The sequence below is a fragment of the Salvia hispanica genome, chromosome 3 (assembly GCF_023119035.1).
Source record: "Salvia hispanica cultivar TCC Black 2014 chromosome 3, UniMelb_Shisp_WGS_1.0, whole genome shotgun sequence".
NCBI classification, from domain to species: domain Eukaryota; kingdom Viridiplantae; phylum Streptophyta; class Magnoliopsida; order Lamiales; family Lamiaceae; genus Salvia; species Salvia hispanica.
In genome coordinates this window covers 53,685,299-53,754,289 of record NC_062967.1, presented here as the reverse complement: position 1 = coordinate 53,754,289, position 68,991 = coordinate 53,685,299, and the positions used below count along the sequence as shown (strand labels likewise).

The 68,991-nt window shown below is 35.6% G+C and overlaps 2 protein-coding genes across 2 annotated transcripts; one reads left to right on the top strand and one right to left on the bottom strand.

Moving 5' to 3' along the window:
• Window positions 1-39,109: 39,109 nt before the first annotated feature.
• Window positions 39,110-60,900, top strand: LOC125213152 (transcription-associated protein 1-like). Its single transcript, XM_048113529.1, has 35 exons — window positions 39,110-39,451; window positions 39,549-40,318; window positions 40,582-40,707; window positions 40,786-40,871; window positions 41,704-41,812; window positions 42,012-42,107; window positions 42,230-42,292; window positions 42,377-42,436; window positions 42,997-43,065; window positions 43,884-43,965; window positions 44,070-44,122; window positions 44,203-44,301; window positions 44,376-45,608; window positions 45,973-46,968; window positions 47,040-47,375; window positions 48,317-48,575; window positions 48,686-48,908; window positions 48,991-49,375; window positions 49,911-50,060; window positions 50,163-50,384; window positions 51,414-51,635; window positions 52,064-52,717; window positions 53,432-53,692; window positions 53,783-54,130; window positions 54,312-54,724; window positions 54,802-55,231; window positions 55,586-56,884; window positions 57,074-57,334; window positions 57,414-57,704; window positions 57,791-58,243; window positions 58,462-58,893; window positions 59,123-59,401; window positions 59,646-60,197; window positions 60,280-60,486; window positions 60,583-60,900. Exons 1-35 carry the CDS (start codon window positions 39,394-39,396, stop codon window positions 60,700-60,702), a joined length of 11,697 nt encoding a protein of 3,898 aa, XP_047969486.1. The 5' UTR covers window positions 39,110-39,393; the 3' UTR covers window positions 60,703-60,900.
• Window positions 60,901-63,581: 2,681 nt separating this feature from the next.
• Window positions 63,582-65,095, bottom strand: LOC125211697. Its single transcript, XM_048111601.1, has 3 exons — window positions 64,927-65,095; window positions 64,416-64,846; window positions 63,582-64,234 (listed from the first exon to the last, which is right to left on the bottom strand). The coding sequence occupies exons 1-3, from the start codon at window positions 64,982-64,984 to the stop codon at window positions 63,752-63,754; spliced, it is 972 nt and encodes a 323-aa protein (XP_047967558.1). The 5' UTR covers window positions 64,985-65,095; the 3' UTR covers window positions 63,582-63,751.
• Window positions 65,096-68,991: the final 3,896 nt, after the last annotated feature.

Sequence of the window (68,991 nt, the reverse complement as noted above, 5' to 3'; positions counted from 1 at the left end):
CATTGCTATGAGTGCAATCGGAATGAGGGGATTTTATAACTATTTGAAATTAAATGATTTATTTTTGATATGTAATTTAATTTGTGAAATTGAATAATTTGAAATTATAAGTCAATACAAAATTTAAGCATTTTCATGTTACCAAATACTGGCTTTGAAATTGAAGTCTCCAATTTCATATTCTTAATCGAGGTAGTATAAACAAAGACTAACTAAAATTTGTTATATTGTCACTGTTTGATTACGTCGGGGTGAACAGGCTTTGCAACTTCATTCTTCATCAATGTGCCCTGCTTTTTCAGGTTAAATGATCTCTTGTGTATGTGAATCGAAGCTAATTATGATTATGTGAAGCTAATTTAGTTATTTATAGACTTTGCTATTTTCGAATGACGAGTAACTTAAAGTTAATAAAAAGTTAAAAGAAGGCAATTTTATCTTAAATTTTGAAAAGAAAAACTTAAAATAATTTTTCATCTTAGTTTAGAGAATTCGCATATGCATTTTTTTGTTAGAGACCATATATGTGAAACCTTCAAAGTTTGAGGACTTTTTATGTACCTTAATAACTTTCAGATAATCAGATATATAATGGGATTGGATTAATATCATCATTTTTTATAGTACAAGCTATTAGTAAAATTATTTGGAATAATATTTTACTCAACTAGTCTGTAATATTATACTAACAACCTTGTTTCCAATTTGTTTAAACTTGCGAGACTCTATGGGGTTTATTGGAATATATGACTTGGTAATATATTAGTTTTATAATAATTTAAGAGTAATAACCATTAGGAGAATAAATTATTTTAATGTATAGTCCATTTATTTAAAATACTAAAGATGCATGAAATGACATATTTATTGGTCATTGTCCAAATAAAAAAACATATGAAATAGGACGGGGAAGAAAGTAATTTTTATTGTCACATACAGTTTGATTTAGGAACCAAGGCTACCAAGAAATCAAGATGAATTCAACACAAATTCGATAATCAAATAAAACAAGAAGCTAACGATTATTAAATTTAACACAAATTAGACAATCACAAAAAGCTAACCGATTCTGAATAATCATCAATTTACATATGTTTGTGTAAGAGAATGTAAAATTAAAACCCAAGAAAAAAAAAGAAGAAAACTACACAACTTTAACCATGAAACGACTCCTCTAATTACATGACCGGCAGTGGAAAGGCGGCAGAGTGGCGGGTCTCGTCATCATCAGCGGTGGTGGTGGACTTTTTGATGAACTGTATGCAGTCGGCGATGGCTTCGCTGTGGTGGTGATCGTTGGAGTAATAGTAATGATCAGACGACGGCGGCTCTGGCGATGATCGGTTCTTGGCGAGGGCGGAAATCATGATGAGGCGGAAGACGGCCTCCCGGAGGCGGTCGAGCAGAGACATGGGGGACTTCTTGGCGGCGGAGGGGCGGAGGCGGGGTCGGCAGAATGGGTTATTCTTGATCATGGTACTTTGGTTTGTATTTGTGTGTGAAGTTGTGTGTGTTGTGAAGGAGAATCTATCAAGCACATGCATGGTAATTAATAATGATTAATGGCTTCTTTTATAATTCTTTGGTACTATAGAAATATGTCATTTGGAATTGACACGGACTTTAATATATAACTGGTAAAAGAGTAGGTGAAATTGTATGGTGTATAATGTGACCAATAAATTAAAAGGTAAAAGACGAGAAAAAAGTTGTTATAAAAGAATATGAATTATTTCTATGGAAAAAATTATATAACATTTTTCTATGGGATGAAGATATTATTATTTTTATTATTTAATAAGAGTATACAACATACATTGACATTTATCAATAACACGGCTCATAAATATTGGTAGATAAAGCATTCATTTACTATAAATTACAATTCTTATAATTTCTCAATGTCAAGGTGGCCAACGACTTCTTACCGTGTATTGTTTTAGCAAATCGTGCTATCTTTAATTTTGCGTAATTTTATAAATCGCATAAATTGTGATATTTAATAATTACACTCATAACTAAAATTTTATTCATGATATTTTGTATCAATATTTGAATTTCTTATTACAGAACAGAAAATGGCCTTATTGTAGATTAAAGGAGTGACGTAAAACGATTATCTAAAGTGATTACGAATAATTAACATTATATGTCACATTGATTGATTCTGTGAGGCTGTAAATAATCGTTAGAGAAATTATGATCAAAATTAAAAAGTAGTGTTCTTCTATATACCCCAGGACAATGACGTGCCAGAAATTTTGGCTTAAAATGCTGGAATAATTCATCTATGTTTAATTAATTAACGCAACAATTTTGAGGGGCCCCTACTAATAAAATCTTTTAAAGTCCAATCAATAATGGTGTTACAGTTAGGCGGTTTAATATTCTAGTCCTTGTCCTAATTACTAATTGAACAGTCTACAATAGCATAATACACAACTAGTTTTAATTTTATTTTTATGTTAAATAAATTTTTATGTACTTTTAATTTTAATTTTATGCTGATGCTTAGATGCTTATAAGACTAATAATAATATGGCTCTTGTGCGGTGTAGGAGGCTTATAAGTCAAACTAAATTTACAAATCATGGGATAGGGATAGGGTGCACATGTAGACATGTGCTCACTTTTTTTTATAATTTATTTGTGCTAATTAATCTACACACTTTTAATATGACTTCACCACGACCGACTTACCGACCATGCACATTAATAAACTAAACCAATCGTCGCTTGTCACGAACAACATTCTATTCAATGTCTCTACTAAATCTTTATTAGTAATGTTGCAAAATGTAGTTTTTTATTCCTAAACATATGAAAATTTGATAATTTTGGTTCTCCGTCAATATTTTTGTTAAAAACTAACGAGTAACAGATTTAATCATGATTTTGATTAAATTAAACTTTTAATTCTGATTTTTTACTTTTTAATTAATTTCCTAATTATTTTAATAAATATTTATTTGAAATCAAAAATAAATAATATTTCTGATTCCGGAAGCGGCGCAGCAAGTGGAGCGTGAGAGGCGGAGGCGAGAAATGGGCAATTGACAATGCGGTGGGGGAGGGATTGATTGGGATTGAAGTCATAGCTTTATTTCAGCTCCTACGACAGAAAGAGCAGTTGTGTTTTAATTGGGGGTGTGAGAAATTCTGTGATGAGTTTGTTTGGGCTAAAAAAGGAGAGTGGAAGAGCTCGACGGTCTTCTCGGCATCGGAAAGAGCTTCGATGAATTGGTGGAGGGAAGCGTAGGCGGCGGAACGGTTGGAGTAGAGGACGTGGTTGGAGGTAGGGGTGGGAAAATATACCGACATACCGAAATACCGGACTTACCATATCGAAAAAATATCGAAAATACCGATTTTTCGGTATACCGTAGTTTTCGGTACGGTATCATACCGTACCGAAAACTTACGGTACGGTAACGGTATCAAATATCCCATACCGCGGTATATCGTGGTATACCGAATCTTCAGTATATATGTTATATGTATAAACTTCAAATATTTAAAATACATAATCTAATTAAATACTATATAAAAGACCCCAAACATTACTTTTAGGGCTAATCCCTCCGCCCCCACATCTCACGCAGATTCATTTGCACATATTGCCATTATTTTACTTTAGTTTCATTTGGCACATATTTGAACAGTAACCTAATCCGTGTCTCATTTTATATTTAATATTAATATCAATAGTTAGGTTATGGTGGTTTCATCGAGTTTAAGTTTAATTGTTATTTTAAATATTTTGGGTATAGGTTTGGTTGTTTTATTTTTGGATTTGAATTGTTTAAGTTTTATTGTTTTGGATTTTTTTCAAATAGTTGAACACTTGGAAATGTTATTTTAAATGTTTTGGATATAAAATTATAATAGTAGATTTTTTTATAACATGTATAATTATATTACAGTATACCGTAAAAGTATTGTATATCGTAATACGGTACGGTATACCGCATTAATGGTATGATAACGGTATTGAAATTATCATATCGAATTTTCGGTATACCGAAGTCCGGTATACCAAAAATACGGTAAGGTATCGGTTAGAATTTTGTCATACCGCTACTTTCGGTACGGTATGCGGTATGACACTCTCTGTACGGTATACCGTACCGATCCACCCCTAGTTGGAGAGGGAGAGGTTGCCGTCGGAGAAGGCGGCGTTGCTTTGGCTTCATCGGCAATATAATTTAGATGATTTTAAATAAATATTTATTAAAATAATTAGGGAATTAATTAGGGAGTAAAAAGTCAGAATTAAAAATTTAATTTGGTCAAAATTGGGATTAAATCCGTTAATCATTAGTTTTTAATGAAAATGTTGACGGATGACCAAAATGATCAAATTTCTATATAGTATATTAAGGACAAAAAATCCAAAAGATAATGTTAAGGACCAAAAACATAAAATAGTCATATGTTGACCAATTTTAGCTTTTACTCGATATATTATTATGTAAAAGAGATTGAACTAATATACATTTGTTGGCTAGACTATGGTATAAAAGACGGTTGTTGTTTCTGCAGCTGCATCATGCTATACGTTCGTAATCTCATTAATTAAATGTCATGATTTTTCATAAAGAAATACTTGTCACGAAACAAAATTATACAACAGCAATAACGTGTAGTGATTATTATTGCGTGTATTTTGTAAGCAAATGATTAATTAAAATATTTGCAATTGCAACACACATGGTATTCTAGCTAATTATCATCGTATTGTGTACAAGTATATATATATACATATATGTACCACTTGTACAATTCATTGGCATAGAGTTGCTAAAAGAGGCTTTGTTAAAAAAAACTTAATCTAGCCACTAATCTATCTATCTATAGTTCTATACTAATATAAATAGGGAATTTTAAGACTATTTATAAAAAGTTACTAGTAACATTATTTTCGAGAAAAGTATGATTATTAGTCAAAAATTAAAAGATAAAATTTATTAAACATCACCATTATTTTTCTTTTTTTTTTTTTTTTTGAGGAACAACGGTGGATTGATTAAAAGTATTCTATAATACAATCCGAAATAAAAGACCAAAACATAAAAGGAGGATACATAAAAGAGTTACGAGCTAGAATATGTGTGAACATATTGTTTAAACCACGGGCGGATCTATTAAGGAGTAAGTGGGTACGAGTGTACCCCCAAAATTTTCTTATAATAATTTATTGAAGTACTGCACATTACTTATATTATAATTGGTCCAGTGGTTGGATCCTTCTATTGTAGGCCAGGAAACGTGGGTTCGATTCCGTTCTACCACGATTTTGCATGCACCCATTTTATCCACACGCTCTTTTATAGATCTCTTAGGATTTGTTTTTATTTTGTATTTCTATTCTTTGTACATTTTCTTTTCACTCATTTGTAGCATTATTTTTACCCACTTTTATAGATCTATTTTAACTTTGTTTTTATTTTTATTTTTATTTTTACTCTTAGTTACATTTGTTTCACGTAGCTCTATCATGGCTTTGTGTCCTTAAATTTGTGTCTTTTCTTGATATAGATTTCAAATCATAGTATATAAATATATAACAAATATTTTTAATATAAATATGATAAATAAATTCTATAAAAAATGTTAGGATGCATGTCTTTTTTGTTTTTTATACAAGTAATTGAAATTTTTTCTCGAATAAATTAAAAGATGACTTTTAATAAAAATAACATATTCTTTAAAAAGTAAAATCATTTTTCAATAATCATTTTTTATGCTATACGATAAAGTTTTTTAAGCAAAAATTGAAAACAAAGATTTTATTTTAAGAACGGCATAAAGAGAAGAGAATCGGTCACTCGGATTTTGAAGTTATGTATTGTTGTTACACTTTATCGTACCCCCAAATCAAAAATCCTGAATCCGTCACTGGTTTGAACGACGAACCCAAGCAACTACCACATCAGGTCTCTGTAGTAGTAATTGTTCATGAGTGATTTCTTTTCTTCATTTTTTTTTGACAAAATATTATCCTTTGCTTTAGCTCTTTATTTCTCCCTCACTTAATTATAGCATTTGGTAATCCTTTTATAAAAAATTTAGTTAAAAAAAATAATTATAATAAATATTTATTATTTATACTTTAAAGGTATATTTTATCATTTTATTGGTATGGGGAGTGATCAATTGTTAACTCATCATTTAATTGCTAACTACAACTAATTTAAGGCCACATGATTTTAAAAAACGTGTGGTCTACAATTTGCCACGTGTAATTTACGTTTTTATTAATTAAATCGAAAAAAATTAAAAAAACGCCAAATTAGGGTTTTGGATGAAAATGTCAATATAGTGTTTCGAAAATATCAACACAATGCTTTGAGAATGTCAACACAAATTTAGGATTGACATTGTATATGCTTTATGTTGACATATTATCTTAGCTGTATTGACATTAGCTTAGCTGTATTGACATTAGCCTGTCTACGAAAAATACGAAAATTCTAGATTTTTTTTTTCAAATTTTGACGTTGGCACATATGCATGTAGTATATCGTTGGAATCCTTATAAAATTATCTTTAATTTGATATATGTTATATGAATTTAAAGTTTAGGGATTTCTTTTAAAAGTTAGTTATAACTAACTTGACATTAATACTTCTATTGATTTTTATTGGAATTAATCCTATAGCCTTATTGGCGTTTTTTGTTGATCATATTGACATTTTGTAGTTAATGATCTAGACCTTTAATTTGAATATCTAATGGCTATTATTGAGTTATAGTTAGCAATTAAACATTGAGTTAGCAATATAGTGCCCCTTATTGGTATTTTATAAATCAAATTTATTGTGGTATACTTAAGCTCATGTTATGCACATCATATTATAATCATTTTTGTACACTGGATTATTACTCATATTTTTAACGGTATTGCTGATATTTTTTTGATTTTATATACAACTATTGTTGTCTATAAAATATTTTCTGAATTTTATTCCATCCGTCCTAAAAAGTAGGACTAGTTTTATCATTTTGAGTCGGTCCCCCAAAATTTAAAAAAGTTTAAATATAAAAAGTTTTCAATAAATAATAATCATTCACATTATTTATAATATGGACCCCACAATCAACTAGGACTAGTTTTACCATTTTGAGTCGGTCCCCCAAAATTTAAAAAAGTCTAAATAGAGAAAGTTTTCAACAAATAATAATGATACACATTATTTATAATGTGGACCCCACAATCCACTACATTTCTCTATCTATCTCTTATTTTACCTATTTCACATTAAAACTCGTCTTATTTAAAAAGTTGCCAATGTTTTAAGGATGAAGAGAGTATAATATACTTATTGCGATGAAATTTACTGATTATTTTTTTTTTTCATGTACGATGAGCTTAAATTAGAGGTGTCAAATGGGCCAGGTCGGCCCAACCCAGCCCAGGCCCATGTTGGTGGCAGTCCGGGCTGGGCCTGGGTTTTGGTTTACATAATGGGCCCAGCCCGAGCCCGAGCCCGGGCCCAGTTGGTATTTGGGCTGGTTCTGAGCTTGGCCAAGTTCAAAAAATTTATTGTGCTAATTAACCATTAATTAACCTATATTGGAATTGTATAGTACTCCATAAATGATGTTTAAAGATATATTCCCACAATAAGATTTTGTAGACATCAAGTTTTATATTGGAATATGGATTAATTGATATGAGGTTGTGATTAAATTGCTAACTTTCTTAAGTTGCTAGTCTGCTAACTTATCAACGCAATGTATTAAAAATATCAATACGGTGACATTAAAATGTCAACACATGATTTTGTTGAACTTCAATATAATGTGTTGATATTTTAATGTCATTGTGTTGACATTTTTAACACACTGTATTGATGAGTTAGCATAGCTAGCATCTTAAATAGTTAGCAATATAATACACCCCGATTGATATGTGTTATAGTTATAGATTACACACGCATATGCTATATAATACCACAAAATTAGGAATTATAGATACTTATGGAACTATTTTTAATTGAGATAAATCAGATATACGTATAATAATGCAAATCAAATGTAATAATGGAAATCAAATCTTATAAGTTTTGATTTAGGTTGAGTAAATAAATTAATTGATTATTTTTGCATATAATATCATTAATAAAATTTATAATTATTTAAAAAAAATACAAATATAAAATAATCATGCATCTAATAATATATTAATAAAATGGATATATGTGTAAATAATATTCAATCTTCATAGTCAAAATATATATATATAGAGAGTAAAGGTCCTTTTTGGTCCTTAACATATGACGATTTTTTGATTTTGGTCCATAACATTATCTTTTGAATTATTTGGTCCTTAACAAATAAAAATCGATCACATTTGGTCCGAAATGGACGGAAATGGTTAAATCTAACGGTCAACGAATATTACTTGAATTTTGACCGGATTAATATTCAATTAATTGTTTTTTTTTTATTTTTACAAATCAATTAATATTCAGCTATAGCGAGGAGAGCGGTCAATCACGACGCCGATTTCAGGTTTCTGCACGATTGCATCGGATCGGTTGAGATTGGACATGGAGATGTTGAAATTGGGGAAATTGAACCGAATTAGCCTCGCCGTTTGACAGAATCACACTGCTGTGTGAGACCATAGCGAAGAAGGTGTTTCCGGTGGCGGAGTTTCCGGAGTATGAAAGCGTGGAGGAGACGTATTGTGCGTATAGAGTGAGGGATCGGCTGATGAAGGAAGTGCTTGTGCCGCTAGGGATTTTGATGACAATGTTTCAGGGAGTATGTATGGGACTCCGATGAAGGTATCGGTGGCGCTAGGGATTTTGGTGTCGGAATAGAGCGAGGAGCCATGGAAAGCTCATCAATTTCAGCGAAAATCCACAGCTTCAAAAATTGGAAGGGGAGAGTTTGAAATCGAAAATTGTGTTTGTTAAAAGTATGGAATGGGGATATAACACTGATTTCCAGAAGGTGTTTGATGTGATACTTGAAGTGTTGGTGAAAGGGAAGATGAAGGCGGAGGAGATGATAAAGAGGTTGTTTGTGTTCAGTGATATGGAATTCGATGAGGCGTCGGCGAATCCATGGGAGACGGATTATGAGGCGATAGTGAGGAAGTATAAAGAGAAGGGATATGGAGAATGTGTGCCGGAGATTGTGTTTTGGAATCTCAGGGATTCGAGGGCGTGGTGCCGGCGAACCAGAAAGGGGTGGCGCATTGCCGTAGTTGATTGAATATTAAAAAAAAAACAATTATTGAATATTAATCCAGTTAAAATTCAATTAATATTAGTTGACCGTTAGATTTAACCATTTCCGTCCAATTCGGACCAAATGTGACTGATTTTTATTTGTTAAGGACCAAATAATTCAAAACATAATGTTATGGACCAAAAATAAAAAAATCGACATATGTTAAGGACAAAAAAGGACATTTACTCTGTATAGAAAAATGATATGTTGAGGGACTAAACGAGAGACTGTGAGCGCCTCTTGTATTTTCTCCCTCTCCTCAATTTCTCGCTCTTCGTTTTTCTTTGCTACAACTATCTCAACTATGGTCTCCCTCTTATCTCCACTTTTTTCTCTATGTTATGAAATTCTATCGCCTCAACGATGTGCTACAATACTACCAAATTCTTAATTTTTTTTCATAATCCAGTTAGGCGAAAAAGGGTGAAACTAGTTTTCGTTCAGCAATTCTTCTTTCAATTTGAGATCTCTCAATTACCTTAGTCATTCTTTAATTGAGAATTTCATTTTTATTTATATTTGTATATATCGCCCCCATTATCCTCGAGCAATGGAATACAACTTCTTTTAAGAAGCTTCTATGAGAATTCTCCATGTATAACTCGTAATTTCTACCCAAATACTCCAAAAACTTCTCCCCAAACTTCATCCATGCGGATTTTATCACTTTCACATCAAATTGTCTTGATTGATTTCAAGTGTTGGCAGCGGCTCAAATAAAATTGAAATCTCCATACGCCAAAAATAACAGAAAAACGGGCTGTCGATTAAACCTTATGAAACAAAAAAAAAAAAGTGAATGCTTGGCACATAAGTTTTTAACTACAGTAATATCAATGGCAGTAGGCTAGGGTGAAATAGGAAATTTGTTGTGGTTTACATCTTTGACAATTGCAATTTTAAGAATTCTGAAAATTAAGGAGAAGTAAGAGAGTATGAGAAATTGATGTAGATTTTACATCTAGGTGCAATTTTGAGATTTCTGGAACATTAGGAGAAGAAAGATATCAAATGCTGATGTGTTGTGTAATTTCAAGCCTGAGAAAAAAAATAATGAAGAGGAACTGCTGGTAAGCAGGAAATCCAAGATGAGTTTAGATGTGCCGTGAAATTGTTGCAGCGAAAAAAAACAGCCTCCAACAAATGAAACGCAGGTATGTTTTTTTCATTCTTTTTATTTCCTTTTCCTTTCTTAACATATTCATTCCTTTTTTTGCTTTTCTAAAATTGCTATTCCACAAAATCAGGCCACTATCTGCACTACCTAAAAAATATGAACCGATCGAATTAGTTTCAGAAAAACCCTACCAACAATCTATATAATTTCACGTTCCACACACCAATTTTCGAGAGAGTTGATCGAGAGAGAGAGCAGGAGAGGAGCGGAGCTGATTCTCGGCAGCAGAACTCTAAACGGGTTGACGGCATGGAGAGAGAGGTTGTGAACTGAATTTGCTTGTTGTATGTGCGCAGAAGTTTGTTGAGGATGAGGGACTTACCGACGGCGAAGCTGGAGCAGGTGGTGGATTGACGCAGCGGCTACTGCTGTGCTAGGCGACGAGGCTGGACAGAGTGACGATTTCTGGAGATAACGGCGTGAAACTGTGACAGCGACGACGCTGCTTTCTGGCCGACGGAGGAGCTGCGAACTAAAGGAAGAGAGGCAGCGATGTATGATGGTAGGAGAGAAAGAGGAGATGAATAGGGGACGTCAGCGAAGGCGAGATCTGCTGGATGCCAGTGACGGAAGCGGCGGCACGAAGGAGGGGCAGAGAGGAGAGATGGAGATGGAAGATTTGAGAAAGAGACGAGAGAATTGGTGGAGGAGAAAAGAAGAATGCCTTGTTGCTATTTGACCTTTTAAATTGAGTTGCTCTCAGTTTTGGATGAGTTTAGTTATTTGAAAAGTTTGGTTAAGAAGAGAGAGTTGATGGATGGAGTGACAGCGGCAGACCACCCAGCGACAGCGATGGAGCAAAGCTGATCGGGACAGCGATGGCCCTGCTCGGTCACGACGAATCCCAAATAGCAGCAGCGGCGATGTGGAGAGTACATTGTAACAATCAGATCGCTGAGAGAGAGAAGAAGAGAGGAGGAGTCTGGGGAAGAAAGATGGGAGATAGAGACGTCGTTGCTGTACAAATTTTTTTTTAGAAGAAGGAGAGTGATGTTAGGAGTAGAATTGGAGTTCATTGTGATTTTGGAATTTGGGGAAACGCACTGACTTTTGGGTTAGTAAATCCAATGGGAAATTGCTTATCTTGGCAGGAGATTTTGATAAAGGATTGAACTGGAGTAGCTAATGGTTGGGCTTTTGATAATTAACAAGGAGAAAAATTAGTTTTGGGAGTCTTGGCCGAGAGGATTATTTTGGGGAAGAAGAGTACTATTGTCGAGAAGAGTTCATGATTTTTCCTAAAAAAAAGGGGATTGATGGGTAAGATTTAACATCTCGTACATGCATAGTTTATGAATTACTTTATTTTATGAAGGTCTAATTTTCAGCATATTATGTTCTTTTAAAAATGGATTTGATTTTGGCACGCTATTCGAGAACGGAATGGAAAGACAAGTTGATCATTTTAAGCAACGAGGTGGACTTTTTTAAATAAGCGACTATGTCCTAAGTATGTTTATTTTTAAATGGTGCAAAATATGTTTGTCAGCCTATTTTTGTGTGATGTGGGACCTATATGAAGTGGCTTTTCCCATGTATGGTTAATCGATCCTGGTTTGACTAGGAGTGAGTCCCTACTCGCTAGTGTACACCCGTAGATCGTGCACTATATCTTTGAGTTGGCGTCTAGTGACTTGGAATGTGGCCACTTTCCCTTGTCATGTATGTTCGTATATGGTATTGTGATGTTGATGATGTTAAGTTTGATGGTGATGATGATGTTGGTGAAATGTTTTAGTGACTAAAACCCCGAGGTAACTCATTAATGGCATGATAAATAATTTTTATAAAAATGTTTTCGCATGTTGAGCATAAAAGTAAAGAAGATGACAAATAAAATATTCCAATATATTATGTCTTCATACATAAAAAGTATTCTTCTCCGAATCGCTTACGCTAAATGTTGTTTCTTTTGAGTTCGTGTATTGTTGAGATAGTTTCATTTGGAGTTGCCGATTGTTGAAATGATACTCCGATTTAATCGAGCTATTCTCATTTATTTCGAGCTTTGGTCGAGTTTCGTTGTTTCCTTTTCTTTCCGCTTCTTTTACCCTCCCCTAGTCGCGATCAACCGTATTTTCTATCATTAGAAAATGCGGTCGTGACATAGTACAGTAGTATAAAACCAAGAACATAACTTAGATTCTGTGGGCCCGGATCGAGCGTTCGCCCGGCGGCTTTTGTGGGCCTCGGCTCGGCTGATCCTGGGTTTGTAAAAAGGCCCAATCGAGCTCGATCAAACTAATCACCACCTCAAGCCCGCTTCATTTCGGGTGGGTAGATGGCTAGTCCCGACTCAGCTTAACATCTCTAGCTTAAATTGTGGTATATTCAAACGAGGTTATGCACATCAATAGATATAATCATTTGTACGATAAATTATTACTCATATTTTTTACAGTATTGATTAAAATTTTTGGATTTTATGTACAACTATAGTTGTCAATAAAATATTTTTAAAATTTTATAGAGTAAGGTTTATCCAACATATGAAAATTTGATCATTTTGGTCCTCCGTCAATATTTTCGTTTAATCACAATTTTGACCAATTTAAGCAATTTTTTAATTATTTAATAACTCTTAATCATAACTTTAATTATTTTAAGGATATATCATTTTGAAAAAGAATTTTAAAAATAAAAATAAAGAGGAAGTCTGCTTCCTCTGCAAGCATTTTTGAAAAACTCTCACCCTCTCAATGCGATCGGGCGCATGTGCAGTTAAGTTTCTCGAGATGGAGAATGAGAAGGGTGAGGGGAAGGGGAAGAGCACCTAGTCTGGTGAGAGTGGTGGCCAACGTGACCTTCGATTCGGTACGAGTCTTGCAATTGCAAGAAATTTACTTCACTCCGAATCGTCAAAAGCCATGGCAAATTTCCAGAATTTGTCATGGAAGGAAGAGAGGAATTTGAAAAAAGCTATACACAGATGACCTGAGGGACTTTGAATCTGTTACAAATGCTCAAATACTCACAACACGTGAACATCATCAACTCAGAAACAACATAAACATAATGAATTGGGGAGAAAAAGTACCACTTGGTTGCACACCAAGTGTTTGATAGAACACTTATTTGAACATACCTGCAACTACTCCATTGATGTATTACAAATTTTCTCGAATTCATCAATCTCCTTCTCCATCTGCCGAAAAACTAGTCGTCGCCGCGCTGCTCGTCGGCGCCGCCGAAGTGAGAGAAGGGAGAGTTTTTCCAAAAATGCTTGCAGAGGAAGCATACTTCCTCTTATTTTCATTTTTAATTTTTTTTTATTTTAAATGATTAAGAGTTATTAAATAATTAAAAATTGCTTAAGTTGGTCAACATTGTGATTAAAATGGTTGACCTTTAAATATTAACGCAAATATTGACTGGAGATCAAAATGATTAAATTTCCATATGTTCGTGGATCGAAAAATCCAAAAGATAAAGTGTAGGACCAAAATAATAAAACGAAGCATACGTTCGGACCAATTTTAACATTTACTCAATTTTATAATATAGTTGATGAAATTTACTAATTTTGAAATTTTTTTCATGTACTATGAACTTAAATTGATGTGTATTAGTAATTATTAGCGAGTTAATTATAAACATAAATTGCATTATGTATTATCCTATCAGTAATCCAGCTACATGCTTATATTGTATAATCTCAATATCGATAACGCATTTGAATTTTAGTCACGCGTCTTAGGTTATGCTAAGGCTTCGAATTAGAGGCAATGGAAAATCCGCAAATTGTGATGTGGTTATCGGGGGTCCAAATGTTAGCTGTGATATTCTCGGTAAACGTTCTTTATAGAGAAGTTTTTTTTTAATATCTATGATGGAGTAATATATAATTATAATCAGATTTTACTAATTTTATATACTTATTCATGTTCTATAGTTAAATTATACTTAGCATATGAATAATGGAATACATTTGATTTTTACGAATAAATTCAGTCACATTTTTGTTTTACACTACCGAACCTTGCTGCTATTAATTTACTGTTTATATATTTTTTTCCAAAACTTATGATCTACTCACTGCCTAGAAAATTTGTCACTTATTTTTTTTTCTTCATCCCCATAAAGTTTGTCACATTTCACTTTTTTATAATGGACCTCACATTTCTTTAACTTATTCCTAATCACATTTTATTATAAAACTACTTTTTCGTCTCGTAAGATGACCCTTTCTTTTTCAATTGTTTTTAAAAAATGATAATAAATACTCCCCCGTCCCAAGATTAAGCGAGACGTTTTTTTTTCACACTCGTTGGGAAATGATACTCCTCCTCCCATAAAAAAAATGGACAAGATATGACACGAAATTAAGACAAAATTGGTAAAGTAAGAGAGATGATGAGAAGGGTAGTTGAAGTAGGATTAGTGGATAGCCGGACTCGTGATTATTAGTTGTGTTTAATAGTGGGATGAGTTGTAAAAGTTGATGTAATGATAATAAATTGGATAACTTTCCAAAATTGAAATACACATATTTTATCGGACGACAAAAATCGAAATGCCACATATGTTTAGGGTGGAGGGAGTATAAAATAAATTTAAGTGTAAGAGAAAGAATTTGTAGAGAAGACTCTCCTCTACATAATTATCTCTCTTACTTTTCTCTCTCTCCATTCTAACTATTTTATAATATCATTTTTCCAAAACGAGGGCAAAAAAGAAGCACCCGCTTATCTTGGGGGAAAGAGTAGTATTTAAAGTGGAAAAAAGTAAAGAGTCAAAATTATGTATAAATTATATAGTACTTATATATTTGGATGGCTTGATTTTAGAAAACTTATACTCAAATCTTGCACAAATCTTGCTTCCTCTGTATCTTTCCTTCTCCATCTTATGTATTTCTCCTTTTTCTTGTCATTTACAATTCTCCATGCTTTTAGGTCTTTCACAATATATATAGTGTCCCCCTTGCACAATGGAAGACTTGTACAAAACAACTAAATCGATACGGATCTATTTTTTGTCCGATTATGCGATTGATCAATTCACATGTTAAATAGAAAATTTGCATGCTAGAACGCAAAAAATTTCATGCTTAAAAAATATAAACCTAAAACATGTTTTTATGGTTTAGATTTCCAATTTGATTCTCCAAAGAATCGACAATTGCCGTGCTTTCCCACGATGATCTTAAATACTAGCCCAGGGATTTTCGATTTGCCGAACCGTATTCGATATGGGGTTGCCCGATTTTATAAAATACTGGATTTGAATAAAGAAGAAAATTTTTCTCAGGGAGGAAAGCTGAAAATCTCAGGAGAAAATAATTTAGAAAAATCGCCCCTTCCGAGAGGACGGATTTTCATGTAGAGAAATTAATGAATTTGTTTTCCTTTATTCTCTTATCTATAATGTTCATTTTGGGGGCCTAGTAAAGGATCTATAGAAGGTTTTGGATATGGCTCCCCCCAATTAGTTTTTACTAATTAAATTGAACCCAAATTTTAAAAGCTTATATTGAATTTTCAGCAGCCACCTTTTAAATAATATGACCCCCCCACCCAAAATGGCCCAAATCCAAATTACAAGTAACGGTTTTGTTGTTTATTGTTTATTTTTTCCCAAGATATAAATGTCCATTTTTAAATTTAAATTTAAACCGTTTTGATTAATTAATTAACATTTTTTTTTTTGAATAAATATATCAAATAAACCAAAAAAACGTTTTTATCATACATTTGGGATACCCGAGGACATACAGGGAAGGGCCCCGCGGCTAGACTAAAGGGAGTGATAAAAAAAAAAAATTTAAACCCCCAACCAAACCAAATTTCAAAATTGATTGATTTTTTTGTTTTTCCGTTCCTTTAAAATTCAAAATTTTGATTTTTCTGGGTTCCCAGAAAAAAAAACCCAATAACCAATAACCAATTTATTTTAAATAAAACTTATATATATATATATATATTATATATATGTCCATGATCAATTGGATTTTTAGTAATTGAGAAAAGAGATGAATATCCCACCATTTTTAAAATGAGTGGTCCAGATTTTGCCCAAAAAAATTATTTTTAATTAGTTTCTTTAAAAAAATGGTAATTTAGATTTTTTAAAAATTCTCTTTTGGTATTCAGCTCATCCCCACAAAAATCATCCTAACTCGACGAGTCCAACACCCCTTCCTCCGGAGCGCCCAGGGGGAAACCCAGTTTTCGTCGGGGCGCCTAAAACGATAGCCAGATCCGGCCACGATCCCGGGTCCATACCACGACAATTCCTCAACCTCTCCGGATTCGCCGCAAACCGATGCCATTCACGATTTTCCTCCCGGGGCCCGATCCGTGACCGGGAAATGGAAAGCGATTTCCTATCGAAGCCTTCATGAACAAGTCGAGGTCGGGGATGGAAGTGCAGCCGTAATCCCGGGGATTCCACGATCCCCCCCGGCCGCCCACCCCCGGGCCGGTTCCCCCTTCCGCTGCCTTTTTTTCCTCTGGGGTTTTTTCCCCAAACGGAGGGACGGACGACCCCCGGCCGACCCCGAAGAAAGAACTTGGAGAACGAGGGTTTTGAGTTTGGGGTGTATCAAATTTTGGAAGGTGTTTGGAGATCTGGGATCTCCCAATTTGTGATAAAAACGAGAGAGGGGGTGTTGGGGAGAAGAAGGGGGGGAAGGCAAAAGGGGAAGAAGTTTGTTCCTTTTGAAAAGGGGTTTTTCTTTTTTTTAAATTTTAAGTCAATACATAACAATTCATGTCAACTATTGTTATTGACATCATTTATATTAAAAAAGCTTTGACATCATTTATAGATTTAAAGCTTTAGTTACACGAAATGCATATATAACGTTTTGGACATCGTAGTTGACATAAATAACGTTTTTGTTGATATTGGTGACATTGCCCCAGTGACATCACCAAAAAGACATAAATACCCCCTTGTTGACATAAACTAGACCCGTTACAGAGCCAAAATTAGAATGGTCAGATTACTCAATTTCCCAAAATCTCAACCCAAAGGGCCCTATGTCTATTATATGATTATCATCTAAAATTAAATTGTTGGGATTACTTTAAATTGGGGGGAGGGTTTCTTATATCTAAATTATCCTTTTGGATTGTTGCGAGTTTCAATTTCATGAACAAAACGTACATTTTTAAAAGGTCTTTAAAATTTTGTGATCGAGCGATTTTTGTTTTATTGAATTTTTTTAGTATTGAAATTTAGTTGTAACTCTAGGATAAATTATGGACTAATCCCCTTTTTGGGAAGGAATTTCACATATGGCATGAAACTTGATCTATCAAAAGCTTTCTATGTTATAATCATCACTATTAAAAAAGGTTCAAATTCAATCTCTCTCTCGCATATTATACCCCAAACCCAAGGTTAAAACTCCTTCTCTCATTAACCCATGTCAAATCATCACCCCTTGTTAAGAAAGATACCAATTACCCATAAAAAATGTTTCCATTATATATTTTTAAAAATTTTTTTAACATTATGTCTTGAAGATTCTTTAAAGATAGTAAATAGGCAATAAAGTGATACCTTTTATACCCATTTAATCGAAAAAATGGAAAGAGTAATACCAAGATGAATATCTTTTTTTTTTTTTGGGCCCTTTTTTTATTCACTAAATGTCAACCCAATGCCCCAATTACTTTTCCCTTGCCATGTTAAGCTGTCAAAGAAATATTTCAATTTCAAATTATTGATTCAAAACAATAACTTATTCCCGGATTAAAAGAATTTGGGTTTAACTCCATAAATCTAATCAATGAATTAGAATCTAGAAGCAATTGGTTGAACTCATATTTTTTTAATTTTTAAGTTTTTTTTAAATAAACACTTTATACAAGTTGTTGTTTGGTTAAAAGTTGTTAACATTTCAATAAAAAGGGGGATATTCCTCCGTCCGGGAAGGGTGTGGGCCCCGGGCCACGGGGGGGTTTTAAAATTCAATTATGTTTTAAAAGGTTAATTACAATTAAAAATCATGTCAACTATATATACTAGTCATGTCAACAACTAATAAATTATGTCAACTGGTACATATCTTTCAACTAACGAAAACCCAGTCAACTATTTTAAAATACTATTTTAAACTACCGCTAAACCCTTAAACTACCAAAAAATCTGTCAAAAAAAATTATAATCACAACTACAAAAGCCATGTCAACAACAATCAAGTTGTTTTAGTTGTTAACATATAAAAAAGTTATTAACTTTTCTTATTAGTTTTGATAGTTGAATACAATTTATTAACAAAATTTTCTATATAATTTAATTATGCTCAATTATAATTCATGTTTTTAAGGTTAGTTAAAATTAAAATCTAACTATATATACTAGCCATGTCAACAACTAATAAAATTTAAATTCAACAAGGGTATATCGTTTCCCCACATACAAGTCAGTCCCCCAGGGTACATATCATGTCAACTACCGGCTGGTCTTTTAAAATTATGTCAATCAATAGAACCATGTCAAAAAAATTTATAAGTCAGAAACAACAATTAAGCATGTCAACACAAGAGAACCAGGGTAACCACTTAAAATCATAACAAAAATTTTAAACCAAATGTCAACTAATTTTGTTAAAACAATTCATATTTTAAAAACAATATACTATTTAATCTTATTTTTTATAATTTAATTTAACAATATTCTCTTTTTTCTTTTCCCCTTTCTCCTGTTTTTTTTTTTCGTTTAAACCCTGGGCCACCCATTAAACGGGTTTTAAAATGAGGGATTATTATTTCATCACCCACGTGTCCTTTTTGTTCCTTTCTTTTTTTCTTTAAAAACATTGAATTAGTCATTTAATTATTCAAATTAATTTTAATTAATTCTAAATAACAAAAAACAAATTTGGCTACCCTTTTAGATCAACCCATGTGGGATATTTTTTTATTTCTTTTTCTGTACCCCCAAACAATTTTTTCTAAACGAGGGAAAAACTAAGTAATTTTGAGAAAAATATAAAAAAAAGATGTTTACCTCAAAGAAATGTCCGATTTGAAAGTAGGAAATTAAAAATTAAGAACTTCATTTTTTTTTACAATAATTATTGAAGGGATTTTTTCCGATCAAAAACAGTTTCTTGAAGGAATGTCTTGGACAAATGAAGAAACTTTTTTGGGGAATTGGTGGAGTCGTTTTCTTCCAAGTGCAGATTAGCCAACCCCCAAACCAAAAAAAAAAATTAGATTTGATTTTAAATTTTTTTTTGACTTTAAAGATTGATCTTCCCATAATTATGTGATTAATTTTTTTACTAATTGCATGAATTCTTTTGGAGAGGTTAAAAACCCCCCACCTACCCTCAACATCAATAATTTGTTGTTTAGGCCCCCCGCCTCCTCTGGACCCAAAATTCACCGCCCGACGGCCTTTCTCTCCAACTATCATATCTTGTCTTCCCCAAATTCCCCCTCCAAAGCATACGGTATATATATATGTACCACATTTCATTCATTCTTGGGCCCTTCATTCATTTATTCATTTGGAAAACGCTTTATATTTTTGGGACAGGAGCCCAAATTTTCCCCAAAAAAACCCATCAAAAAGTCCAAAAAAAAGGGCCCCTGGTCCCAGCTCCGCGGGCTCCAAGCATTTCACCGCCGCCTCTTGATGGCTAAAAAAAAGGGTCTAACCCAAAGCCCTATCAAACCCTTCAAACAACATACACTATGTCAATATCCGTTTTTAATGCCAAAGTAGTTAGTGAAAAGATCCTATTTATAATGTGAATATGATATGTCAAAGTCATTAAAAAAAAAATACACTATGTCAATATCCATTTATAATCAAATAATTTGTGAAACGATCGTTTAAATGAATATAACTATGTCAACCCCCTTTAAAAAGATACACCATGTCAAAAATATACAATATCATGTTGGTATATTTTTTATAGCTGGGCAATAGCTATTGAATAAAATGCCCAAAAATTTTAAAATTTAAACAAATCCAATCGGGAAAGGGGATGCTTGATGTTTCCCATGTTCAATTGCGCTTCTTCAATTTCTAATCAACAAAAAAAACACCGAAATTGAAACAAAAAAAAATCCACATATGTTTTAAAAACCCCAAAAAGGGGTTATTTAAAATTTATATATATAGGGTTTTAATCTACCAAAAGAAGCCCCTAAGTATAGAAATACAGACCATATATGGTCCGTTAGATCTGGAGATGAATGGCCATGATGGATTGGTCAACCATTTCTGTGGGTCATAATATAAGCGTTTTGTGTCATGTAAGGGTAAAAGAGGAACTGAAAATATAATGAACCGCCCTTCCGTTTTTTAAGAACGGATTTATTGGGATAATTACTCCACACGCTAAACTCTTCTATTTTCCCTCAATTCTTCTTCTTCTTCTTCTTCCACAAAATCAAGAAAAACCCTACCTCCACACAAAGCGGCTACTCCACAAAAACTCTAATCCTAATTTACGATTCTGAAATCGACGAGGAGGGTTAACCAAAAGCCTACTTCAACAATGGTCGACACTTGAGCTTCTGGATCGGCGAGGCATGACGGAAAAAGGTTAGTAAGATTTCGTACAACGATTGCTTGAAATTGACAAAATCTGGCAAAATTTTCACTTCAATTGGTTGGATGTCTCGTAGTGTATCAGAGAACGACGGTGAAGAAGAAGATACCGCCGATCCCAAAAGCACCGAAAGGATGTTTAGATTACCACTATTTTAATGAAACGATGTTTAGAGCTTGTAATTCACATTTTTTAAACCATGTTTATATGTCGGCTGGATGTCATTGTTACTATATATTACTTCATCTTACAAATCTGTAAGATGAGAAAAACTTCCATTACAATGGCCTTGGAATGCTTTCCTCTTGTTTCTTGTAGACGATAGCCCATGTGATGAGCATTACTCGATACATTGGGTCATAGTAAATGAATATTTGGGTCATAGCATTGTTAGGTTAATTTGTGTCATAATATACCAACATTCGAGGCATGGCATAAAACTACTGAGTATGTCTCATACAATTTGATCGAAATGTTCGTATCAAACAAACTGAATATTAGTACGACCGTAGAATATTCTCATGTTTTGAACATATTAAAAAAACCAAATACACGATTGTTCTCATGTTTTAAACATATTAAAAAAACAAATATTAGTACGACAGAAGAATACACAATCAATAACCAAAAACATCATCTATGCTTTTGGGTCATACTAAATGAATATTTGAGTCATGGAAACATATGGGTAAATTGGGTCATAATAATCGAATATTCGAGACATGACATAAAACTACTGAGTACAAGGATACCGTTATAATTCCCAAAACATAATCTATTCTTTCGGGTCATACTAGATGAATATTTGGGTCATGGAAGTTTATGGGTAAATTGAGTCATAATAATCCAATATTCGAGTCATTACAAAAAAACTACTGTGATACGATCATGGAGGCCGTGCGTCGAGGATTTCAGCTACAGCTGGATTCAACCGAAAACCGTCCTATATAGATGATATCCGAAAGCTATGAAACTGCCACCATTGTCTTCGTCTTGGAAACGGCTTCGCGTGGGTATCTTGCACATCCCAATCGGAGTCCGAATAAGGGAGTTATGGCGGTTTTACGGAAGTCGCGCAGAGAAGGCCGGGAGCTTCGGGAAAAACGCCCGGCCGGGCGTTTTTTACTGTGCAAAACGCCCGGGGACAGGGAAAACGCCCGGGCCGGGCATTTTGGCATGTGAAAAACGCCCGACCGGGCGATTATGCTGATTTTTAGATTTTGTGGGCCAACTTTCTATTTTTGGAGCCATAGTATAAATACCTCTTGATGTCATTTCTTTTCCTTAGACTTTGATGAAATTAGATGCTTGAGAGCTTTGTTTCCTCTTGGAGAGGGTTTCTATCCAATTCCTAGATTTAGGTTGCTTGAATCCATCAATTGCTAGTTCAAGCATGGATCAAGTAGAGGTATGCTTTGAGGTTTGTGGTTCCCTTGAAGATCTAGCCATGGATGCATGTTAGTTATGTTGTAAGTGTCTTAGCTTGCTTCATCAATGACTATGTATCTCAATTTCCACCCTATCCAATGTTATTTCCTTCTTTGTTTATCTTAGTTTCCTTATTTCTTGTTGGGTTGCCATTATTGATACAATAGAAAATCTACTTCACAAAAATATTAGATCAATCACCTACAAATTGGGTAAATCCTTGGGAAATGGATCACAAAATACATGGATCCATATCATTTGGTATCTAGAGCCTAGTACCCACTAGGTGTTTGATCTATTGTTGCTTTGGGTTGGGTTATTTTCCTTTTTGTCTTTTGTTTTTGCTCTGTTTTGTTGGGATGATCGGATTGATCAATTGTGCTTAGATTAAGCTGAAATTTGGTGTGTATGATCTATGTTATGTGACCTACGTACCTGCAAAATTTCATCAAAAAATTCCTTCGTTTGCCTAGTTAACCGTGGAGATTAACATCATTGCCCTGTTTTGGCATAGTTGGGGAAAACCATACAAAACATATCCAATCATCAAATCTGACTATATATGGCCATTTTTCCCTTGATCTAGACTTGTTTGGGAATCTATCCACCAAAATTCATCCAAATTGGGCGCGGGAATCAATACCAAAAAAAAATCATAAAGATCAGCCAAATTTCAGCAAAAGTGTCACCCCTTGTTTTTGTTTTTCTTTGACTTGCATCTTGCTAATATGTGTTTATGGCTTTGTCTTCTTGATTTTGTTGACCAAGGAGTATACCTTGATTGATCCACCTCAAGCACTTAAATCTTGGAATTGGAGTTGTGAGTGTGAGTGAATCCACCTTTCTCACAATATTCTAAGCCTTTGTCGAGAGTTATTGGGGAGTGATTTGAGGGGGGTTTGGGACATCAAGGTTGAGTTCATCTTCTTAAATTCTACTTTCTTTTATTACTAACCTCTAGGACTAGTTCCTAGTGTTTGTTTGATTTGTAGGTACTTACTCTATGCCTCCTCGCACCCGGTCCAACAAAATGGCGGGGACAAGTGCGGAGGGGGAGGAAACAAGCATGACTCACCCTATACCCGATGGGGATCTTGTGAGCATGATGGCCCGTATGATGAAGGAATTCAAACAAGAGATGATGATCCAAATGGATGTGCGAGCAAAAGAATCCATTGCTCGATCAAAAGAATCCGAAGCCCGCATGCTTGCCGCCCAAAACACATTATTTGAGGAGTTCAACACCTTGAAGGGAGGCCGCACATCTAGGACTCCTACTTCTAGGGGTAACCATCTACCTAATGTTGCCCCGGAGGAGATGATGGAAGAAGTGGTGTATGAGGGATGGCAAAGGGGGAATGATAGAAATAGAGTCAATCACATGGAGAATGATCGGTTTGGGGGAAGAAATGGTGCTCATGGCCATTTTAAAGGTGACTATGAATCAAGGTACCATGGAGATGGGCTTGATAGAGGATATAGTGGGAAACGAGCTCCCAAGTCTCATGGAGAGTGGCATTCTAAGAGGGTGAGAGATCATGTTAGCCATAACGGGTTTGAGAGGCCAATTGAAGAAGAAGTCTCATATAGAGCTCGATTGAGGCATACCTACCCACATGGTGGTGTTGACACAAACCAAAGAGGTAACTCATCAAGTAATTTGGCTACACCCTCTTCTTTCCATTTATCACATAAGTCTCTTGATGTATATGGAAATGTCTCCTCTTCGAAGAGCTTAATCCAAATTAGTAGAAAAAAAGAACGAGATAGAGAGAAAAGGCTTGAGAGTGAATGTGAGTCTAAAAAGCCAAGAGAGCGTGATAAAAGACAAGAGTGTGAGGTGCAAAAGTCAAGAGAGAGTGGTGGGGGTGAGAGAAAAGAAAAATATCAAATGAGAGAAAAACCACAAGCACAAGTGAGTAAAGGGTGCTTGTTAGATTCTAAGGTCAACCTTGGGTGGGCACCAAATGATCCTTTGCCTCTTGCCCTTGGTGAGGAAACTAAACCCTTACCCACTAACACTTCTTCTATGTCTTTTTGTGTTCATGAATTTGTAGGAAATTTAATTGAAGGCATGGAAGTGAGGCATCATGTTGTACATGGCTTGGAAACTACTCACCCGGAGAAGGAACAAGAGGAACGAGGGCAAGTGGATGAACTCCTTGCCCAAGGTTCAAGTGCACTATCCTTATCTCCTTGTGATGTTTCATTGAATGAGATTATATTAGAGAAACCCCTTTGTGTTGATAAATTTTTTATTGATGTCTTGTGTAAAAAGTGGTCTCATGAGCTTGAAACTTTGAATGCTAAATCTACCTTTGCACCATATATTGATCCTTTCTTGGTAAAATCAAGCATTGAGAGACATGACATTTCTCTTGTGGCTTCTACCTTGAATGTTGGAGTGACTTCCTTGTATGCTAAGATGCCTAAGCTTTCATTTGTTGGTAATTTTGAGCTTCATGTGTATGTGGGTGAGGATAGTAAGACCAAGAAGAGTAACGTGGATAATGACTTTAGAACTTGGTGTTTGCTATGTCTTCATTGCAAAGTGGTTAAACCCTTCAATGGGATTGGAGTATTCTATGGCCGTTTTGTGAAGGATTTTTCCACTCATATGTCTCTTGTGGATGGTGTTGTGATTAATGACATAAAATTGCATCGTTCTCATGTTTGTGATATTATTTTAAAATTGTTGGAGCATTTGTGTGGGGGTAATTTGGAAACATTTCTCTTGATACTTGATGTTGCTTCTCATAAGTTCCCCATGCATGATGTTGTTCTTACTCTACATGTTGTGCATGAAGGTATATGGATGCATTGCTCATATATTTTTGATCATTTCTTGAAATTGTTGGGACAATTGAGTGAGATCCCTTGTAATAAACTTGGTTTGTTGGTTGAGACACTTTCTTGCAAACTTAATGTGAATTATCATAAACCTCCTCTATATCCTGACCTAGAGTTTGTCAATTTATGGAAGAGAACTTCTTATTTGAGCAAGAATGGTGTGTTAATGATTGAAAATGATTGTTCGTTGCATGAGCGTGAGAATAAGATTTTTGTGCTTAGGCCTCTCTTGATAACTTTCCATTTTGCACCATATGAGGACCCTTTCTTGTATATGCCTTGTCTTGATGAGAATGCCAAATCTTTTGTGAAGATGTTGAAGGACATGGGTATAGATAATGTGGAAATGTTTGAGGCAAAAAGAGTCAAATTGTGTGAAGCTTGTGTCTGGCATAATACTTGTTTTCATTGCATGACAATCAAGCCGTTTAGTGGGGTTGGTATCTTTTATTGTCATTTTGTCAAAGACTATGCATCACATGGTTTTGTTTGGGACTTCAATGTAAAAGATTGCCTGGGTATTTGTTTCAACATAGCTTATGTATTAGTTTTGAGCTTGTTAGAGTGTGTCCACCGTCGTGGTATGGTGACTTCTATTAGAGTAGTTAGTGGTCTTAATCTCAATCATCCTACATGGATATTTGATTTGATCTCGTGCTATTTTATAGGTGTACGGAATCCGGATTTGAGGGCAAATCCTTTCCAAGAAGGGGAGAATGATATGACCACGGGTGCTCGACGTCAAGGGTCCTCCCTTCGGCGTGAACCATGGGTTGATTGGGGCCCAAGGATGAAAGAGAAGACATGCCAAGGATCCAATAAAGCTAGAGGGCCTCCCGAGGGTGCAAGGAATAGAGAAGGCTCGGATTTGAGGACAAATCCTTTCCAAGAAGGGGAGGATGATACGATCATGGAGGCCGTGCGTCGAGGATTTCAGCTACAGCTGGATTCAACCGAAAACCGTCCTATATAGATGATATCCGAAAGCTATGAAACTGCCACCATTGTCTTCGTCTTGGAAACGGCTTCGCGTGGGTATCTTGCACATCCCAATCGGAGTCCGAATAAGGGAGTTATGGCGGTTTTACGGAAGTCGCGCAGAGAAGGCCGGGAGCTTCGGGAAAAACGCCCGGCCGGGCGTTTTTTGCGGCAAAACGCCTGGGGACAGGGAAAACGCCCGGGCCGGGCATTTTGGCATGTGAAAAACGCCCGACCGGGCGATTATGCTGATTTTTAGATTTTGTGGGCCAACTTTCTATTTTTGGAGCCATAGTATAAATACCTCTTGATGTCATTTCTTTTCCTTAGACTTTGATGAAATTAGATGCTTGAGAGCTTTGTTTCCTCTTGGAGAGGGTTTCTATCCAATTCCTAGATTTAGGTTGCTTGAATCCATCAATTGCTAGTTCAAGCATGGATCAAGTAGAGGTATGCTTTGAGGTTTGTGGTTCCCTTGAAGATCTAGCCATGGATGCATGTTAGTTATGTTGTAAGTGTCTTAGCTTGCTTCATCAATGACTATGTATCTCAATTTCCACCCTATCCAATGTTATTTCCTTCTTTGTTTATCTTAGTTTCCTTATTTCTTGTTGGGTTGCCATTATTGACACAATAGAAAATCTACTTCACAAAAATATTAGATCAATCACCTACAAATTGGGTAAATCCTTGGGAAATGGATCACAAAATACATGGATCCATATCATTTGGTATCTAGAGCCTAGTACCCACTAGGTGTTTGATCTATTGTTGCTTTGGGTTGGGTTATTTTCCTTTTTGTCTTTTGTTTTTGCTCTGTTTTGTTGGGATGATCGGATTGATCAATATGTGCTTAGATTAATAATACAAATCTGAATGAACTGAGTAAAACATTGCAAATAAAATGGACTCCAAAAAAAAAACTTAAACTGACGTTACTTCGAAAAACAGAATACATGGTACCAAACTTCAGAATTTCTTCTAGACCGGTCGCTTGCTCTTTCTCTTTGAATTTGTTGCAATTCCTTGAATCGTGGTGACGCCACTCCTGGCATTTCTTGCATTGACGCAAAGGCTTGCTCTTAAGATTCAAAGTCTTTTCCACTCTTGAGGGGAGTCTACTACCAGATCCCTTCGTACTAACGACTTCAGGTGGTCGAACATCTACTTCCTGGGGTGCCTCAGACCCATAAAATTCCCCAATTCGTTTCTTCTTCTAGGCTGTAGACGTTACTACGCCGTCGGCGAAAATCTGTTGTCTTGCTTCACAAACCTGGAACACGACAACGGCAAAATCTGGAAACTAATTGCTCAAGAATAATAACTCTCCTTGGAATTAAGTTTAATGGAAGATGAGTAGAGGATCGTGTGAAGAATATGGAAGATATGAAGGAGATTGAAGTTATGGAATATTGATTCATCACTCACGCATAGGGGTGTGCATTCGGGTTTCGGATCGGTTTTTCACCCAAACCGAACCGAACCCGAAAAACCGAATTTAGGTTAAAATTGAAACCGAACCGAACCGAAAAACCGAAAAAAAACCGAAAAACCGAAAACCGAACTTAAAAAACCGAACCAAACCGAAAAAACCGAAATTTCAAAACAAAACCGAAAAACCGAAAAAAAATAGTATATTTTAATATATCTAATTTATTTTATTTTATATATACTAATAGAATATAAATATATATAATATAAAATTAATATAATATATATAATATTTATTATATAAAAATATATTAGAAGAATATATGTTATATATATGATATAATATACTAAATTAATAGGATAAAAATATATGATAATATATTTAAAATATAATTCGGTTTTTCGGTTTTTCGGTTTTTTTTCGCCCAAACCGAACCGAACCGAAAAACCAAAATTTTTGTATTTTTAGAACCGAACCGAACCGAAAAACCGAAAAAACCGAACCGAATTTCAAAATTTCGGTTTGGTTCGGTTCGGATATTCGGTTTTCGGTTATTTTGCTCACCCCTACTCACGCAGATGATTTGTTATTGAGAGGCAACATTATAGGATTTTCCATAACAGCCGATTAGATGATATGACATAAGTAACCTTATAGGATTATTAGTGATTAAAATAATAATATTTCATAAATTAATCTAGATATTCTAATTTTAAGATGATCTCGCCTAATCCTATAGTTGACATTCGGCCTGTATTTCTTGGTTTAAAGAGATTTTTGTTTTGATCAAAATCCTATATATATATATATATATAGGGATGTATTCAAATCCTTTTTACATCTTTTGTTCTTTTTCCTTTTTAATCTTAGCCCTTTATTTTATACATCTAATGGCCCAAAATTGTAGCTGATTTATTAATTTTTAATCCTTTAAAAAACCGATAGGGGCCAAATTGGTATTCAAACTTTGAGTTGGTTATGGTATGTCCATGATTTTCTCCTTCCCATGATTCTAGCGGTTATTTCACAAAAATAAACAATTCTCTCCAGAATCTTCTCCCTTTTTCCAACGTTGAAGACATTCCATTGTCGGATCTTCTCCCTTTTCTTCCGTATAGTTGTTGAAACATTCTCTGTAAAATCTCTATTGGTTGTGGTTTATTATCGGAAACCGTTTTTGGGAGCAATAGTTTATTGATTTTGTTTTCTTCAAAATGGAAGAAGGTAATTAAATTTCTACATTCATCGTTTATAATACCGATTGGCTGACTTGAACACCGATTGTTTGGTATAATAGTTCATTGCAAATATTTTTTTTTGTTCGTTTTTGTGTCTTTGCCGAAGTTTCATTTATTCCCCAAGGGTTTAGCAACCATTGGGGGCTAGGGTTTAGTACTTACTAAGTAGCAAGTGTTTTCTTCAAAGTGAACGAGTTTCATTGAATCATATATGGTTTACAATTCGTCTGGGTTAGGGAGTTCTCTTCCCCTATACACATAATCGACATCTATCGTTTTATAATGCCTATAATAGGTTTCGTAATGCACGTTTTGTAATCTTTAATGCACGTTTTTTGTCTTTACCTAAAGTTTCATTTATTCCCCAAGGGTTTAGCAACCATTGGGGGCTAGGGTTTAGTACTTACTAAGTACCACGTGTTTTCCTCAAAGTGGACGAGTTTCATTGAATCATACATGGTTTACAATTCGTCTGGGTTATGGAGTTCTCTTAACCTGTACACATAAGGGACATGTTTCTTTCTATAATGCATATAATATACTTTGTAATGCATGTTTTGTACTCTTTAATGCACGTTTTTGTCTTTACCGAAAGTTTCATTTATTCCCCAAGGGTTTAGCAACCATTGGGGGCTAGGGTTTAGTAATTACTAAGTACCACGTGTTTTCTTCAAAGTGAACGAGTTTCATTGAATCATATATGGTTTACAATACGTCTGGGTTATGGAGTTCTCTTAAGCTATACACATAAGGGACATGTATCTTTCTATAATGCATATAATAGACTTTGTAATGCATATTTTGTAAAGGCTTTGAAGGATGCTTCTAGGCCTCTAAGACAGTGTAAGGCGTGCCATGAGATGGGGCATCACGACTCTAGAAACTGTCCTATGCTTAAGGAGATGTCGAAGGAGAAAAAGCTGAGTAAGGAGAAGAGGAAAGCTTGATGTTATTGTTAGTAATCCTACCAATGTAAACACTTTAGGGGTAATACATTTGCATTTTTTGCACGTTAATGTGCATTATAAATGAAGAAATTGTTCATTTTTTTGTTCTAGCTGTTAACTTACTACTGTACATACTACAGTGAACATTCCATGCATACTACATTTGCATTTTATTCTGATAATGTGCATTTTGAATACATATAGTTTGCATTATATAGTTGTAGCGATGAACTTTATATTAAAAATATTTTATTAGCCTTGCATTATTAACCTTGTTCCGTGCATTATCGTTCATGATTATGTGCATTATTGCACGCTACGACATAACTTGTTGTAGATTTCATTTCTGCATTATTAAGCACATTCTGTACATTATTCGAATCATTTGTTTCATTATTGCATAGCCAGCCTAGCAAGAGTTCAGTAAAATCCTGTTAACGTGTTACCCTTTTTGACATTATTAATCTATACATTGGCATTACTTGGCTCATTACATACATTATATATGTTCTGATTACGACATCACACACTAGCACCACAATATGTTTTATTTAGCAAGAGCTAAGTATTGTTCAAAATTGACCAACAAATAATTCGTCTTTTTTCCTTCCAAAATGCGTTATCCTAAAAAAAACTACATTGTTCAAAATAAACTAAAGAGCGTTTCAATGACTACTCATGTGATCAATTCAGCTCGTAATCTTCGACCCACTTCTCGAAGACGAACTTTGGCGGCCTCTCCTTCCAAAACCCGGTGGCATATCTCTGGTTGTATAACTTAACTCACAGTAACACATGTCTGTCAATGTATAATGCAATAAATCAGAAACATAATGCAATCATGTCCACTGGGTAATGCAACATAATAATCTAATAATGGCTAATATTAATTTAATACCAGTCATAATGCAAAGAAAAGCCTTCATAATTCACAAAACTTATAAATAATGCATCAACACAGGGGCACTAGTATGTCCTTCATAGTCTGTTGGTTGGGTATTGTATGCTCTACCTCTCTTCGTCATTTGTTCTCTGTAAGACACAAAATCGACATCACTTTCAGTCCCGGATCGAAATCCACACAAACCCAGAAAAAATTCAGAAAGCTACTGAAAACGTCACAATTTTACAGGATCGAGATCAATAACATTACTTTCGGTTCCGGAAAATAATAATGATAAAAATGCACAACAATCACTGAATAATGCAACATAATAAGTGACAACATCATACTATGTCATTGTTAAAATTTCCGCTGTATGACCTTACAGTAATGTTAATAGACCATATAATAATGCATAACTTCAACCTAATAATGTACATCTGTGATTCCAAATAACCAATACTGCACAATTCCAACCTAATAATGACTATCACAAAGCACATACATCAACAATGGTGAAATCCCTCAATATAATGCAGCTAATGCGCTTAATAATGTGACAACAATTCAACAGAGATAGAATAGAATTATAATGCAAATAATAATGACACAAAAGCATAACAAATACTTAACAATGCACCATAATAAGTGTAAAAAAATACTATCAAATTAGTTAAAAGGCGAGGCATTCTCACGTTCGGGCTGCGTTGGCTGGCTTCTGAAGGGGTGCCATCTTTTCGACATTCCCACACTAACAAACGCAAGAAGAACATAACACACTTTAGATTTTACACCATAACCAAAGTTAATTCGTCAACAGAACCCACAAATCTTGACCAAAATCTATCACCTACAAAAGATGCAAACGAAAACTCATAGTCTTAGAGCAAATTCAACCACTGCAGTAGGTTTTAAACGCCAATTTCAAAGACCAAACAAAATTCAACTTAGAAACCATGAATATACTTGAAAATTGGGATAACCCACTCAGAAATTCGTAATTTTTTTTTTAAAAAAAAACAAAAGTTTTGTGCATTACAGCAAAAAGGAACTCCATCGCCCAAAAAAACGAACGACGATTACTGTGCGGAGCCTTACCTGACAAAAAAACCGCGATTTGAAGTGTTTCAAACTACGAATCAAGACTTAAAAACACACATTTTCTGTATAAATTAGTTGAATCGACGTCCACCGGCGCAAGCGTACAAAACCCTGAACTCGGTGACTCCGAATCGACGCTCGGCGTCGCGATTCACTGACACGATTGACGGCGGCGCTCGGAATCTGCGGTTTCCCCTTTGGCGGCTAGGGTTTTTGGGCTTTGAATGAGGGGAGAAGTTGTTGAGTCGTGCTTTGATGGGATGGAGTGAGAGAGAATGAGCAGATGGAAGGAATAACAAAATCCCGCTAATTTCTCGGCCTTTCCGTTTTAAAACGTTTCTGAGCTATGGTGTGATTACTAATACACCCTCATAATGCACAACATATGACAAATAATGCAAGCCGAGATCCATTTACCAAGATTGATCTTGACCGTCCACTACTATAATCTAGTGGATGATATTAGGAAGGAAATAGTATCTAAGGGTGTAAAATAAGTATGCATTTAAATCCAGAAATGCAGCCCAAATCATGGCCGTAGGATTAAATGATCTAATGGTCAATAATTAACCCAAAACACGGAAGGTCATAATTAAGTAGTTTTAGGTCATATTATAAGATTTGAGTTTATGTCATATTAAGATCATTTTAGGTCATGCTTTGTTAGCATGACCTAAAAATAAACTAACTATGACCTAAAAATGTCCTACGTATGACTTTGTTCTGCGTTTCTGTATTTAAATCTGGTCTTTATAGATCAAAACCTTATATATATATATATATATATATATATATATATATATATATTATACTATATACTCCCTCCGTCCCAGATTAAGAGTCACTTTTTGCCATAAAAGTCCGTCCCAGTTTAAGAGTCACTTTTAGAATTTTCCATATTTGGTCATATAATTTTACCTCATTCTTCATCAAAATTACATAAAAATGTCATTATCTACATAAAAATAAATCAAAACAAAAATCAAAAGTCAAAAGGGACCCACCTTCAACCAACTCCACCATCTCACTTCATTTATTACACACTCTATCATCTCATTTCATTTATTACACACTCCACCATCTCACTTCATTTATTACACACTTAAACTCTTTCTTAAAATCCGAGCCATAACAATAAGTGACTCCAAATATGGGACGGAGGGAGTATATGTTATTTAATTAAAATATAAAAGGCTAATAGACAAACCCTACTTCAATTCCTTCTTCCGCCTCAATGTTGCGCCTCCTTCTCCTCTATTCTCAATTCTCTAACCCTAATATCTCCACCTCCAAAGCTCCAATTCCAAGCTTCCTGCTTCCACTAGCGCTGTCCACCCGAGCCCTCTAGCGTCCAGCCCTCCACGCCTGTCGCCTCCAGCCCATCGCCCTTCCATCCACGTCGTCGCCCCTCCACGGCCCACGCCGCCAGCTCCAGCTTCACGCCATCATCTCTAGCCTTACATCAATCTTCGACGTGCCTCTGGAAGAAGGTAATTATGTGTAATAATAATTTTTTTTATGCATTTATGTTTCTGTATTTGGTCAAACATTGTAATGTAAAATTGTATGATAGTTATATTTGATAAGAAATTAGGAATTGTAGATGATTTCTTCATTTCAATTGGACAAATGGTGTTTAAGCTTGATGATTTCAGTTTGATAAAGTTTAGACAGATTGATTATTGCTATGTAAAATTGCAAAAAATGATTTCTAAAGTTTGAATAAATGGTGTTTGAAATTGAAAAATTAAAGTTATTGCTATGACAAAGTTTGGGCAAATTGATTACTTTTCTTGAATGCTCACAAGTCACAACATATTGATTGTTTTTCATAATAGATTGTGATTATTTAATTTATACTAGTACTTATGTAACTCTTTTTGTGTAGGTATTGCATTGATGTATACTCAAGATTCACCAAATTAATCAATCTCCACTATTTGTTGAAGCTTGAAGATTGAAGACTTGTTGAACATTTGTTATTGTGGAATGTGTATTGAATATTTTTGTTTGTTTGTTTGAATATCATATAATCATGTTATGTTATGGTTTGTAATTTGTATTTTTATATGATTTTTTTCGGTTTTTCGGTTTTCGGTTTTTCGGTTTTCGGTTTTTCGGTTTTAAGTTTTCGGTTTTGTGAAATTTCATATAATTTTGGTTATTTCGGTTTAGTTCAGTTTTTGAAATTCGATTTTCGATTTTTCGGTTTCGGTTCAGTTTTAAGTTTAGCCTAAATTCGGTTTTTCGGGTTCGGTTCGGTTTGGGAAATCGAACCAAAACCCGAATGCTCACCCCTAGACAAAAGCAACATGGTAAAAAATCAAGAAACAAACATCACGGGGCAAGCCCCAAACAAGGACGAACACAGTTCAAGTCACCCATCTAAATTCTAAACCCAGAGTGGGCGGGCCTCGTTAAAACCCCTTGAGGAAAAAACCCCATGGGATAAAACTCCCCAAGGGAAAAAGAGCACCCTGATGAGTGACTCAAAGTGCTTCGTAAGCCAAAACAACTAAAACCTGTGGGTTTCATCATCTGTCTGGAAGGTGGAGAAGAACCTGCTCGTGTGGAAAGTGAGAGTACAATATGCTGTAGGTAGCTTCTTTGATCTCAAATATGACCCTAGCTGTGTCCCAAGCTTTCCCATAAAAAATAATCTTGTTTCGAGTCCTCCAAATGATCGCCACTGAAGCCATGAGTGTAATCCTCTTCGCCATCTGAACGATCTGTGATCCTCTAATATGTCGTCCTGCCCATTTGATGACACTCCTAATCGTCGTCAATCTCCTTGCAATGTCAAACCAAAGCATGATCTTCCCCCAAACTGCCCAAAACTTTGCGCACTTGAAGAAAAGATGATCCACTGATTCCTCCTCATGGCGGCAAATCTGACAAGTGTCGTCCAAATTCTCCATGTAGTGGAGGCGATCTTGTGTGGAAAGGCGTCCTCGAAGTGCGAGCCAAGTAATGAAGGAGTACTTAGGATAGTGCACTTGAACCTTTTGAAGGAACTAGCAGCGGAAGCGTTGCGGAGAAATTTCAAATTTCAATAATTTAATAGTTATTAATCGAACAAATAAATCACATAATAGTCAGATCTATTTAGCAGATTATTTAGACAAAATCTATTCGCGTAATTCTCACATGTATCATGCTCATAACTTGAATTAATCATGCTTTAAGTATAATTGAAACCTAAAACATGCTTTTCTAATGAGCAGAAATAATACCTAATTAATTCTCCAAAGAATTGATGATGGCTAACGACTTCTCCACGTGACGCTTTGAATACTAGACCACAGATCTTCTCTCTGGTTCCCGAACTGTACTCCAATATCAGTGTGGGCTGATCTCACCAGAATACTAGGACTTAAATAAAGAAGACAGAAGAAATCCTTCTCCAATTAGAAGTGAATTTCGAACTCCTCAAGGTAGAGGGGGATGAAAATTTGAGTTGTATTAATTATTATTTCTGTCTCCTTTATTTTCCTATTTATATTAAGTTCCTTTTGAGCCTAGACAGGGATCTATGGAAGGTTTTGGATATGGGCTCATCCAATTTACTTTTTACTAATTAAATTGAACTCACAATTTAATATAAGCTTTAATTGGAATATTACGAGCAACCACTACAAAAGTAATATTGAACTCTCTCCATCCAAATTCGAAATTATAAGTAATTCGGGTTTCCATTTTAACTTTCATTTCCCGCGCTTGAGATAAAAATGTTCATTAATTAATTAATGTCTGCTATGGACTTAATTAATTAATTTCTTATTAATTCTAAGAGTGGACTTAGCATGAAACACTTATTTATTATTCATAGAGTGATCAAACTCCAACTAGCTAGGTTCCGAATAATAAAACCTTGTTTCGCGCTCCTCTTGAGGACATTATCAAACGAGACTCACCTCGCTCACGATTCAATATAATAACAATCCTAGCACCGCTAGATATTAATCACCACTACCCAATATATCAGGATTATTGGGTTACGAAAAACCCGCACCATTTGATAAGTCAAAATAATGCATAATCAATACCGTATGCTCAATGCTAACCTACATTGATTAAGAAACAAATATTTATCAAGACCTCTCCTTTCAGTAGATAGCACAAATACAAGTCTTGCTGTTAGATCCGTTCAGTGCTTTACCACACCAATGTCATCTTATTTCAGTAAGGCTTAGAAATATGCGGACTGACATTGCAACCTTTCATGATGGATAGTCTAATTCCATCTAGGTCGTGAAATTCTTCTTTTTCTTTGTTTAGTACTGACCGTGTTACCTTAAAGTGGACGCCACCCACAACCGGTCTACTAAAACAAAGACTTAGATTTTGTTAAGTTAACTTATACATTTAAACATGCAATTAACATCCATTAAATGTAAAACATAACAACATTATGACAAAAATAATCTGTTTTAATTCTTTGGAAAATAAAATAAGAGTTTTACAGTATTCAATCACTCGAAATGTGATTTCTAGTATACAAACTCTAACACCTTTGGCAAGGAGTTTCTCAACTTGCCCTTGTTCCTCTTGGTCCATCAGAAGTAGCAAAGTTTTAAAGCCAAGTGCAACATGATGCTTCACTCCCATACCTTCAATTTTACTCCCTACAAATTCATCAACATAAAAAAAGACATAAATGTTAGCGGGTAAAGGGTTGTTTAGTGTCCATCCAAGATTGATCTTTGAGACCATGGTGTTTCTCATTTTTACTTGGAGTCACTCTTTGCGATTTCCTCATCAATGACTCAAAAGAACTCTTTGGGGCAACGATAGTATAAGATGTGTCTGCTTTCCAAGGTGAAATGCGATTTTGAGTGTCGCCACATTCACTATGTCGGGAGCTACATGCTCTCCACATCTACATAGAGCGTCCCTCTCAATTAGCTTTTCATACCCCTTAGAATGAATGAGTCATCAACAAAACTATATTACCATTCCAACTCCAAGCTTTACAATCCCTCTTCTTCCAGAAAAAAAATGATGATAGTAAAGAAGATATGGTTTCTAATTTGTTTTTAATAATTTATTAAAATGACGTGAAATTTGAGTTAGTATTCTAATTGTAAAAAATCGGACATAATCATCACTTCATTGCCACATGGTTTAAACTAAGATGGAATTTATTTACACTAGTTTTAATCCACGCGCGCGACACATAATATTTTTTCTTTAGATATTGTGAATAAATAAAATAAATAAATTAAAACGTAACTTCATTATACAAGATTAAAAAATTAAAAAATATAGCAGTACTATATACTAACAATATCTTAGATAGTTATAGATATAAAATTAAAAATTTTAAACTAAACCAACATGAAATATTAATTAATTACGACACTTATCGGTACAACATTCATACTTCTATACTAAATACTATCAATATTAAATTGATATATAAAATTAAATATACAACTATAAAGTATAATGAGGACAATAACATCATCACAAAAAGATAAAATGATGTACAAGACAGATAAAAGACACACATAGATAAACATTAGAACAATAAAACGATAGTTTGTAAGACATGAAAAAACTTATAATATGTGAACAACCTAGAATAATACGAATAGCAAAATAAAGAAAATAATATTCCCTCCGTCCTCAAAGAGTATGAACTTTGGGTTCGGCATGAGTTTTAATAAATAAGGGAAAAAGTAAGAGAGAGAGAGAAAGGGTAGAGGAAATAATGTTAGTGGAGAGTGGAGTCCATATTATTATAATGGTATTAGTGTTAATGGTAATGGTATAAGTTGTAAATAAAATGACGCGTATGGGTAGTATGTTGTTTGAAATTTTCAAAATTAGAAAGTTCATACTTTTTACAGACGGACAAAAAAAGAAATAGTTCATATTCTTTGGTGACGGAGGGAGTAGTAAATAATAAAACACAAACTCCAATACCCCGTTGACTTTTCCCCAGCCTTATTTTCCTCCTTAATCTCCAAATTAATGATTTATGCATATGCGCGAAACATATATGTAATAGTTTATGATCTTCTTCTTCTTTGCTTCCTTTCGCCATATCGTTGCTTTAGGTGATTTCCTTGCATGAAAAATATGGAGTGACGAAGTTGGTGACAAGTGACAAATATAGATAGTCAGAAGCTTATATGATTTCTATATTTGTAGAAAAAAATTATTATAGCCCGGATGAAAAAATTAAACCAAAACTAACAAATATAAAAACAAAGAAAAAACTTAAATATGAACTAACATCACTGGCACAAATTAATCTCATATAAATGTACTACTATAGGTAAAGAGTAATAACCATATTGAGAAAAAATTTTCTTTTTGCAAAGTATTTGTGATGCAATGGGACAAGACAATGAGGAATGAGTTATAAACTAGCAAATGATCATATTTATAGACAAAAAGTTGAAAGCGTTATGCAAATTCCTTGGAACCGTGCCTTGAATCCTTGTTTCATGCATAGAAAATAGTACTGATAAGCTAAGCAATGACACGCATACCATTCGATCGTGGAGCACACATTCCAAGAAGATTACATTGGTTTGTCCACGTTTAATAAACATAAACATGCATGCACCGCACTCGAATCACTAACGAAGTATTGTTAGGCTGTAGATCGTTTAAGGAACGTGAATTCCATGATATGAACAAATTCTTACTTTTGCCAAAATTCTATATAGAGTGAGGGGAGACAATGATGAAGTGAAGTAGAATCTTGTAAATGATACATATTTATAGATATATACTCCTAGTATATAATTAATGTGGCGGTTACGGAATAATTATATTTTGTCTAATCACTAATTTGAATATTGTGAGTCAACAAAGTAACTCCTAAATTGGAGTGAGACTAATAATCCGTCAAAGTAATTGCCGCGAAGTAACTGCCAGTGTAAAGTAAATATACATAAATATAATATGGTGATAACTATACGATTTTGCATGTAATGACTATTGGAAGAAATTAATTATTCCATAAATATATAAATTGATCCCATAACTTATAAATATTCCAGAATAAAGATAAACTTATAAATATTTCAAATGAATACTAAAATTAGCCTTTTACATAGTGATAGATTATTACCACTAGGCAAATTTATGATATACAGTAGTACTTATTTACCAACTTCTAAATTCGTGGTAAAAACCAATTTTGTTACATTAGATGCTATTAACCCTGAACTGAAAATATGCTTAAAATAAAAATTACACTAATTTTTAAAAATTCTTACAGTAATTCTTAAGGTTGAGCGCTATAAATAGATGGACACGTTCTAAATTGCTAATGCGTAGTATAATGCAATGGGACACACATGCTTCCCATTGATCACCTAACTGAAGAACCCTTCTTCATACACTACTTCTTCCCCAAATTAAAACCCTAGGTTTCTAAATTAACCCACCTAAATTGACAATTTCTGTGAAAAGGCTCCTCAATCCCAACCCTACCGCCATCACATGTACGTATCCTTCCCCCAACTGCGACGTTAGCGCTCTTCGAACTTCATTTCGCTAACAACTGCTCATAAAACCCTAGAATTTGATTGCTGGCGCGAAGTCTCCTATTTAATTAGAGTAAATTTTTCAATAATGAGTCCCGTTCAGAATTTCGAGCAGCACTCGCGGCACCTGATCGAACCTGACCTCCGTAAGCATATTTTTTTTTAGCTCACTTGTGTCTGTTCAATTTCTCGTTTACGTGTAAAACTCGTGCATTGATTCTGTTTGTTTTTTCTATGGCTCAGCAATTCAGACAAGGCTGCAAATGGCGATGGAGGTAAGGGACAGTTTGGAAATTTGCCATACAGGGGAGTATTTGAACTTTTTGAAGTGCTATTTCCGGGCTTTTTCGACAATTCTACATCAAACTACCAAACCCCAGTTTGTCGACAACCAGGAGCACAAACTACGCAACATTATAATTGAGATTCTTAACCGCCTGCCCCACAGTGAGGTTCTGAGGCCCTTTGTTCAGGAGCTTCTCAAAGTAGCTATGCATGTGCTCACAACAGACAATGAGGAGAATGGTTTAATTTGCATCAGGATTATTTTTGATTTGCTTAGAAACTTTAGGCCGAGTTTGGAGACTGAAGTACAGCCATTCCTGGATTTTGTCTGCAAAATTTACCAGAATTTTAGGGCTACTGTTAGTTACTTCTTTGAGAATGGAGCCATGATGGTCCCACCACCACCTTTGCCATCGACCTCTGGCTCCATGGGGTCTTCTCTTAGTGGTGATGATGTGAAGGCTCTGGAAGTTACTGATCAAGTGGGTCCTTCAGGTGGTTATGTTGGGGTTTCTGGGCAGCTTAATCCCAGCACAAGGTCGTTTAAGGTTGTCACAGAGAGTCCATTGGTTGTTATGTTTCTGTTTCAGTTGTATGGCCGACTTGTTCAGACTAATATCCCGCATCTGTTGCCACTGATGGTGGCAGCAATATCAGTCCCAGGCCCAGAGAAGGTACCACCTCATGTGAAGACTCATTTTATCGAGCTGAAGGGTGCACAAGTTAAGGTAAAATTTAAGATGTGCATAGATTTTTTCCTTGGCGTTAGCACGAAGCATGAGATTGTCTATCCCACCCTAATGATCAATCATTTTTAGTTCATATCATAACCCTTTTCAAGATTGTGGCAAACCTAATTATTTGCTTATCATCAATCCCACTTTTATATAATTCTTTATGCCCCTCTTTCCCAGATAGACAAATAATAGTAATGCATTATCAGAAAGACTTTTCCCCACATCTTAGCCATTTTCCCACTCTTAATGTGCAGACTGTATCTTTCTTGACTTACCTGCTGAAGAGCTTTGCCGACTATATTAAACAACATGAAGAAAGCATATGTAAAAGCATCGTAAATCTGCTTGTCACATGCTCCGACTCAGTTTCAATTCGGAAGGTTGGCTGCTCTTACATTTTTTCTATTTTTTGTTTGTTTAATCTCCTGAACAGTGACATGTGAAGTTTTTCACTACAGGAACTCTTGGTAGCTCTGAAACATGTTCTTGGGACGGACTTCAAAAGGGGTTTATTTCCTTTAATTGATACACTTTTAGATGAGAGGTATGCTTATGTATGAAATAGGTTATGGAAACATTTTATTGATTTAGAAATAAGAACTATTCCCTACTCTATGCCCACGGTTTCGAGGTCATTCTCTGAAGTCTGAAAATGATGGATGATCTTATGTGGCTGTATGAAAGTGGTAAAAAAAGTATTACTATAGAACTTATATGGTTCCACCATATTTGTTATCTTACTTATGTTATTGTGATATTATCTTCATGTAAATTGCATCCTCATTGTCATCATTTTTCCTTGACTTCGTGTTCATTTGTTAATGTGGGTATGCTGGTATTGTAATTTGTTGTTGGGAACTGGGATGTGGTGAACTTATCAACTTTAGAGACTGATTCCAACTAAACTCCTTTGTTGTATGATTCTGTTAAATGGTTTATGATTGACAGTAAATTTGGCTTTTAGAAATAGAAATTATTGGGTATAAAGAGCATGTTGTCTTATTTAACGCACCCTCCTCTGTTTACACTGATAGGCATTGTTACATGTGTTTCCGTTATCATTCCCTGGTGAGGCTTCACAGAATTAGGTGCTTTGTACTATTTCCACAAGGGTGATTATTATGTATACTCTTGGATCCTCACACCAACCTAAAAAGCATGCAATATGCATAAGGGCAAGTGAAACATGCTTTGTCAAAATATAACAATTATAGCTTTAATTGGCAAATGTGACAGTAGTCGCATGTTTGCATTTATAGAGAAAATTATCCTCTTTGTGCTATTCAGTTCCAATCCATTTAACATGTGCATACAAAGTTCAGAGTTCAACATTATGTCTTTTGGTCCTGTTGAAAGTTATGTTTGGACTGTCCCAGGGTGCTCGTTGGAACGGGCCGAGCATGCTTTGAAACATTGCGGCCTTTGGCCTATAGTCTTCTGGCAGAGATTGTTCATCATGTCAGGGGAGATCTTTCATTGTCCCAGGTGAGTCAGATTTTTATTTTATTTTATAGGAACCTGTAGAATCTCCCTAGATTTTGGGCTCATGCCCTTCTCCCTTATTTTCTATTGAAAATTAGACTTCTTTTTATAATATTTTTGAGCCGTGTATGTTGAATATTTTCTTGAATAGTTCAATTATTATGCTGCTTAGTTTTATTAATCTTTATAAATTGGTTTGCAGTTATCACGGATTATTTACCTATTCTCAAGCAACATGCATGATGCCTCATTGACCTTGAGCATTCATACTACCTGTGCTCGCTTGATGTTGAATCTGGTATGTTCTCAGAATAATATTTCATTTAAAGCTCTTGAAAATGCGCATTACTTGATAAAACAGATCTATTTTTAATTTGTGTATGACTTGAGATCCCAATCTGTTTTTTTTTTACCTTAAAGGTGGAACCTATTTTTGAGAAAGGTAATGATCAGGCATCAATGGATGAGGCACGAGTTTTATTGGTATGCCTCCCTTAGTGGTCTTTCTTCTGAAAAGAACCTTCTCTTACTTAAGGATTCATATTCATATGTTCCTTTATACTGCAGGGTCGAATATTGGATGCTTTTGTTGGGAAGTTTAACACCTTCAAGCGTACTATACCTCAGGTACTTTGGCTTTAACATCGTGTGCTTATTTTATATTGGAATCTTGCTCTTACGTCACATATGAATAATTGACAGACATGCTGTTTTCCCATACTTAATGTATAGTATATTCACTTTAATGTATCAGCATACTATTTCATCAACAATATTTTTTTCTATAAATATTTACTAGTTTTAGGGTTTATGGGGCACAGTTATAATCATTGCATATTGGCGTTAATAAATAATGCTTTTTTACTTCAAATAATATAATGATAGGTTACTTAATTAGGTTCTGGATTGAAAGTTTGGGAACTGATCCTCATGCTTCTGTGTAGAATATGATCTGCTAAACTGAAATATATACGTGGGCAGAGACAATGACACTATCACTCCTTTGTGGTCTTGTGTTGCCTGTCATATATCCCACATTAGATTCTTTTCCTTGAAGATGCTATTTTTCCAGCTGTTGTAAAGCTAATTTGTTGGTGTACTTCTGATTACCTTTACTTGTCAAATAGTCTCTTCTTATAAATTGACTTAATTATGGCTTTGGTCCTGTATGATTGTTTGTCTGACAGCTACTAGAGCAGGGAGAGGAGGGGAAAAATCGGTCAACATTGAGGTCAAAACTTGAAGTACCAGTACAGGTCATTTGACTCACATCACAGTTTCTTGATGCAGCTTCTTGTTTTTGCGGTTCTTTTTTCTCCTTTTCACTTCTTTTGCTTTAGGTACAAGTCATTGGAGAGTCTCTTCATTCTAGTTGTAGTGATACTATATTCTCCTTACATGATTAAAACTGTTGTACTCAGAAAACCTCAGTAGTATAGGGATTTGGGTTGGGGAACCGATGTTTCTCCTACAGTTAAAAAGGAAGTGAAACTCTCGAGGATTTTGTTATTGAGGTTTGGGAGAGGACTAAAACTAGAGTTGGTTGGAGGTGTCCACTCAAGGAATTCAAAAGCACTTATTATGTAGTAACTTTTAGGATGTGTTGAACTGTTCTTTAGTTAGTTTCTTGTTGGGGATCCTTGTCTAAAGTGTAGGTTGGCATATCAGTGATGCTTGCTCTTCCTGTGAAAATTTTAAAATATGGTTGATATGTGCTCATGGATATTTTTATCATTATGATTTGGCATTCTAGTTTTAGGTTTTTCATGATTGACTGTTCCCTTCTGTTTCTTTCGTTTTTATAATTTATTTATTTTTATAATGATTATTTTGATCAAATATATGGTGTAAGATGCTCAGAGCCTCTGATCAGCATTCTTTGAGAGTTTTCTGCCTGCTTATCTTTGGACATTTTCAACTTATCAAGCTAGATGGAAAATTACCAGTTTTGGATAGCTTTATATTGATACCTACTCTAGTCCTATATCACTTTAATCTTGTAAATTGCATAGCACCTGATAACGTGAAATTCCATCGTTTCCCCCTTTCCTGATTATGGGCTTTCATGTAGCAGGCAGTCCTTAATTTACCGATGTCTGTAGAGCATTCTAAAGAGGTCAATGACTGTAAGCATCTGATAAAGACTTTAGTTATGGGTAATGTCCATTCTTCCAATATCCAAATTTTTATGATTCCTCTTTTGGGTTTACACCTTACAAGTATATGTTGAATTGTTCTAATGTCAGTGCCACAATTTCAGGAATGAAGACGATAATCTGGAGCATAACCCATGCACACATACCAAGATCACAGGTTCTTACAAAATTGAAGATAGTTTAATATGCAAGGCTTTATCCTAATGCCTAATCGGCATGAGTGTCCTATTTACACAGGTTTCACCCTCCACGCATGGTGCCCCTCAGCAAGTGCTTCCGTCGACATCATCAGGTTCTTCTGTACCGCAGCCTTTTAAGGGAATGCGAGAAGAAGAGGTACAATTTTTCATAGTAGCTTCATGTCTTTGTATGGCGCCATGGTCTTTATCTTATCACTTTGAACTTTACAGGTCTGTAAAGCATCAGGTGTTCTGAAGAGTGGTGTGCATTGCTTAGCATTGTTTAAGGAGAAAGATGAAGAGAGAGATATGGTCCACCTCTTTTCCAATATATTGGCCATCATGGAACCTAGGGACTTAATGGACATGTTCTCTTTATGCATACCCGAGCTTTTTGAGTGCATGATTTCTAACAGCCAGCTGGTCCACATTTTCTCTACTCTTCTGCAAGCAGCAAAAGTATTTCGCCCTTTTGCAGATGTTTTAGTAAATTTTCTTGTGAATAGCAAACTCGATGTCCTTAAGCATCCTGATTCTCCTGCCGCAAAACTTGTTTTGCATCTCTTCCGGTATTTATTCGGTGCAGTTGCAAAGGCTCCATCAGATTGTGAGCGTATTCTTCAACCACATGTGCCTGTGATCATGGAAACTTGCATGAAAAACGCAACTGAGGTTGAGAGACCAATTGCATATTTGCAACTTCTTCGCACAATGTTTCGTGCGCTTGCTGGAGGAAAATTTGAACTTCTGCTTCGGGACTTGATTCCTATGTTACAACCATGCTTAAATATGTTGTTAGCTATGCTTGAGGGACCTACTGGTGAAGATATGCGAGAACTTCTATTAGAGCTTTCTCTGACATTGCCATCACGTTTGAGCTCACTGTTACCTCACCTACCCCGTCTTATGAAACCTCTTGTTATGTGTCTGAAAGGAAGTGATGAACTTATCAACCTTGGTTTGAGAACACTCGAGTTTTGGATTGATAGCTTGAATCCAGATTTCCTGGAACCAAGCATGGCAAATGTCATGTCTGAGGTTATTTTGGCTTTGTGGTCTCATTTAAGGCCTCCACCCTATCCTTGGGGTGCAAAGTCATTGCAACTTCTTGGTAAGTTAGGTGGTCGAAACAGACGCTTCCTTAAAGAGCCTCTAGCACTGGAATCCAAAGAAAATCCAGAGCATGGGCTTCGATTTATCCTCACTTTTGAGCCTTCCACCCCTTTTCTGGTGCCACTGGATCGCTGTATCAATCTTGCTGTAGGAGCTGTCATGCAGAAGGGGAGTTCTGTTGATAGCTTCTATAGGAAGCAAGCACTAAAATTTCTTCGTGTATGCTTATCTTCTCAGCTTAATTTGCCTGGACTTTTGAATGATGACGGGTCAACATTTAGGCTGTTGTCATCTTTTATAAGTTCTTCTGTTGATCCATCCTGGAGAAGATCTGATACATCTGATATAAAGGTTGGCTATTCATATAATCTGCACTTGCGCATACTCTTCATTATTTTTTCTCCTGCTTATTTTATTTCAAACAACCAGGATGTTTGTTTATCAATTTGGTTTGTATATTAAGTGGTATGCTGCTGTATTCTTCTTTTGGGTTCTCTAAAGCTAATGCAAGCTGAAGTATGTTCTCCTTAAAAGGCTGTTTTGTACTTTTGTATCTCCTGACGTTCTTTTTTTTTTTGTACGTTTACTTGCTTGGGTACAATACCAAAGCAATTTCTGGGTAGGAGTAAGTTCTTCATGTAGGGAGGGGCGATAGTGTAAAACTCCTTTGGAATGATATTTTAACAGTCGAACTTGAATTTTTTAATTCATGTAGGCTGATCTAGGTGTCAAGACGAAGACCCAACTTATGGCTGAGAAATCAGTTTTCAAGATTCTTTTGATGACAATAATTGCTGCAAGTGTGGAGCCTGATCTACAGGAACCTAAGGATGAATTTGTCAGCCACATATGTCGTCATTTTGCTATAATATTCCATGTTGAGGTTCCTGTTTCTCAGAGTTCAGTTCCTTCTGCATCAATTGGCGGTCCCATGGTTTCTTCCAGCTCCAGTGTGAGTTCAAAGTCGAGAAATAACGCTTCTCTGAAAGAGCTGGATCCTTCGATATTTTTAGATGCTTTGGTAGAGGTTCTGGCAGATGAAAATAGACAGCATGCAAAAGCCGCGTTGAATTCGTTGAATATGTTTTCTGAGACACTTCTGTTTCTTGCTAACTCTAAACATTCTGATGTGCTAATGTCTAGAGGGGGTCCCAGCACTCCTATGATTGTATCCAGCCCCTCAATGAGCCCTGTATATTCACCTCCTCCAAGCATTCGGGTCCCTTGTTTTGAGCAACTTTTGCCACGCCTTTTACACTGTTGTTATGGGAGTACCTGGCAAGCACGAATGGGGGGAGTTATGGGGCTTGGTGCTTTGATTGGAAAGGTTACAGTTGAAATTCTATGTATTTTTCAAGTACGAATTGTTCGGGGGCTAGTCTATGCTCTTAAAAGACTTCCTACATATGCTACTAAAGAACAAGAAGAGTCTAGTCAGGTGCTTACGCAAGTTCTGCGTGTGGTGAATAATGTTGATGAGGCCAACAGTGAAGCTCGCAGACAAAGTTTCCAGGGTGTTGTTGAGTATTTGGCTTCAGAATTATTTAATGCCAACTCCTCTATTAATGTGAGAAAGATCGTGCAGTCTTCTTTGGCACTTTTGGCTAGTAGGACCGGGAGTGAGGTCTCTGAGTTACTTGAACCTTTGCACCAGCCTTTGCTACAGCCTCTTATCATGCGGCCACTGCGGTCTAAAACTGTGGAACAACAGGTAAAGTTGGATTCTCATTGAAGAGTAGTTTCACACGTGTACTATTTTATTTGATTTATGCATTATTACAGGTTGGCACTGTGACTGCACTGAATTTTTGCCTGGCTTTGAGGCCTCCGCTTCTGAAGTTAACTCCAGAGCTCATTAATTTTCTGCAAGAAGCTTTGCAAATAGCAGAATCCGATGAATCTGTGTGGGTTGTGAAATATATGAATCCAAAAATGGCCACATCTTTGAATAAGCTCCGAACTGCTTGCATTGAACTCTTATGTACTGCCATGGCATGGGCAGACTTTAAAACTCAAAATCACTCAGATTTGCGAGCAAAAGTAATTTCCATGTTCTTCAAATCGTTGACAAGCAGGAGTCCTGAAATTGTAGCTGTTGCGAAGGAAGGTCTGCGTCAGGTATGTTTCGCTTAGCTTTTTAATGTTTACAGGCAAAAAGTTGTTATTTAAGATACATAAACTGTATCATTAGTATGTTATTGTGTATAATAGATGATTTGCTTGGTTAACTCCTACTTCATCAATGCATCCAAAATTAAAAGATTACAGTTGTCATGATACTTTGTTTGTTAGTTGCACACACTGTTTGTTGAATCAGGCTTTGAGTTCTCTGTATGTGTTCGTGCTTGTAGAGTGCAGAATGTCCATTTCCTCATTAATAAGCTCAAGGAGATAGGAACGAACATTTTTGGGTTGAAAGTATGAATATATATCGAGTACATTGAACTTATAGCTCATAAATAGGGTCCCTAGACATGCGTGTTTGCCCAGAATACTTCCTTGATTTAGTTAAACAATTGGTTATCTTGTTCGTTGATCTAGAATCCAGATCCATGCTTGCCCCTTTTTTGCTTCTATAATTCTATCTGAAGCTTTATTAGCTTTTATCATCTGTACCTTATGGCATTCCTTTGACTCCTCCATTAGGTATTCAAACTTAGTTTCTGCTTTCTGTTATGCACTTGGAGCAAATATTATTGTGCCCTTATCTCTGCTGGGGAGGATGTGCCTTTATCCAGTGTTAATCTTGTGATGCTTAATATTTGCTCTTTTGTGATTTGGATCTTTCTATAGACAGAACTGTTTATTCCGATGAGATTGTTTATGAATGTTCATTTGATACTTGAACTCATTGTTCCACTAACTTGATTTGTCAGCAGGCCTTCACCTCTTGTGGGATTTAATTTCTGATAGATGTTTGTATACAAACGATCGAGAGATTTTCTTCCACGTTAAATCAAATAGTAGGATTGCGAGTGCTTATTTACTTAGTATGAATGGCCATATATGATTTTCCAGCTACTTTCTTGATAGATTTATATTGGTGTACCACTTCATAGGTTATTCTACAGCAGAGGATGCCAAAAGAACTCTTGCAAAGCAGCTTGAGGCCAATACTAGTTAATTTGGCACACACCAAGAACCTCAGCATGCCTCTTTTGCAAGGTCTTGCCCGGCTGCTTGAACTCCTGTCCAACTGGTTCAATGTTACCTTAGGTGGTAAGTTGTTGGAGCATCTAAAGAAATGGCTGGAACCTGAAAAACTTGCGCTGACTCAGAAGGCTTGGAAGGCTGGCGAGGAACCTAAAATAGCTGCTGGTTGGTACTTCCTAGGCTTCATAATCCTTATTTTAGCCACATAATAGATCATATACCGAATTGCAGCATATAATAATGATTTCTGTTTAATCCATTCGAACATCTTGCAGCAATCATTGAGCTTTTTCACTTGCTTCCTTCTGCGGCTGGAAAGTTCCTTGATGATCTTGTAACATTAACTATTGATTTGGAGGCTGCCCTTCCACCTGGGCAATTTTATAGTGAGATCAACAGTCCGTATCGCTTACCACTGACTAAATTCCTAAATCGCTACCCCACCACTGCTGTTGATTATTTTCTTACTAGACTATCACAGCCCAAGTATTTCAGGAGGTAATTAAAAACGGAAGTCCATCCCAGCCTAGGTTTGCAAGTTGTTATCCCTTGTCTTGATTGGGTTTTTTGAAATATGCAGGTTCATGTATATAATACGATCCGATGCTGGCCAGCCGTTGAGAGAAGAACTTGCAAAGTCTCCTGATAAAATAATAACCAGTGCATTTCCTGAATTTGCAATAAAGAGTGAGGCGGCCCAAGGATCTTCAAATCCTTCTGGTTCTGTTGGGGGTGATGAAAGTCTTGTAATACCTGAATCTGAAGATTCTGTTCATGCAGTAAACAATTCCATGGCAACATCAGATGCTTATTTTCAAGGTCTTGCCCTAGTTAAGACTCTTGTTAAATTGATGCCTGTCTGGTTGCAAAGCAACCGTGTTGTATTTGATACATTGGTTCAGCTGTGGAAGTCCCCTGCCAGAATATCTCGTTTACAGAATGAGCAGGAATTGAACTTGTTGCAAGTAAGTGAAATAGTTAATATGTGTATAAAATGTGGAACGTATATATGCACATATATTCTTGAGAAGTATGTTGGTTCTATAATTGATATGTTCATGTTCTTTGCGTTGATTTTCCATCTTGTGGTTGGCTGGTAAATCCGTGAATGATAATATTATTACCGGTGGAAGCAAAGTTGATTAAGCAATATGTTAGATCACCAATAAGCAGGGGAGTATGGGTTTTGTGGTAACCAACAGTTGCCCTGGTGGATTTTTTCTTGACAGTCCATTTTTACCAGCTTGTATAATTGAAGTTGGAAAGACAACTGACTAACTGCATGGATGATATCTTTCACATAATAAGCATATTTCTGTTATCATTTCCGTGAACTCGGTATTTAACAGTAGAGTATTAGAATGTAGTTTGTGTTCGTGTTGGTGATAAATAGTGTAGATCTTCTAGGTTGAGAATTGTGCAATTTATTTATCCCTCAGTTTGGATCTGCATGTCTCCATTTACTGGCTTGCTAACTGTTTAAAACAATAACATATGCAGGTAAAAGAAAGCAAATGGCTTGTCAAATGTTTTTTGAACTACTTGCGTCATGACAGAATGGAAGTTAATGTATTGTTTGATATTCTTGCCATCTTCCTGTATCGCACACGCATAGACTTTACTTTCTTAAAGGAGTTCTACATCATTGAGGTACATGAATGATACATCTCAAGCTTCCCATGGAACAAGTAGTATCTTCCAGTTAATTTTCTTTCATGGGTGCTTGTATAATCATTTCATTCCCTAATATAGGTGGCGGAAGGCTATCCACCCAACTTGAAGAAGACTCTGCTGCTCCATTTTCTGGATCTTTTTCAGATAAAACAATTAAGCCACGATCATATGGTAATTGTAATGCAAATGCTTATTCTTCCTATGTTAGCTCATGCTTTTCAGAATGGCCAAACTTGGGAAGTCATTGATGCTGCTACAATCAAGACAATTGTGGACAAGCTGCTTGATCCCCCTGAAGAGGTACATTTAGCTTGTGTTTTAGAGGGGTTATGGGTTCTCCAGATTGAACCTGATTTACTGTTGTTGTCTCTCTGTACATGCGTTGGGCTCTTTTGTATTGGTGAATGTTGATTTTTTGAATAAATGGAATTTCAGAGGGAAGTGTTCAAAATTTCAGTATGCTTATATGCTAATATATTGGATCCTATTAACTCTCTTTTGACATTAGGTAAGAATCGTATTGGATGTCACTAACTCTCCTTTTAGATTGGGTAATGGTGTAATTTCCCTATTTTCATGATCCGTAGGATGAATCAATTAACCCCAAAAAGTTACTAAAGGTCACTAGGTAATAGAAAAAAAAAATAGAGTGAGGCTTAAACAGAGTCGCCCTTCAGTTATCTGAAGGAGCCTTTCCTCATGGCATGTTCACCTTGTTCTCCCCTTGCTCGCACCCTGCTTTTATTCCCCTTCACTGCTGCACCCATCAACAGCTCTTCACCTGTAATCACACTTACCAGTTACGACCATATACTTCTGCATAACTGGTTACCTTTCTCCTTGTACTGGCTAGGCAATACTTTGGTGTTCATGTTTGATGGCTTCTGATTAGGTTGATGGAAATGAGATGCTATAAGGGGATTGAGCAGCATTAACTGTGGGTTGTGTGAGAATGTTGATGGTACTATGAAATGACAGAAGAACATAGCAAGTGGTGTTCTGATTTCTGTAATGGCGCTAATAGGAAGCATTTGTCGGGGCGGTGGGGGGTGATAGAGTAGATGGTGTGTAGTGAGGTCTGTGTGGATAGGTAATGGAAGATATGGAGTAGGAATACTGAGATCTAAGAACTTTTTTACCTTTAAGTTTATCTTGTTGGTTTTAGGTACTGTAAGTATATTCTTATATGTCAGGTGAGGATGTTTTCATCCAATTATTCTTGCTATTTGTTTCTGTGCAAAATGCCATGTCATATAGTATTCAGATAATTTGATGGGTTATTTTCTTGGTTGTGTGTATGATCTCATGATCTCATCTTTATATTTCCAGATATCTGCGAACTATGATGAGCCGCTCAGGATTGAGCTTCTGCAGCTTGCTACCCTTCTTCTCAAGTATCTCCAGAATGATCTTGTTCATCACCGAAAGGAACTTATCAAATTTGGCTGGAACCATCTCAAGCGTGAAGATAGTGCTAGTAAGCAGTGGGCGTTTGTCAATGTTTGCCACTTTCTGGAGGCATATCAAGCTCCAGAGAAAATTATCTTGCAGGTTCTTGTACAAGTTATATGAATTCCTTTGGATCTATCCTAGTGTATATACTATATAATTATGCTTATCGTGGGAGCTTACAATGTATCCTAGATTTTATTGACACATTTACCTATTTTAGTTTATGAAAATAGTTACGAGAAGGATTGGGATGGATTTAAAACTTGATATTCTTTAAGTGGTACTGATTTCCTCATGACATAGTTTTTGCTTGAAATAGCTTGTATAATAAAATAAAAGGTGTAAAGGAGCGATTATGTTGCGAATGTAGGTGCTCACAATTATATGTCAAGTGGTATGAAGCCCATAAGATATCTGGCCAATCTTTTGTATCTATTATGTATGGTCTAACTTTGGTCTAACTTTGCGATGTTTGTATATTTTCACTTCATTCTTTTCCAGATTGGATTTACCATCTGAAACTGCAGGTCTTTGTTGCACTTCTAAGGACATGCCAACAGGAGAATAAAATGTTGGTGAAACAAGCTCTTGACATTCTAATGCCAGCTCTTCCACGAAGATTGCCGCTTGGTGACTCACGTATGCCTATATGGATACGCTATACGAAAAAAATCTTAGTGGAGGAAGGCCACTCAATTCCTAACCTTATTCACATATTCCAGCTCATTGTCCGCCATTCAGATCTTTTCTACAGCTGTAGGGCCCAGTTTGTCCCGCAGATGGTAAATTCGCTTAGTCGCCTTGGGCTTCCATACAATACCACTGCCGAAAATAGGCGCCTAGCTATCGAACTTGCTGGATTAGTTGTTAACTGGGAGAAACAAAGACAGAGTGATTTGAGGAAAGGAGCTAATAATGATGGCACCAGCCAGAGTAATGATGTACTGAATGTTACCTCTGCTGTAGGGGATTCTAAGCTTTCTGTTGATGGCTCTACATTTTCTGATGATTCAAGTAAGAGAATAAAGGTCGAGCCTGGTCTGCAATCTCTCTGTGTCATGTCACCTGGAGGCCCCTCATCAATTCCGAACATAGAAACGCCTGGGTCTGCTGGACAGCCTGATGAGGAATTCAAGCCTAATGCAGCAATGGAAGAGATGATCATCAATTTTCTTATAAGGGTATGTTTCATGCTACATTTGATATGCAACACACATACATACACGCATATTGTGAGTGCATACTTTCGTAATCATGTGTGTAATATAGCTTCTAAATCCACTTAAAGAGTTAGCATTCTGTTCGTAAATGGGTTTCTCTTTCTCGTGGTGCAAGAAATATTTTTAAATCACCTTGCTATTTAGGTACAAGATCTTGCTAATGTCTCATATTGCACTGCCAGTTTTGCTTTCTATACAGTATTTCCTTCTCTTAATCGTGCAGTCTGCTCGCGTTTTCTGCATGCATTTGCTGTTTTTATAAGAGTTGAATGTAATTTTAGATATGCTTTCGGTTTCTTTCAAGACGTGGTTTTACCTGGATATACCTCCTATTGGTAAATGTGTCTACTAAGACGCAACTGGAAGCAGTTTTCTTTTCCTCAGGGAATATATTGTACCTTTTGAGTCTGACAGCTTAAATGTGCCTTTTGAGCTAAAAGGTGAAATGTGATTTAAAGGATGCAAGAGTCCTTAAGTGAGTAGTGCATTAGGCATTCAATACACTATTTTTCCTGATTTCTGTTTTGCTTTATCATCAGAATTATGTTTGATGAGTTACTCCCTCGTGTTCATCTGCCTTGTATGCTGAACAATCTGATTTTCGTCTGCGGCAGCTGTTTCCAGTGGTTATACTGACAAGGATTATTGTCATATTCATTTGGTTTGTGTATGTAGGTAGCCCTAGTGATAGAACCTAAAGATAAGGAAGCAAGTCTTATGTACAAGCAAGCTTTGGAGCTTCTGTCTCAAGCTTTGGAAGTGTGGCCGAATGCTAATGTCAAATTTAATTATTTGGAGAAGCTGCTCAGCAGTACTCCATCATCTCAATCAAAAGACCCATCTACTGCTCTATCCCAGGGTCTAGATGTGATGAACAAGGTTCTTGAAAAACAACCACATTTGTTTGTGAGAAATAATATCAACCAGATTTCCCAAGTATGTTCTGTTCTAGATCTGATTTGTTGCATATCTTTGTAACTGGCTGATGGTTCTATATTAATATTTTCTATTTGTAACTTTTGACAGATTCTAGAGCCATGTTTCAAGTTCAAGATGCTTGATGCTGGAAATTCTTTGTGCTCCCTCCTAAAGATGGTTTCTGCTGCATTTCCTCCTGAAGCATTAAATACGCCACAAGATGTGAAGATGTTGTATCAAAAGGTTGAAGAGCTCGTACAAAAGCATCTTGCTATGGTTGCTGCTCCTCAAACATCAGGGGAAGATAATTCTGCTAGCATGATTAGCTTTGTGCTTTATGTGATTAAATCCTTGGCAGAGGTGCATAAAAACCTTGTTGACCCTATCAATTTGGTCCGTGTCCTTCAGCGTCTGGCACGTGATATGGGATTGTCTAGTGCCACTTATAACAGACAAGTACGTTTCTTCATCCAATTACCTCATATTAGATTTACTTTGCTTGCATAGTTTCTTTAAGAGAGAAGAAACAACTGATGGTTATCTTTTTCGTGTTCCAAGAATTTCTTGTTGCATTCTTTGATAAAATATTTTGCATCTTGCTGTGCTTCTTACCCCTAGACTTTGTTTAACTGTCTAGGGTCAAAGAACAGACTCAGATTCTGCAGTCACTTCCTCTCGTCAAGGTGCTGATGTTGGGGTGGTTATTGCAAACTTAAAATCTGTGTTGAAACTTATTACTGAAAGAGTTATGATTGTACCTGATTGTAAAAGATCTGTAACTCAGATTCTGAACTCCTTGCTGTCTGAGAAAGGCACCGATCCTTCTGTGCTTATCTGCATTCTAGATTTAATAAAGGGTTGGATCGAAGATGATTTTGGTAAACCTGGAAATCCTGTAGCGTCTAGTACTTTTCTTACCCCCAAGGAAGTTGTTTCTTTCCTCCAGAAGCTTTCACAAGTCGATAAGCAGAACTTGTCTCCTAGCACTGCAGAAGAATGGGATCAGAAGTACCTTGAACTTCTATATGGGCTTTGTGCTGACTCAAATAAGTAACTATATTTCTTGTATTGATATTCAGTTATGCACCTCAATATAAGTGTAATATGTTATCGTTGTTGCCATGCAGATATCCTCTTTCGATGCGTCAAGAAGTGTTCCAGAAAGTAGAGCGGCAGTATCTACTGGGCTTACGGGCAAAAGATCCTGAAGTGCGCATGAAATTTTTTGGTCTTTACCATGAATCCCTTGGGAAAACCTTGTTTACAAGGCTTCAGTACATCATTCAGTATCAGGATTGGGAGGCTTTGAGTGATGTCTTCTGGCTGAAACAGGGTCTTGATCTCCTTTTGGCTATATTAGTTGAGGACAAGCCTATAACACTGCCCCCAAACTCTGCAAAGATCCGACCTGTTTCAGTGTCAGGTGCAGTTTCTGATGGTACTGGTGTGCAGCCAATGGCTATTGATATTCCCGATGGCTCAGAAGAAGCTCCTTTAACACTTGATGCCCTTGTCTTGAAGCATGCTAATTTCCTTAATGAAATGAGCAAACTTAAGGTAGTGTTTTCGATGTTTATTTTATTTGTGTATTGGCTTGTTCTTATAATCTAAGCAACAAAAGAAACCAGAGGCCTGAAACATGAATAAGGTAAAGATACACAATAGTAGTGATGTTTAGTCGCCCTGGTGGCATTTACCATTATGCTTCCATAGTATTCAGTTTCAACTGATTATGTTTTTATGGCTCAAGACTTCCACTCGAATTCTCTTGCCAAAAGTTTTGGCATTAATGTGCTGTTAACTGTTCTTTCTTCTGTCTGTGTAAACTTCTGTCATTCTAGGCATTTATGTACGTCTTCATGATTTCTTTTCTTCAGAAGCTAAGTGACTAAATGTTGATATTTACTATAGGTGGCAGATCTTATCATCCCACTTAGAGAGCTGGCCCATACAGATGCAAATGTTGCATATCATTTGTGGGTTTTGGTGTTTCCCATTGTTTGGGTAACCTTGCATAAGGAAGAGCAGGTGGCACTAGCTAAGCCTATGATAGCTCTTTTATCAAAAGATTATCACAAAAAGCAGCAATCACATCGACCAAATGTCGTGCAAGCTCTTTTAGAAGGACTTCAATTAAGTCACCCTCAACCACGTATGCCCAGCGAACTAATTAAGTACATAGGAAAGACATACAATGCATGGCATATTGCGCTGGGACTGCTTGAAAGCCACGTAATGCTGTTCTTGAATGACACAAAATGTTCTGAATCTTTGGCTGAGCTTTACCGTCTACTTAATGAGGAGGATATGAGATGTGGTTTGTGGATGAAGCGTTCAATCACTGCAGAAACTAGGGCTGGGCTATCACTTGTTCAGCATGGCTATTGGCAAAGGGCACAGAGTCTTTTCTATCAGGCTATGGTGAAGGCAACTCAGGGCACATACAACAATACTGTACCAAAAGCTGAGATGTGCCTTTGGGAAGAGCAGTGGCTACAGTGTGCTACTCAACTTAGTCAATGGGATGCTCTTTCTGAGTTTGGAAAACTTGTCGAGAATTATGAGATACTGCTTGACAGTCTGTGGAAACAGCCAGATTGGGTTTATTTAAAAGAACAGATTATTCCTAAGGCACAATTAGAAGAAACTCCAAAACTTCGTATCATTCAGGCATATTTCGCACTTCATGAGAAGAATACCAATGGGGTACCAGAAGCAGAAAACATAGTGGGGAAAGGAGTTGATCTAGCTTTGGAACAGTGGTGGCAATTGCCTGAAATGTCTGTTCATGCCAGGGTACCTCTTTTACAGCAGTTTCAGCAACTGGTTGAAGTCCAGGAATCAACCAGGATTATAGTAGATATTGCAAATGGTAACAAACTTTCTGGCAATTCTGTTGGTGGTGTTCATGGTAGCTTGTATGCAGATCTCAAGGATATTCTGGAGACATGGAGATTGAGGACCCCGAATGAATGGGACAATATGTCTGTTTGGTATGATTTGCTTCAATGGAGAAATGAGATGTACAATGCAGTTATAGAAGCATTCAAAGATTTTGGCAATACGAATTCACAACTGCATCATCTTGGTTTCCGGGACAAGGCTTGGAATGTCAATAAGCTTGCTCACATTTCTCGCAAGCATGGCTTATATGACGTTTGTGTTTCTATTCTAGAGAAAATGTATGGTCACTCCACGATGGAAGTTCAGGTACAGAGTTTCATATTTCAGTTTCCAGGCCTGTGCGACTATCGACCCCACTCTGAAACTCCCTTTTGAAATCTTTTAATTTGACCATGTGGGGGTATTGGGAGAGTAGCAGAAACTGCAGTTAGAACTTGAACATATGCAGTCCATTTTTCTAACTATGTACTGAATTTCTTGTTCTTTTGCATGCAGGAAGCTTTTGTGAAAATTAGAGAACAAGCTAAAGCATACTTGGAAATGAAGGGAGAGCTTACCAGTGGTCTTAATTTGATTAATAGTACTAATCTTGAATATTTTCCTGTCAAAAACAAGGCTGAGATTTTTCGCCTTAAAGGCGATTTTCTGTTGAAGCTTAGTGACTGTGAAGGTGCCAACCTTGCATATTCCAACGCTATCTCTCTCTTCAAGAACTTGCCTAAAGGGTGGATTAGTTGGGGAAATTATTGTGATATGGTACGAGAGTCAAACTTGGTTGGAAATATTTCTGCTTCTGATATTAAGTGCTAACTTTGCAGTTTGCTCTTATTTCCAGGCTTACAGGGAAACTCATGAAGAGGTCTGGTTGGAGTATGCTGTGAGCTGCTTTCTTCAGGCCATTAAATTCGGCATTCCGAATTCAAGAAGCCACCTTGCCCGTGTTTTATATCTTCTCAGCTTTGATACTCCTAATGAGCCTGTGGGGAGAGCATTTGATAAGTTCTTGGATCAGATACCTCATTGGGTTTGGCTTTCTTGGATTCCGCAATTACTATTGTCCCTTCAGAGAAGTGAAGCTCCTCATTGCAAACTTGTTTTACTTAAAGTTGCAACTATATATCCACAGGTAGATATCGATAATACAGGTCATTACTCATAAATCAATTTTAACGGTTGATCTTAGTATGAATAGCGTTGCCTTTGCACATGCAGGCATTGTATTACTGGCTTCGCACATACTTGCTGGAACGCCGGGATGTTGCAAATAAATCTGAATACGGTAGAATTGCAATGGCTCAAAGAATGCAGCAAAGTGTCTCTGGTGTTGGCACAGCAGGGTCAATTGGATTGGCTGATGGAAGTGCAAGAGTTCAGGGTGGAAGTGCGATAGTCTCTGAAAACCAACCTGCTGGAAGTATTGGGTCACATGATGGAAATAGCTCTCAGGGGCCAGAGGGTGAAAGGTCAGCTACTGCTGAAGGTGTCATGGCTTCTGGGAATGACCAATCACTGCATCAAGGCACATCCAACAATGAAGGACAGAATGCAATGAGGCGAAATGGTGCCATGGGATTGGTTGCGTCTGCTGCCAGTGCTTTTGATGCTGCAAAAGACATAATGGAGACCCTTAGGAGCAAGCACAACAATCTTGCTAGTGAACTTGAGGTACTTTTGAGATTTTTCTTGAGTTGGTATCCATTCCTTTCATCGCTTTGGTAATCCATAATCTGTTTCTCTACAAGTTCATAGTAATGCTAGAATAAGAATTGCAAGTGTTAAGTTTCTATTTGCTGACTTTATGCTGAAATGTGATGTTTCTTGGTTGATTCTGTCACTTCTAGTAAAATAGTTCTTGACATCATGGTGGCTCATTTTCTTTGCAGATTCTACTTACTGAAATTGGGTCTAGGTTTGTTACTCTACCTGAGGAGCGACTTCTGGCTGTAGTTAATGCCTTGCTCCATCGCTGCTACAAATATCCAACTGCCACGACTGCAGAAGTTCCACAATCTCTCAAAAAAGAGCTTTCTGGTGTTTGCAGAGCTTGCTTTTCTGCAGATGCTGTGAACAAGCATGTTGAATTCGTGAGAGAATACAAGCAGGACTTTGAGCGCGACCTAGATCCAGATAGTACTGCAACATTCCCAGCTACCCTTGCAGATCTAACTGAAAGATTGAAGCACTGGAAAAATATTTTGCAGAGCAATGTTGAAGATCGGTTTCCAGCTGTTTTGAAGTTGGAAGACGAAAGCAGGGTATTACGGGATTTCTACGTTGTTGATGTGGAAGTTCCAGGGCAATATTTTGCTGATCAGGTATGTGCCAATAGTGTGCAGCTGTCTTTTCCAAAATAAGAGAGTACACGTACTGCATTTATATTATTTGTCACACTTTTTTAAGTTTAGATTTGCATACAGACTGGGAATGAAAAGCTACCTCAGTACTTGTTCCCAATGCTGTACAAAGGATTTGAATCCCATTCCAAAGAATCTTTAAGTTTCCTCTTTATTGCTTCATTAATGAGTCGTCCTGGTTTGATTTCAGGAAGTCGCACCTGATCATACAGTGAAGCTAGATAGGGTGGGTCCCGACATTCCTATTGTTAGAAGGCATGGTAGCAGTTTCCGCCGTTTAACTCTGATAGGTTCTGATGGCTCTCAGCGCCATTTTATAGTTCAGACATCTTTGACTCCAAATGCTAGAAGCGATGAGAGAATCTTGCAACTCTTCCGCTTAATGAATCGGATGTTTGATAAGCATAAGGAGTCCAGGCGTCGCCACATCTGCATACACACTCCAATTATTATTCCTGTTTGGTCACAGGTAATGAAGCTGCTCGTAATGTATGTACATGTGATTGTATTGTATCAAAAAATCTCAGAAATGGATAAGATATTCTGTCACGGCATTCTCTAAAAATCACTAGCTCTAACATATTTTAGCATATGAATATGGCTTTATATGTCTTTCTGGAATACAACTAGAAAAGTTTCAATAGTTGGTCTGCAAAGGTTTTAATTTTTCTTTTTTTTTTTTATTTACTAATTCTGACTCAACTCTCATACAGGTGCGTATGGTTGAAGATGATCTTATGTACAGCACCTTCCTTGAGGTATACGAGAATCATTGTGCTAGAAATGACAGAGAAGCAGACTTGCCAATTACTTACTTTAAAGAGCAACTGAACCAAGCCATATGTGGTCAAATATCGCCAGAAGCTGTTGTAGATCTTCGTCTGCAAGCATACAATGATATTACCAAAAATATCGTGAGCGAGAGCATTTTCTCTCAGTACATGTATAAAACTTTGTTGAATGGGAATCATACTTGGGCATTCAAGAAACAATTTGCAGTCCAATTAGCACTCTCCAGCTTCATGTCCTACATGCTACAAATTGGAGGAAGGTCCCCAAACAAGATTCTGTTCGCGAAAAACACAGGAAAAATATTCCAGACAGATTTTCATCCAGCATATGATGCAAATGGAATGATCGAGTTCAATGAGCCTGTGCCTTTCCGATTGACAAGGAATCTGCAGGCATTCTTCTCTCACTTTGGGGTGGAAGGCCTTATTGTCTCTGCAATGTGTGCAGCTGCACAGGCTGTGGTTTCTCCAAAAGTAAGTTTCTACTTGTGAACAAACTATATTCAGCCTGTTATTGAACTCTTGGTAAGTAATGTCTTGAAATTCTACCCTGCAGCAAAGCCAGCACCTTTGGCATCATTTGGCAATGTTCTTCCGTGATGAACTGATATCGTGGTCTTGGAGAAGACCACCTGGCATGCCAATGGCTCCTGTTGGAGGCGGAAGCTTAAACAATGTGGATCTCAAGCAGAAAGTCGCTACAAACGTGGAGCATGTCATAGGCCGGATCAACAGCATATCCCCACAATACGTCTCTGAAGAGGTATGGCTTTCCACGCCCTATAATACTAGTAATTCATTTATTGCGTGCATGAAATAGAATCTGGGGTTGTGACTATGGTTGTTTTTGGTGGAATAGGAGGAAAACGGTGTAGATCCACCACAATCAGTGCAGCGAAGCATAGCAGAGTTGGTTGAGGCTGCTCTCACACCCAGAAACCTTTGCATGATGGATCCGACATGGCACCCTTGGTTCTAAATTGTGCCCAATGATCTCAGCATCTTGAATGTATAGATCTGCTCGGTTAACTATATATGTATATCTGTTGATCTCGTGGATAGTGCATTCTATAATAGCTACACCACTGACTATGGATATGATTGGAGACCTTATGATCAGAGAATATTAAGCTGTAAATATTCTAAATTAATGCTAATTCTGATTTGGTTTTTGTCTTGTCGAAATATTGATCTTAAAGAAAAAAAAATTTGGGTATATTATATCGTGAGGGCCCTTTTGGTTTGTGGACAGGAAAAAGCAAAATACGTAGACTCATAAATCCAGAGTGTCGTAGTGATATTTTTCTTTTGGTTGGTTGAGAAGTTAGGGTACTAGATTTTGTAGATTTTATAAGATGTGCTATGACATAAAAAGCTCCCTACATTCCACACAACTCACATTCCACACAACTCAAATTAACTATTCTTAAGTATATTTGAATGATAATAAAAAATTAATTAATTATTAATTTATAACATCAAAATAATAATATTAATATTGATTAGTAATAATAGTATAAAGAGTGAGAAGAATGAGAGAAGAAATTATAATATCACTTTTGGTACTTAGTTTTGAATGCCCAAAATAACCTCAATGACAAAAATGGAAATATGTATTTGTTTAGAGGGCATTTTAGGGTGAAAATTGCATCAGATACCAAAAATGTGATTTATAGGTACTAAAAACGATATAAAATAAAGATCAGGTATCATTTACGTGCGAAAGTGAAAGATCAGGTATTATTTATGTAGTTCATTCTTTTATTTTACTTTTATTTAATCTTATTCAACGTAATATTTTAATCTCTGTGCCCAAATATTTTTGTACTGCTAACATAATTGGGATAGGAATATTATATTCTTTTGGGTAAGGATATGTCAATACATTCTAAATCTATGAGACTGATATAAATAGCCTGTTAAATTTAGCTAACACAAAGTCGAAAGGGTTAGGATTGTAAATTTTTTTATCAATTATAGTTTGATTAGTTCACAATCTTACTAGGACTGACCCAGTGAACCAGTTCTGCGTAACTATTGTCTATTCTTTCTTCTTTGTTTGACAAATAATTCTAAAGTGCATTGATAGTTTTCATAATACAAATAACTACTGCAAAAAATTATTATCATTCCACTTTGTATTAATTTATACATACGTGTTAGATATCTATTAATACTTTCTTCTGCTCTTAAAAATATATCACATTTATTATTTTAATATGTTCCTTAAAAATAGATCAATTCTATTTAAAGACATTTTTTTCTATGAAATGCACTTTTTATTAGATTGACATGTGTTTGTGGCTGACCTTTCTGTTTTGTATATTTTTTAAATTTAGATCTTCATATAATTATTTAGTTTTTCATTTCATAAATGTGAAGTTAGTGCACATACAAAATTAATTGGGTCGTGTATTGCACGGGTATGACACTAGTAAAGTAAAACGATCTAGAAAGAACTTCGTATAAAATAAACTAAAGTAATCTAAAATATTCTAAAACAAACTAAAAATGAAGGGTTCGATGGTTCGATTCTAGAAATTAGTTTTACATTGATTATAATTATATATACTACACCAATTTGAACTATAATTTACATAACATTATGTAGTACTATTAGATCTTAATTTTAATTTAAATAAAATACATATAGTTGAATATATTTTACTATCATTTTTCATGTAAATAGAAAAATAATTAGATATCGTTAGGTCTCGATGCCCCTCTAATTACTATTACAAAATACCTATTTACTATTACAAACCCCACAAGTGTGTCATCTTTTGTGAGACGGATGGAGAATATAGGGCACAAATTTTCAGGACGAAAATGGAAATAAGTGACAAATTTTCAGGTAAAGAGGGAATATTAGTTTGTGAGCTAAGTAGATAGAGTATAAAGTAAGAGAGAAGATATAGATGGTGTTATTTCCACTTTGGAATATATTTCATTTTCAGTGGGACCATTCAAAAAGAAAAATGTTGCATTTTTAACAGGTCAGAGGGAGTAGCATTTTAATTAATTCTACCTTAAGTGCATCACAAAATAGTAAAAGAGAGAAAGAGAAAAAACGGATAGAAGTAAGTGTAAGAAAGAGAAAGAGACAAGGGATGATTACTAGTATATGTGTATTAATTATGATTCAAAAAATTTCTCTCGATAGAAAGTTTAGAAGATTTCTCTATTCCTAAGAGACGAACCTAAATGAAAAACCATTTACTAAACTTTTAAGAGACGGAGGTAAAATTAACTATTCACCTGCAAGTGAATCAAGTCGTAAGTGAACAAGGAAAGGAAACCGAAAAAATTCCAAACACGAAACAAGAACGAAAACGCATATCAAACTTTCAAATCAGGCCGAGAAAAAACAGTAGAAAAATTCAACACTCGAACACATATATACTTCTTCCATCCCTGAAAATTTGTTACTTATTTTAATTTTCATCCATCCTTAAAAATTAGTCACCTTTCACTTTTTTTTACCACGTACCACTAACTTTTTTCAACTCACTTTCAAATTATATTGATCAGAAAGTCATAAAACACTAAACAAAATCAGAGAGATTCATCGCGAAAAAATTCTTCTCATGCATTTTTCGTTTCAAGCATGTTTAAAAAAGATGCGGAAATTAATCGTTCATTTATTTATTAAACGGTAAAATTTTTTAATCTTATTGATGATTTTATGAATGATATTATATCTCCTCCTCTAAAAAGACTTGAAAACTACACTTTTTCTTGTTAGTTTTGTGTATGCCCGAGAGAAAAAGTTGTCTAATTCCATCTTGAAATAAAGAGAGAGAATTTAGACATTTCAATACTAAAACTATTTAAATTTGAGGCACTGCAGAATTCTGATTCAAATAACAACAAAACCATCATCAATTAACACAAATCAGTAGAAATCTCATCACAAAGTTACGTGAATAATGAATGACAGAACCAAATCATCCCCCAAAAACCAAAGATGGTGTCAAAAGAGAGACATCCATAACAGAGAAACCAAGAAAACACGCCCCCAAATCCATTTATTCCTTTGGAGTTTCACACACTTCCTCTTCCTCTCCTTCAATCTCTCCATCACTGTTGTAGATGAACCGGATGTGCTTCCCTTCGAACTTCGGCCCAACGCTAATCTTGCTCAATCCTTCACAAACATCATCAATCATCCAATCGTCATGCACCACTAAGTAGTACTCCTCTTCCTTTTCCTCTTCGATGCAGCCTTGCACGACTTCTTCGTCTTCTTCTACTTCATCGTCATCTTCATCTCTAGTGCTGCTTGCATTAACCTGAATAGACCATATCGAGGCATCATCATCATCGTCGTCGTTATCGGTAGAGACCTTTTTCTCTCTCCCCCCAAAGCACACTCCTTGGTAAGTCACCACGGATGAGCAATCAGATGAATCAGATTTCTCTGAGAAATCAAGAAACAAAGACCTCGTGATCACGCTCTCCTCCGTCTCAACGCTGTCTTGCTTCCCCTCCTCAACCACACCATTCATCATCTTCTCTCACAAATCAATACAACAAAACCAATATCAAAACCAATAATTCCATGATTAAGAAAACAAACAAACACCTTATCAATCACACCATTCATCATCTTCTCTCACAAAGCAATACAACAAAACCATTATCAAATCCAATAATTTCAAGATGAAGGAAAAAGGCAATGAACAAACAAACCTGTGGGATGAAAAATGTCTCAGCAACAGTAGTGACAGAAGGGAAACCATCATTACCACAATCCCCAATTTGATTATTGAGAATTTGAGGTGTGTTTGCAGGGGTCGGTGCAACAAGATCGAGGGGGGAGCTGATCAGCCCCTGAAGATTGAAGAAAGGGCGTTTATCGAGGGTGATCTTGGAGAGCTCCGCCTCTTCCTCAACCTTCTGAAGAAGAGTCTTCACCTGGCCTCTCAAGAGGGCTTCACCCGAACCCGGGGTTCGGATGAACTGCCCTTGATTGCTAACTCTCTTCTTCGAGAATGCGGAAGAGGGGGTTTTCAGACTTCCCATTGCAAGCCCGACAATGGGGGAATCGTTGGTTATATCAATTAAAGCAGACCGATCTTGCTGCTGCTGCTTTTTCTGCATCGACGATTCCTCAAGTTTCCCTGCGATTGAGAAAGAAAGTGATACAGATTAGAAAATTGGGGATGAATTTCTAGGGTTTTGAAATGGAATTGAAACGTACTCGATGAAGCCAGGGTTTGTGATCGCGTGACTCTTCTAGTGGATGATGGAGTTTCCATTGAAGAAAGAGATCGGAATTTGTTGATTTTGGTCGCCGGAAAGTAGAGAATTTGCGATTGCCGGCGGTGGATTGTAGACAGAAGGTGGAGATGTGAGGTGGCGACTAACTGAGATGCTTTATAGGGAGATTACGAATAATATTAGGAAATTAATGGATTATGGAACGGAAAATTTTACCGTTAGAGCGCGTGTAGTCGGCGAAAACTAGCCGTTGTGATTTGAAAGTCTATTGGGGTTGGCGCTGGGCTGAACCTGATGCTTAGGATTCTTGGACCTTGTTTTATTTACATTTGACCCAACAATTCAATGATGATTCTGCTAATAATAAATAATTGTATAAAAATTTAATCCCTGCAATTTATATTGAATACATATGAGCTTATAAGTTTTATTAATACTTTGAGCATCCACAAACAATAGTTATGATTTTCCATTTGAATCACTAATAGTCCATTTTTTTTTGGGTAAGTTTCTCCCTCTAACAGATACTCGTTCCGTCCTATAAAAATGTCTCACTTCCCTTTTTAGTTTGTTCCACTAAAAATGTCACATTTCCATTTTAGAAAAAGTTCTCTCTCACAATTATATAAATATTATATTTTTTCTTTCAACATAACGCACAAAACAAAATCTCCTAGATTCTCGTGTCGTCCCACAAATGTGACACCTTTGGTGGAACGAATGTAGTACTACATTTCATTCTTCACTAATACTCCCTCCTCACCAAAAAATATGCATTTTGGGTTCCACGCGGTTTTAATGCAAAATTGACAAGTAAGCAATAGATAGAGAGAAAAAGTAACTATGGTATTGTTAGTGGACAATGAGCTCCACCTCACTAAATAGAAAAGAGTTTTCAAAATGAAAATGAATATTAATATGTGACGGACTAAAAAGAAAAGAGTGCATATTCTTATAGGATTAAGGGAGTAATATTCAAACAACATTTCTCCTCTATCTCTTTTCTACTTTACAAATGGTATTACACCCCACATCGTTCACTACTAAGACCTTTAATAATAGACTAAAAGACTTATTTTTCTTATGTATATGAGGATCAAATTTGGTCCCTTTCATTTTCATTTGATTTGTTATAGTTATTATTTATAAACTTACTCCTTCTATTCCAAAAAATATGAAATATGATGTCACATGATTTTACGCAATGTTGTTTTGTGAGTTAACGAAAAAAATAAAATAAAAGAAATACAAAAAATAGAAATAATATTTTTATTTTACAAAATATTTCATTTTTAATGCGACAAACCTAAAAAAGAAAAAATATCACTTTTAATCGACAAAGGGAGTATAATTCGAGGGAATACATAAAATCAGTGTCTTAGATGGAAATTAATTTCGTATTGGATTAAACTCTTTGTTTTAGTATCATGTGAAAACTAGTGCCACCTGTCCAGTGGGCTTTTATGGTCCATCAAATTTGCCAAAAATCATTAATTTTGGAAGCTGCATTTTAGGAGAGGGAGAGATTTTAATTATTAGAACTGCATATCTATTATTCCATTCAATCCTAATTTTTTGATACGAATTTTAATAATTATTAGATAAATGCGTGGATGAGTAAAATCTGATTCTCATATTTATGGTACTGTGAATTAGTGATGAGATAATGTACAAATTTAATAATATTATGAAGGACATACTAATTTAAAGAAGAAACGGAGTATAACTTAAGGAATGCAATTTATACACCAGCTGTAACATACCATAACTTATTAGGGCCTCGCTCACATGGATTAAATTCCTAAACTGTACTTATTATTAAATAATTTTAGGATATTAACTAAAAATTTGCTCACAATCGGGTTAGGTTAATATCTACACGAAACCACTAACAACAAGAAAAACATTGATATTCGAATTATTCCCAATGTCATATCTAGATTCCCTGAACAATTGCTATTTATTTAGGTCCTTATGTCCTTGTCTCTTTGTTGTGCAATAATTTGCATAACTAAGAATACCAGTTTTGAACAGTCAAATAGAAGTATCATTTTTAAATACACATTCTTTATGTTTATTGAAAGATTTGAGCTTAACTTGGCAAATGACCCATCGCAGTTAACAATGGAGCAATTGATCTATCATCTCCTCCCCCGAATCATCATTACTATACTCTCTCAATTAATACTACTACCATAATAAAAAGTCATTCTAGATGATTTGTTTATATGGGTAGGGTTGTTTTATATACCAAATTAGTTATAAACGCTAAACACCAAACACATCATTATAAAACAATGCGGAGTTATTACTACTTTATTTGAAGTTCATTATAGGGAATTCAAAGATTTAAAAACAATGACATCATCTAGCATAATTTAAAAATCTAAAGTTCATTATAAGTTTGTTATTAGTTCATTATAATGAATTCCAGGTTGTCTTATAACAATTTGTTCGGTGTTTAAGGTTTAAGACTGGTTTGGTACTAATCACAGTTCTGTATGTGTTTTGTGCAATTTTTGTTCTAAGTGTTCAAGCATTTACTTCGGTTATTGTTGTTAAATTTTCAAAAACTTTTGTTGTTAAGCATAACTTCCGTGTTCTTGCTTAACTTTTTTATTTCGTTTCCTACTTAATTACTACTTTATTTCAAGCTTGTTCAATGATCTTGAATTAATTTGCATGTTGTTTAGGAATTTAATTTGCGGATTTTAAGTTTGTGTTTTCATGAAATAAATAGGTAGTTTGTTTGTTGATTTTGTGTTAGTGTCTTGGATGACTTAGTACAAATATTTTCTAGTACAATATTTTTTTTATGGGAAAATGAATATAAATTTAAAGACCGTGCGAGGATTCAAAAATAAGACCTTTGGTCTCAAGTATTACTACTCTACTGCTTGGCCAACTCATACACCCTACATCCTAGTATACTCATGCTTGCCACAATCATTAATGTAGTTTAAGATCAAATTTAATCCCATTTGTTTTCTCTCTTATCCAGTTATGTAGTCACATCTTAACTTTTCTACTGAATGATGGAGTAGATCGGGTCGTGGGGTCGGCTTGATTAAGTTTGCAGCGGAGAATAATCAGAGAATACAACACATATTTAGGCCATGTTTGGTAGGGATGATAACTCATCTAGAGATGAAATTTTATGAACAAAAATATCATTTTTGTTCATAAAATCTCATCCCTAAATGAGTTATCACTCCTACCAAACATGCTTTTAGGTGATTATTTGGATTAACCAATTCGCATATCACCATTGAATGCATGCTAAGAAATCAATTAATTCATCCTCACTTCGTCCCGTAATAATAGGAACACAATTAAATGTGTTTTCCATGCAATCTATGTTCAAAGCATTAATTGAATTAATTCAAATAGATTTCGATTTGCAATATTTATATAAGGTCGCGTTGCGTTATAATGCAAGCACCACCTTATAATACTAACAACAAGTAAATCTGGGCCACTAGATCTAGGATGCCAATGGCCGGCTATGATTGACTTTTTTAATCTAGCGAGAATCAGTATATTGATCCACACAGAATTGTATAATAAATTGATCATGTTGATGTGTATACTGATCCATGCTCAACTATATAATGATACACACTGAACTGTATACTGATCTATACTTAATTGTATAATGATACAAATTTTTGTATTTTGTATGTATAGTTACAGATTTTTGTTTTTTCATTATTTTGTATAAAACATATACTCTCTTCGTCCCATAGAAATAGATCATTTGGGATAACACAAGTTTTAATACATAATTATTGGTAAGTAAGAGAAAATGAGAAAAAGTTATTGAAATAGTGTAGTGAATGGTGAGATCCATCAATAATATAAAGTAAAAAAAAGGGAAAGAGTTTTCATAAATGCATATAGGACTAAAGGTGTACAATGGAATTTATTAGAATTACTATAAATTACTTTTGGTTTAATATAAGGTACGTTAAAAAATAATTTAAATCAAAAAAATTATGACTAATTTAATATTTAATGTGTTTTAGATTTGTGAGAAAAGGATTCT

Excerpts from the sequence above, each read along its gene's own strand:
- LOC125213152 (XM_048113529.1), top strand. The coding sequence starts at position 39,394 with ATGAGTCCCGTTCAGAATTTCGAGCAGCACTCGCGGCACCTGATCGAA. Across the intron at positions 40,872-41,703 it reads GATACACTTTTAGATGAGAG|GGTGCTCGTTGGAACGGGCC; the intron begins GTATGCTTATGT and ends GGACTGTCCCAG. Across the intron at positions 43,966-44,069 it reads GATAAAGACTTTAGTTATGG|GAATGAAGACGATAATCTGG; the intron begins GTAATGTCCATT and ends CCACAATTTCAG.
- LOC125211697 (XM_048111601.1), bottom strand. The coding sequence starts at position 64,984 with ATGGAAACTCCATCATCCACTAGAAGAGTCACGCGATCACAAACCCTG. Across the intron at positions 64,847-64,926 it reads ACAAACCCTGGCTTCATCGA|GGAAACTTGAGGAATCGTCG; the intron begins GTACGTTTCAAT and ends TCTCAATCGCAG. Across the intron at positions 64,235-64,415 it reads AGACATTTTTCATCCCACAG|ATGATGAATGGTGTGGTTGA; the intron begins GTTTGTTTGTTC and ends TTGTGAGAGAAG.